General features: G+C 39.5%; 1 protein-coding gene across 1 annotated transcript; it reads right to left on the reverse strand.

The window, feature by feature from the left end:
- Positions 1–3,816: 3,816 nt before the first annotated feature.
- Positions 3,817–58,728, reverse strand: TBX20 (T-box transcription factor 20). Its single transcript, XM_046669110.1, has 8 exons — positions 58,596–58,728; positions 54,974–55,232; positions 53,719–53,883; positions 49,751–49,859; positions 45,696–45,854; positions 36,466–36,542; positions 10,015–10,127; positions 3,817–8,737 (listed from the first exon to the last, which is right to left on the reverse strand). The coding sequence occupies exons 1-8, from the start codon at positions 58,720–58,722 to the stop codon at positions 8,397–8,399; spliced, it is 1,350 nt and encodes a 449-aa protein (XP_046525066.1). The 5' UTR covers positions 58,723–58,728; the 3' UTR covers positions 3,817–8,396.
- Positions 58,729–72,089: the final 13,361 nt, after the last annotated feature.

Consider the following 72,089-nt stretch of genomic DNA (forward strand, 5'->3'; position numbering starts at 1 on the left):
TAAATGAGAGTTTCTGTTGCTCTTCATCCTCAGCAACATTTGGTATTGTCAGTGTTTTGGATTTTAGCCATTTAAAGAGATCTGTAGTGGTATTTCATTGTTTTAATTTGCATTTCTCAAATGATGTATGATGTTGAGCGTTTTTTCAGATGTTTATTTCTCAGCTTTATATCTTCTTTGGTGAGGTGTCTGTTCAGATAGATCTTTTGCCTATTAAAAAAATTGGGTTGTTTGTTTTCTAATTGATGAGTTTTAATGGGTCTTTGTATATTTGAATACAAATCTGTTATCGGATATGTTTTGCAGACATTTTCTCCCACCTGTGGCCAGTTCTTTCATTCTCTTAATAGTCTTTCACAGAACAGAAATTTTTAAGTTTAATGTAGTCCATCATATTAACTTTTATTTAATGGATTGTGCTTTTGATGTTGTATCTAAAAAGCCCGGGTTACCTAGATTTACTTCTACACTTGATCTCAGCCAAAAGGCCAAGAAGAAATACCTAGATTTACTTCTGTGTTATCTTCTAGGAGTTTTATAGCTTTGCATTTTACATTTAGGTCTGTGATCCATTTAGGGTTAATTTTTGTGAAAGGTGCAAGGTCTGTATCTAGATTGATTATTTTGTGTATGTATGTCCAGTTATTCCAGCACCATTTTTTGAAAAGATTGTTTCTCTGCTGAATTGCATTTGCTCCTTTGTCAAAGATAAGTTGAATATATTCATCTGGGTTTATTTTCTGGGATCTCTATTTTGTTTTGTTGATCTACTTGTCTATTCTTCCACCAATACCATACTGTCTTTATTACTATAGCTTTATGGTAAGTTTTGAAGTTGAGTACTGTCAGTCCCCCAACTTTGTTCTTCGTCAATATTTTGTTGGCAATTATGGGTCTTTTCCGTTTCCATATGAACTTTAGAATCAGTTTTTTTTTAATTATTTTTTTTCTTTTGAGGAAGATTAGCCCTGAGCTAACATCCACTGCCAACCCTCCTCTTTTTTGCTGAGGAAGATTGGCCCTGAGCTAACATCCATGCCCATCTTCCTCTATTTTATATGTGGGACAGTACCACAGAATGCCCTGATAAGTGAAGCATAGGTCCATGCCTGGGATCCAAACGGGTGAACCCTAGGCTGCTAACATGGAGCACACAAACTTAACCGCTACACCACCAGGCCGGTCCCTAGAATCCGTGTTTTGATAGCCACAAAACTTGTTGAGATTTTGTTGAATCTATAGATTAAGTGGAGAAGAACTGATATCTTGGCAATATTGAGTCTACCTATCAATAAACTTGGAATTCTCTCCATTAATTTAGATCTTTTTTTGAATACTTTCATCAAAGTTTTGTAGTTTTATAGATCTTGCATGTATTTTATTATTTTATAACTAAGTATTTCTTTTCCCCTTCTTTGATGCTGATATAAATGGTGTTGTATTTTTTTTTTAAGATTGGCACCTGAGCTAACAACTGTTGCCAATCTTCTTTTTTTTTTTTTTCTGCTTTTTCTCCCTCAAATCCCCCCCAGTACGTAGTTGTATATCTTTTAGTTTGGGTCCTTCTAGTTGTGGCATGTGGGACACTGCCTCACCATGGCCTGATGAGTGATGCCATGTCCGTGCCCAGGATCTGAACCGGCGAAACCCTGGGTTGCCGAAGCAGAGCGTGCGAACTTAACCACTCGGCCACGGGGCCAGCCCCTGTATTTTTAATTTCAAAATACAATTGTTCATTGCTAGTATATAGGAAAGCAATTGACTTATTTATATTAACCTTGTATCCTACAACCTTGCTAGAATCACTTATCAGTTCTGTGAGTTTTTTTTTGTTGGAAGCATGTTAATGCTCTATTTTTTTTTTAATCAGTAAGAATGAAAAGAAAAACCCCCTTAAAACTGTAACTAATCTGAACAAATGAACCCAGTTGTATTGCAAATGAATAACATAACACAGAAGAACATAAAAGGAGCTAATCTAAGTAACTGCTAAACATGTCATTTGACTCTATACACTTGGTTGAGTAGGTGGGGAACAACCACAGACAAATCCTGAGCTCTTTTTAGATTTGTTTATTGTAGTTGTGTGAGTGAAGCCATGTGAAATGATTTGGGCTATATGGTAAAACTGAGTGAATAAATATGTTGATGTTGTTGGGAGCCAGGGTTCCCACTGTGGAAGAAGGCAGATATAGCTATGGATTGGGGCCAAGCAAGGAAAAAGGACCCTATGCGAGTGCACTTGACTTGGAGATATTAGCATAAACTCATGATTCTAATATGTTTTATACACACATTCACACACATACATATATGTGAATGTGTGTGCATATATATATATGTATTCCTAACTGTCGGCTGAAAAGACCTAGAAACAAATATACCCCAATGAGCACATCTGGCACCCACATCTTGGTTTCTACTACAGTTTCCCAACTAAAAGGAATCTGGGCTTCCTGTAAAAATGGCTGGTTCCAGGGCTGGGGCAGGAAAGGTAAAGGTGAGCCTGGAACAACATTTATGCCAGAAATTGAAGAAGTGCTAAAAAAAAAACCAAGTTATGGCATGTCAAAAGGACACAGGAGTCAGCTTAAGGGACTCCCAGTCACCAAAGCTGGGATGATTTGAACATCAAGATAACTAAGGACAATAATAAATTATAAACCATCGAAAAATAGGAATCCTTTTGCCATGAAAGACAAAGGCTGAGGAACTGTACCAGATTAAAGGAAACTAAAGAAACATGATGACTAAAAGCAATATGTGGTCCTGAACTGGATCTGTAGTGAAGGAAAAAATATGCTGGAAAGGACATCACCAAGTCATTTGACATAGTTGGAGTACAGATGGTAGATCACAGTATTGTACTGAAGTTGCTAAGTCTACTGTGGCTATTTAATGGAATCTTCTTGGTTTTAGGAAGTACACTTTGAATTACTTAGGGATAATGGGGCATGATATATGAAGCTTACTCTCAAATGGTTCAGAAACACAATTTGTATGTATTACGAGTGTGTATGTATATGTATGCATGCACTACTCAGTGTGAATGCAAATAATAAATTAAATGAGGTAAAAAGTTAACAACTGGTGAATCTGGGTAAAGAGTATACAAGGTTTCTTTATACTATTCTTGCAACTTTTCAAGCTTGGAATTATTCCAAAAGAAAGATTTTTAAAAGGTTGGTGTTTGGCATGCACAAAAAATTAAGGGTAATAGAGCAGACTTCTGAAAGCAGAAGGTATGATAACGTCAAATATTTTGAGGGACTGTCATGTGGAAGAAGGATTAAGACTTCGAATTCGGCTAATCTTATTTTGTGTCAGCCTGCTGTGTGTAATATCATTACAGCACATCCAAGAGCTCATGCCTAGAATGAGAGGTAGGAGTTCTTTAAGCTTTATAGAGTCTTCAGTATCATGCAGTACAGAGAGGTGTAAAGTCCCAGGATTCTAAGAATTCATTATGTAGAGGACATGAGTGAAGGGGCCTGGGTGTAGGAAAATGGGAAACAGGAACTGGTGGGGACTTGAGAGCAATGTCTTCTCCAAAAGGCTTTCAGTGCCATTAAAGACAAAACCCAAAGCCTGTGTAGGAATCCAGTGGGCTGTGTCTGGCCTGGGGAGTGCCAGTTGTGACCCCTGATCTTACTAATCCTCTTCTTTTTTAGGCGGGGAAACAGGTACCAAAAGTCACGAAGCAAAGTGTGTAAGATAATGAAAGGTGTAAATGTGTGCATATATATCAAAAACACACCATTTTTAATGAAAGAAATTAATATCCACACATTTGTACTTCTGTACAATTTTGGGTAATATATAATTTTAAGCTGTTTACAAATAACATGTAATGCTTCAAATATTACATAATGTTGATAATACATTTCTAGCAGAAATAAATATATTGCACTTAAAAAGAACTTCATTAGATGTTACTTCATAGTATTAGGCTTATAACTTCTTTTCTCATAAAACATTTCCCATGCCCTTCCCCCCACCCCCCAACACACACACTTCATTACAGTGACTGTTCTCACGCAATTCATTAAGCAAATGACACAGCAAACAGTAGATGTGTGAGAGAGCCCACTAAGGAGGCCACATCCAATTTTATCCTTTAGGAAATAAAAGACCTTCTTCTAGGTTTCTGAAAATAAGAAAAAGCAACAACTAAATACAGTATTGCAATGTACCAGAAGTAAAATACAACAAATTGTATTTTTTGTCCAGATGTATTATATCACCAAAATGTTTTTATTTTCTTATATCAAAGGAGGGGATTGGAATCCAGGGAGGAACAGAGAAAGAAGGGCCACAAAATACTTATGGATCATTTGCCTATCAAATATTTATAAATGAACTGTTCCATATTTAAGCATGCTGAAGAAAGATAAGTATTGCCATATTTTATAACTGGCATGGAATATGAAGAAAGGATTTTATGGTTTTCTAAAGGTTTAAGAGTTTGTAACCTTCCCTTTGCTTGTTTACATAAAATCCTTGCATTCTGAAATAATACAAAAACATATAAAATCCATCCTCCACCCAAGCCGGGCTCTATAAAGGAGCCAACTGAAAATCTTTTCTGCCCAGTGCTTTATTTCTGTCTAGTCTAGATTTAGGGTATATTATTGTTTTATTTGTAATAATTATCAATTACATACACACTTAAAATGAAAACAGTTTTCTTTGCTTAGTCAATGGAAGATTGAGTAAAAAGAATGCTTTTCTTGCAACATGTGTCCCTGTATATTACATACTGAATTTTTTGAACTTTAGATGCTGAGTCATGGCTAAGCACGACTGCATATTTAATAGGGTCGTAAAGTCACTCCACCCATTTTATTTGAAGTTTATTTTTCTCAGTATATAATTCAGCTTAAATATAAGCAGGACAGCCTGAAAAGCTAAAATGAAATTCAGAAATGGGATAAATATCCTAACATCTCTCGGAAAAAATCACTGACATTATAGGAATGGGGATCCTTTTCTTTAAGAATTCTTTTTTCTTTGGCTTTTAGAGGGTTCCCTTTTTATTTTTTTGAGGGGGGAATGTTGTGGCTGGAGAAGTACAATGACTGAGATGTGGATGGGGTGGGGAGGGCGGGGTCTTGGAATACCAATATAAGAAGTCAATGTAACTCCTATAGTATAACCCTACATAGGCTTTTGCTACATGATAAGTATAAGAAAACTTAATATCTCCTACTCTGTGCCCTCCTACTAAGAATGGAGGTAGGCCTTCCAGATAATGTATCATTGTTATAAACTCAAAAGGACCAGCAATGCAATATAAATTCATTAATGTAGATCTTGTTACCTAACAATTTGTGATATGTTACACACAAGCTAGATATGTTTATACTGCTAAGGGTGGACAGAAGAGAGAGGAAGATTTACTTTACTTTTAAAGTAAATTTTAAGCAAGTAAAAGAAATAATTGAACTTACTCAGAATTATTGATAAATGTTTTAAAAATAAATCACATATGCAAAACCTATTAAGTTATGAATTAATTCTTTTGGGTTAGATAAAGCAGTTCTGGCAGCAGTGGCTCTTTTTAGCAGCACTGCATGTTAGCCGTGCTTTTTGATCCTGTAATACACCTGGGGGGAAACCCTGAACTTATTCCAAGTATATTATAACTCATACTCTTTATTATTCCATTGGCTTTCCCACTAATTATCTAGTTCTTGCAATTACTTTTGGTAGAATAGACTTTAGACTTTTAAATCTGAAATACCCAAGGAGTTACGTAAGAATCAACAACCAGAATAGCTCAGAAAGGCCCACGCAGGGTAAATATCTACTCCTGGTTCCCACGGCTAGAGTGACTCTGATCAGTTGAAGCTCCATATCACTTGTACTTTTTCTTTCTGGTTCAAATAATACCAAATACTTAAAAAATATATCCAATTTAGAATTTCAGGTGTGATTTTTCCAAGAGCACGCTTTGATACCTTAGTCTTTGCTTTTCTCTAACCACTCTACTTTTTTTTAGTTTTATATTGCTTAGTTACAAAATAAAAGTTATGAAGTCAAGAAATACTGGTGTAAAATCATATTTAACAAAAACATACAAACCTACTTTGAGACACACCAATTGGGGAAAATGTCAAAATAGTATTAAAATGTTCCTTTCATTCTCATTGGAAAGAAAATTGAGATACAGATTCACTTCAGCAGACCAGTAATTTACCAGGGTATTCAATAGCATCATGTAAAATTGCATCTACTTTTGTTATTCCTGCTTTAAGCAGAAGGACTCTGTACTAAAAGGAGCACTGGCAACAGGCCAACTATTAAATCAGCATCCTAAGGTCTATGGATACTTAAGCATTACTCATAACTGCTTTTTTAAAGAAAAGCACATCTGTGCTGTGTTGGAAAACAAACTACCTGTGGATACTATAGAATAACATGGAGAAAGATAGGAATTAGCCTACAGTGTCTGCCTTAGGAGTTTGAGATGCTTGGTTAACATAGCCCATGCTTCTCCAGAAGTACCCTTTGGGATACAGGGGAGAAAGGCAAGTGCAGAATAATCCAACAATGGCATCATGTAGACAGGCTGTGCCATTATGCCTTGTTTCACAGGCTGGGCGTGCCGAAGAAAGGCATTTGATATGGAAAAGCCTACCATTAAAACAACCAAATAAAATCCCACTGGAGTCTGATATGATAAGCATATTGCATTTACTCCCAAACACACCTCTACTCTCAGCAGCGGTAGTTCCCATCTCTTTTAAGATTCAATACTTTTGCAGTCAGAACAGAGTAGAATGAATATTATATACAAAATTTAAATTAAATTAAAATAGAGTTTTGGGGAGCCTTGTGAAGAAGACAGGTTATATCCTGTAGCTAGAATACATTATATCTAAAGTTGAAGGACCATAAACTTCATTAAATTTCTGTTATTAGGGAAATAAACTTGAAAAATGCCAAATGTACTACCCTGACTGTAAATGTTTAGATATATGTTGGCCAAAAATAATATACAGATTATATATAACTAAAATATCATTAATACTATACTAAACATTAAAGGAAGGCGTGAGAAGACAGCAAGAGCTGAAAATAAAGTGGATGACTGCTTTAGACTTATTTATAAGCACTGCCAATGTTTCAGCTGGGGAGTCACTGAGTTAACATGAAATTTCATGTAATGGGCTAGAAAAGTGGTAAAGGAGTCACTGAATGTAACACAGTAAGAAAAAAGGACAAATCAGACATATGGACACAACTTCTCATGAACATAGGTTAAATGATGGCTCTGTGGGCATTCAGAATGGTCATTCACAAATCCTTGTCAGTCAGTGGCAGCAGCTAATCTAAGAACAAAGTGGATTTATTGAAAAGGAGAATTTGGCCTGGTACATTTAAACATCCATGAGGTCTCCCAAAGCTGAAGTAAAACTGAAGGGGCCTTTGGCACCCGTGGCAGAGAAATTCCTTTCACAATAGGGCAACCATCTTTTTATTGCAGCTGTAAGTAGAAGAAAGCCTCTGTGTCACAATGTAGAGGCTTTACCTTCCTCACTGAGTAAGTCAGTAGTGTATTTAGAATGCAGCCCAGAAAACTAAAACCTCAGTTTTGCCATATAACACACAAAACCTCTTGCTTCAAAATTGTATATAGATTTTTCCTACATAAGTGACAAGTAGTCGCAAGAAAGAGAATTAGGAAGAAAGAAGACAAGCCTGTGAAAAAGAGCTTGTCAGGTACTGGCCCTTCAGTATTACAAAAAGAACTTTGTGAAGTCATTACCACCTATTCATCCACAAAATAGGATGTATGGGCATTATCTCAGCTCCTTCCCCAGCAAACTAACACAAAGGAAAACTAAACATGCTTAGGCTAAAGCACTACAAATATTTCTCTATTGGCTCTCATTTTCTACAAGGAGAAATGGACTTAAGTTAGTCGTTATGCATTATGGTAAGTATGTCATACAGTATTGCCTCTTTAAAGGTTTTTTTAACCTGTGGAAAGCAGAAAGAAAATCTATACATGTTGATTTTATACATTACTGCATCAACACAGCATTTTTAATCACTAGGAATGATGCACCTTAAGATTCATCTGCCTTGTATTATTAAACTTTCTGGGTAAATTGATATCCTATTAATTGTAGGACTTTGGCTGCCTAAGAACTTTACACTGATTCTTTCTCGAACCCAAGAGCTGTCCCCCAACTACAGATGAATCCTGGTCCATGGTACATTCCCTCAGTGGCAGGTTTTATTGTGAGTCCAGCTCTCCTCTGTAATAGGTCCCATGTCTCCTGGAGAGCCCCTGCTCCAACACCCCACATCCCACCCACCCGACCCTGTCCTATATTTCCATACCCATTTGCACATTCTGGATTTGGATTCTCCTGTTTTTAGAAGAGTCATACAAATGGTGTCATCACAGCCGAGGAATGGCGCAGTCCTTGGATAGCAGCATAGGGCCCCTGCTGAAAGTAGTGATGGTACCGAGGCATGTGGAATGAGGGGAATGTTGGGCCACTGCCCTGCATGGAGCTGGCAATGGCTGATGGGGTCAGAGGCATCCCAAGTCGGCTATATGGTGGCAGAGAACCCTGTATGGGGTGAGGAATGGGTGTTGCTATGGATGCTGTGCTGGTGCCAAGAGCAGTCAGGGACTGTGGGTGCTGAAATCCAGGAAAACTGGATGAAGATGATACCCAGGAACTGAGAGACAAATTATCAGATGTTGTAAAGGCTGACCCTGAAAGGAAAAACAACTCATTAGGCTGGAAACTCTCTTTCAATGTGGAAATCAAGAATTACATTATCAGTAAGGATTAATTTATTTTTAAAAATATATAATAGATCTGCAATTTAAAAAGACAAACATGTCAACCACAAGGCAAATCTACCTTTCTAGATAAGAAGACATCATTTAAATCATATATGGAAGAGAGAATTTACTAAATAGAGAAAGACTTAACTTGTTAGGTGGCCTGTGTACCCCCAGAGAGCACTAGTACCCTGCCTGAAGGCAGTCACCTGATTCCCTTTAAAGGAGCTCCAAATTGCGGATATCTTTGCTAATCTCTGCAGCATCCCTGTAAGGAAGGCTGGACATACCAGCCTCAACAAAGCTACTCGGTTTCCAAAGCCATTGTGAGAACCCACAAGAGTGCTTTTCTTTTCCTTTTTTTTTTTTTTTTTTAACTTCCATAATTCTTTATTAAATATTTGACAAGTTGCAAAAGTTTTTTTTTACATCACAGCATCTGGAAGTTTAAACAAGAGTTGACACTGAACTTTCCAAATGTATAATTACTAGTAACTCATTTACATTAGTTATAAGAGATGTCCTATGTTTTGACTGATTATGCTATTCCATATTATGGACGTAAAAATATGACAGAGGGCTCTTTGCCCATTGGAACATCCCTGTGCCCAGGATTGGGCACCCTCTGGTCTCTTTTTCTCTGGACTCCCAGGTGCAGAGGGCTCCTCCCTGAGCCTTTATGACAAAGGAACTTTTCAGTACTGCCCTGTTCTCACCACTGGGGCCACCATCTCTATGTAATGCCCTTCACTAGGAGAATCTTCTTTTTAAAAGTGTTTTCTGTTTCAGTCATTGATCCTAATAAGATATTGCTGATGTAAGTGGAACAGATATATTCTCTGACTTTCAGATTATAAAACTGAGGTTCAGAAAGACTAAGGAACTGCCCCCTAAGTCCAACAGCTCTTTGGTAGTGGATCACAGACAAGTAACTCCTGAGCCCTGACTCAGAGGCTTGATGTCCTTTTACTATAAAACAAACCCCAAGAAACCTTCAGTAGGCAGAATCACTTAAGACTCAAAGGCAAAATAATGAACTGTGTGAAAATCAGCCTCAGGGGCTGTGCTTTCCTGAAGAGGCTCCTGAAATACTTTTGGGGCAATGGGTACCCTGAGGATTAGAAGTCTCTTCTAATCCTGCCTGCCTTCATTCTCCTTTAGGTGCTCTTGCTCCCAGCAACTGCAAAATTCAGAAGCTGCCTTACCTCTGTTTTGTGTTGTCTGAACCTCATCCCCCAGCACATCCTCTTCTCCTCCATAAGTGCGAATGGGTGAGCGGGCATAGGAATGCTTTTGAATCAGGCTCTCCACACTTTCCCTAGGTTAGAGAATGACGCATCTTGAGTAAACTAAGAAGTTAAGTACTCAGAGATGGAGAGGGGTGTAAAAGGTAATTCACTAGTCAGTAAAACTATTTTCTCAGCCAAAAGACCACCACTTCAGGGAAAAATGACATTCGAAACATGTAACTTTATTCCATTGTAGACTCCTCAGAAAGGTGACTTCAGATGTACAAATACAAGCAAACATAACTGGATATGATGGGAACAATTCCCTGAAATCCTGCAAAATGAGGAACAAAGAGGTGGACAAGGAGCTACAACATCTGATCATAGGAATATAGAGTTTAATGATGTGAAAAATGAGTGTGTGAATTAACTATGAGGAGCTGCAATGAATCTTCTGACTTCATCAGCTAATGAGTACAAAACTACTCAACTGACACAAACTGTGTTGACTCAACATCTGATGAATGTTGGCAAAAAGTTCAAAATATCATTAGTCATAAAAAGATTCAATGTTCACTAACAAACCCAGTAAGTGCACAGAGTATATGACAATATGGGTAGTTTGAATAATGAACACTTTGAGATTCTTGTTACTTTAAGACTGAAAATTATAGAAAACTGTGAAGGACACATAAATGGCCATTAGGGAATTTAGGTCCCCAAATAAATTTGTCCATCGTGTTTGTAGATGGTCTTTCTCTTGCAGCATAGCTTAAAAACTAAAGACTGTGGTTAACTTTAAAAACAAAAATTATTTTCGTATTGGCCACTTTGACCTCCGGCTATTAAAAAAAAAAAGCCAGCAAGAGTTTAGCCAAATAATTTTTTTGCCAAAAGAGCAAGTAACAGGTTAACTTACACAGTATACATCTCCAGAACAGCTGTGGCCTAAAGACGAATACGAATTAACCACCAAAGGACCAAAAAAAGATTAAAAACATTTGTGTTGAATGAAAGACAAAGCAAATACCAAATTTCATATTGAGAGGACAAGGAAAGCAAATAAAGTGTCACGATAACTTTCCAAAATGTAACACTTGTCAACATTTCACATAGATATACAGACTTTACCAGTGAAAAAATACTAATTCATAGTGAATTTGGTGTTCTAGAAAGCTTGTATGTTCACATAGATGGAAGCATTTTGTCATATTACACAGCATGCAAATGAGGACTTAAGGGTGTGCCGAAAAGAAAAATAAATTCTAGAAACTATTCAAGTTACATCTTTGCTCCCAAAAGATTTTAAAATAAGCATATAGTACCACCTCATGTAGTCAAAATTATTGGAATCAGACAAAATTCAGATCCAATGGATTAACATATAGATGTTAAAAAAATGAGACTATTCCATATTTATTGAAAAGGAATGATCTCCAAGACACAGTAAGTGAAAAAAGTTAAGTACAGAACAGTGTATAAAGATGCCCTTTTTGAATTTAAAACAAGGAGTATTTATGTTCATATATGCCTAATACTTCCAGAATGTTCCAGTTTCCAGAATAAGAAACTGCCTAAAATAGGTTGCCTCTGTAGAGTGGAACCAGAAATCTGAGGGATTGGAGCAGTGATTCCCAAACTTGTCTATACATATGAATCACCTGGGGAATCTTTAAAAAAAAAATCCAACAACTACTATATTGAGGTACAGTTAACATACAGTAAGTGGCACATTTAAAATGTACAATTCGATCACTTTTGGCTTATGTGACTGGTGACACCATCACCATAAGTAAGATAACAAACATCTAATACCTCATGCCCCTCATGCTTCCTGGTCCCCATCTCAACAAACTTTCCCAAGGAAACCACTAATATGATTTCTGTCCCTACCAATTAGTTTGCATTTACTAAAATTTTATAAAAATGAAATTCTATCTTATATATTCTTTATTATCTGGCTTCTTTCACTCAGCATAATTCCTTTGAGATTCATCTTGTTGGAGCACATATCAATAGTTTATTCTTCCTTATTTTGAGTAGCATTCTACTGTATGTATATATTATAGTTTATCTATTCACCTATTGATGGAATATTTGCCTTGTTTCAAGTTTTTGACTGTTATACGTGAAGCTGCTATACATAATCATGTATACTTTTTGAAAAATAGACATATGCTTTCACTTCTCTTGGAAAAATGCCTTAGAGTGGAATAACTGGATTGTATGGTAAATGTGTGTTTAATTTTTTAAGAAACTGCCAGATGATTTTCCAAAGCAATTGTACCATTTAGCATTCCCACCATCAAGGTATGAGAGTTCCACTTCCTCCACATTTTTGCCAACACTTGGTATGGTCAATCTTTCTAATTTTAGCTGTTCTAATATATATGTACTGGTATCTAATCATAGTTTTAATTTTCATTTCCCTAATGACTAAGATGTTGAGCATCTTTTTATGTGCTTAGTGGCTTCTATATACCTATTTTAGTAAACTGTTCAAATATTTTGTTAATTTTTAAAAGTAGATTCTTTGCTTTCTTATTATTGAGTTTTGAGATTTCTTTATATATTCTGGGTACTGGTCCTTATAGGACATGTGATTTACAAATATTTTCTCCTGGCCTGTGGCTTGTCCTTTGATTCTCTTAACAGTATTTCTAAAAAGCAGAAGTTTTTAATTTTGATGAAGTGCAATTTATCCATTAGTAATTTTATGGATTATGCTTTTGGTTTCATATCTAAAAATCTTTGCCTACTCAGGACCAGAAAAGTTTTCTCTTAAAATTTTTTCTAGAAGTTTTAGGTTTTACATTTAGGTCTATGATTCATCTTGAGTTAATCTCAAATATGTTATAAGGAATGAACTGATGTTCATTTTTTGCTATTGGATATCCAGTTATTCTAGCACTGTTTGTTGAGATTACCCCATTTCCACTGAATTATCATTGCATTTTTGTCAAAAGTCAATTGTCCATGTATGTGTGGGCCTACTTCCAGACCCTGTACTCTGTTCTATTGATCTATTAGTTGATCTTGACACCAAAATCACACTGTCCTGATTACTGAAGTTGCATAAAAGTTTTGAAATTAGGTAGTATTAGTACTTCATTTTATTTTTATTTTTCAAAGTTGTTTTGGCTATTCTAGTTCTTTTGCATTTCCACATGTAATTTAGAATTAGTTTGTCAATTTCTACAAAAAAGCCTACTGGTATTTTGATCAAGATTGTGTTAAATCAGTAGATCAATTTGTGGAGAATTGACATCTTAACAAAATTAAGTCTTTCTACCCTTGAACCAGTATATCCCTCCATTTAATTGTCTTCTTTAATTTCTCTGAGCAATGTTTTTGTAGTTTTAACTGTATAGGTCTTACATTTTTTTTTGCCAGATTTATCCCTAAATATTTCATGTTATGGTAAATATTGCTTTTTAATTTCAATTTCTGATTGTTCATTGCTAGTACATCGAAATACAACTTATTTTTGTATATTGATTTTGTATCCTGTGACCTTGCTAAACATGCTTATTTTTTCCGGTAGCTTTTTGTAGATTTGGATTTTCTACATAGATAATCAAGATGTCTATGAACAGAGATGGTTTTACTTCTTTCTTTCCAATCATGATGACTTTTAGTTATTTTTCCTGATTTATTGCAATGCCTAGAGCTATTTGTTAAATATTGAATTAACAGTGGTAAGAGTGGACATCCATGACTTGTTCTTTATCTTAGAGACAGCATTCAGTCTCTCACCATTAGATATAATATTATCTCTAGGGTTTTTTGTAGATGCCCTTTATCAGACTGGGAGATTCCCTTCTATTCCTAGTTTTCTGAGTGTTTTTAAAGTTGAATTTTGTTAAATGCTCTTGCTGTATCTATTATAATGATCAGGTTATTTTCTTTTTTAGTTTCTTAATATGGTCAGTTGTATTATTTAAGTTTCAAATGTTAAACCAACCTTGCATTCCTGAGCTAAACTCTAGTCATGATATATTATCCTTCTCTTTGCATTAAGTTTCCTAAAATTTTGTTTAGAATTTTTCCATCTATATTCATGAGGGATGTTGGTCTATAGTTTTCTTTTTTTGTAATGTCTTCTCTAGTTTTAGTATCAAGATAATACTGATCCCATATAATTAGTTGGAAAGTATTCCCTCCTTTTTAATTCTCTAAAAGAGTTGGGGTAAAATTGTTATTATTCCTTACTTAAATGTTTGGTACAATTCACCAATGAAGTCATCTGGGCCTGGAGTTTTCCTTGTGGAAAGGTTTGTAACTACAAATTAAAAGCTCTCAGATTATCTTTTTTTTTTTTTTAATGAAACTTTGGTAGTTTGTGTCTTTGGGGAATTTGTTTATTTGATCTAAATTGTTGAAATTATAAGCATAAATTTTCATAATATTCCCTTATTATCCTTCCTTTATTATATGTAGAATCTGTCGTTATATTACTCCTCACATTCCTGAAAATGGTAATTTGTGTTTCTTCTCCTTTTTTCATGATCAGTTTAGCTAGGGATTTGCCATTTTTATTAATCTTCTCTGCTTTTGGTCCCCCTAATTTTCTCTATTGTTTTCCTGTTTTCCATTCCATTGATTTCTGCTCTGATATTTATTATTTCCTTTCTTCTACTTACTTTGGGTTTCATTTGCTCTTTTCCTAGTTTCTTGAGATGGAAGCTGAGCTCATAGATTTGAGACCATTCTTCATTTCTAAAGTAGGTATATAGCATTATAAATTTCCCCTAATGTTTTAGCAGCATCCTGTAAGTTTTCATATGTTTTATTTTCATTTTAATTTAGTTAAAAATATTTTCTAATTTCCTTTTTGATATCTTCCTTGCTCCATGGGTTATTTAGACATATGTTATTTAGTTTCCAAATATGTGGGAATTTTTCAGATATCTTCCTGTTATTGCTTTTTTATATAATTCCATTTTGGTCAGAGAACATACTCTGTATGACTTGAATACCTTTAAATTTATTAGGACTTGTTTTGTGGCACAGAGTATGGTCTATCTTAGTAAATGTTCTGTGTGCACTCGAAAGAAAGTATATTCTGCTGATGTTGGATAGAGTGGTTCATAAATGTCATTTGGGTCAAGGTGGTTGACAGTGTTGTTCAAATCTTCTGTATCTTTACTCATTTCCTGTCTACTTTTTCCCCAGCCTCTGGTACTTTCCTCACATGCATGTGCTAATCAGGTCTCAGCTGAACACTCAAGAGGTACCCTCTGTAGATCTTCAGAATTCTCCTCTTCTGTAGTTTGTCCTGTGGATTCTCACTGTTTTTGTCTCATCAAATGCTCAGCTCTGATTGCTCAACTCAGGGAGTCAGCTAGGCTCTGCCTGTATTCTCCTTCCCTGTGCCATGGTCTAGATACTGTCTCAGACTATAAGCTGGGGCTGTCATACAGCTCACCTCATTTGGTTCCCATCCTTTGGGGATTATTGTCTTCTGTTTCCTGGTGTCCAATGTCATAAAAAATATTGTTTCATGTATTTTGTGTTTCTTAGTTATTTAAGGCAAGAGGGTATACTTGCTTGTTGTTGCTTTACCTTTACCTGAAGCAAAGTCCCTCCTGGGAATCTTCTAAAAATTCCAAAACCTAGGCCACACCCACAGGCCAAGTAAATTACAAGCTCTGGGAGTGAGACACAGTGTTTTGTAATTGTTAAAGCTCTACAGATGATTCCAATGGGCAGGCAAGTTTAGGAACGGAGAAGAGGCATGTGATGGATGCTTTTTACCAGGTACTCCTCTGTACCATTTGAACTTTGGACATATTTATTATTTATTCAAAATTAATCACAAATTATAAAATATCATGAGAAATGATAACCTACTAATGAACAAAAGGAAAATAATTGCTGGTCTAACACTGATACTTTGGGAACTTACTATGATGAATTGATAAAAATTGTCATTATCATGCTGATGTTTATGTCAACATAGTAAATGCATTGGAGGCAGTGTGGTATATTGGAAATACCATGGGCTTTAAAGTCATTCGTCAAATGGATGAATGGATAGATGAGTAGGTAGACAACCTAGAACCATTTTCACATTCTAGTTTTGTTACTTCCTTAAGCTCTCTTCGTCTGTAAATTGGGGAGCATAATACCTGCCTCACAGGGCTATTCACTCAACCAAAAAGAAATATTTCTTGAGTACCTATTATGAACATGAACAGGCACTATGGAATTGTGGGGAGAGCAATAAACAAAACATAAAAATCTCTGCCTAATGGGGAAGAGGTTAGAGGGAAGAGAGAGACAATATGAAAAATGCATAGCATATTAGATGGTCATGATAGTGCTATGGAAGAATAAAAATAAAGCAGGGTATAGTGATAAATGTAAATAGGAGGATTAAATGAGATAAGGCATTTGAATTGCCCAAAATAGTGTCTGGCACATAGGAGCTACTCAGTAAATATTACTGCCTTATAAACGTATATCTAGAGCAGGTAAAAATATTTTATTCTCTTAGATTATATTCTTTCCAATTTATTCTACCCATCTGAATAATCCTAATTCAGAATAATGTGATCCAAATAAAAGAATTTTTCTTATAAATTGAATGCTAAAGTCAGGAGAGAATTTGACTAGAATGTTACTTGCAGTTCTATTATAAATTATACCTATCATAAAAGATAAAATATTAAGCTTTAGGGCATCTGTATCACTCATTTAAAAGTATAACCTATTTTTAAAAATCCCTTGAACAGACTTGTTGAATCCCTTAAGTTAGACTTGTTGAAATTAAAAGATTTTCTCATTTACTAAGAGACACCAGTAAATATATTAAATGTAGAAGTTAATGGAAAGGATAATTTGGCATGGCATTGACCCTAATTAGTCAATTTGCCAACTGTCATATATTTTAATCTTTACATGCCTGCTTTCTTGTAATGTTGGACCCCTGCAGCCTTAACAGTCAATGTCAAGTACTTAAGGACTTAATTCTCTACAGTATTAGAGAGTGACTATCTTTTTTAATAACTTGGGTCATTAAGAAGTAAATCAAGTGAGCTGAGCAACCCTTAATAAAATGACAACTATAAAATACATTCAAGTTGATGTCCTTTTAGGTCTGAGCCATGTGTCATACTGCTAATATTTAAAATGAACTTAGAAAAGAATTAGGTGTTATTTTCACATGAGGAAGGAACTTGCTTCAAATACCCTAGAAAATATTTTCTCTTTGTCTAGTCATAAAGGAGTGACCATGTAATGGGCCCAAATTATGGATGATGTATTTCTAAAGTATATTCTTCTTCCCATCCTATGCACATAAACTGCCAGTCCAAGCATTTGAGTTCAAAAACAAAGTGTAGTATTTGCCTCTCTAGAAGTACCCTTATATAAAATGATTTAAACATGCTTCACATACACACACAAGAAAAATCATTTTCCAGATAACACAATGAATCACTGCCTTATGAAATATTTTGGTTTTCTATAAGAAGTACATTATATCCATTTTGTCCTTGGTACATCACTGGAATCATTACTTATTCTAGTCTCTAGGAGGGAGAAAAAAGGGATTTTATCAAAGTGATTTACTTGTCTCAGGCCTGCAAGTGAACTGAAAGCAATGGCAGTTCTTATATAAAGGATGGTATAATTGAATTATTGCCTTTTAAGTGATTGAAAACTGGTGCATATCAGGGCCATCTCTTCGAAGATGTTACAAAGAGTAGACAGCCTATGTTGTTTACTTTATGTCTAATCCCTGTTTCCAGCAGAATGAAAAGTGCAAAGAATTTGTTTAGCCTGGAAGCCAATTTCGAGGATTTCTACAGTACTGTACCCTGAAAAGTAAAGGATGACTCACCTAATTGGTTAAGTGATTTAGGTATCACAAACTACGACACTGCCTTGTAATGTTTAGTTCTGTTATATTCCAAAGCAAGAGACAGTAGTTTTGGTAGACTTACTTTGGATTTAATAGATAAATAAAGTGGGTACCATTAGTAAAGGTCGGCCTTTCTAATATGTAACACTAAATTATTTTTCAAGGCAAAGAGAGTATATTATTACCTTGGAAATCTTTAAAAGATTTCTTCTGACTACTACGTAACCATTAATTCCAAGAATAATATACATGTGAAAGGTACAATCATAGCCAGAAGGGTGGGCAAGGTAAAGAGTAGCTACAATGATTACGCTGATCCTGCCAAAATGTTCAGAATTATTTGAAGTCATTTGAACTATTTGTTCAAACCAACAAATATAAGATATTTGTTTGCTTATGTAAGATAAAAGCAAAACCAACATACTCTATCAATATTGGAACCAATTGCCCTTCTTCTGTCTCTGAAACTAGAGTGCAAATTTCTCGATGCTCAAAAAGCAAAAACTTCCCTTTTCCCTCACATTCTCCCTTGCACAACCACTATACCTAATATATTCCTCTTTTACTGCACTTACTAGATTGATGTCAATTATATGTTCACATGACTGTCTCTCCTACTACACTGTTGGCTTCTGAACCAAGGAGAGAACAATGCTTTATCTAGGCAGTGGTTCTCAAACTTTAGTGTGTGTTGTGGACTGAATGTTTGTGTCTCCCCAAAATTCATATGTTGAAATCTTAACCCCCAATGTGATGATGTTAGGAGGTGGCGTCTTTGGTAGACAATTAGGTCTTGAGAGTGGAGCCCTTAGGAATGGAGTTAGTACCCTGATTAGAAGAGACAGGAGAGCTCGTTTGGCTTTCTGCTGTTCAGTCATGTGAGGACACAGTAAGAAAATGTCTATGAACCAGCACCTTGGACTTCCCAGCTTCCAGAACTGTCAGAAATAAACGTCTTTTGTTTAAGCCACTCAGTCTATGGCATTTTTGTTATAGCAGCCCAACAGACAAAGATACCGTGCATCAGAATTACCTGGAGGGCTTGTCAAAACACAAATTGTTAGCCCCACCCTAGAGTTTCTGATTTGGTAGGTCTGAGGTGTGGCGTAAGAATGTGGTTTCCAGTGTGTTTCCAGGTGATGCTGATGCTGCTGACCTGGAGGCCACACTTAGAGAGCTTATATTGGTGCCTGGCATATAATAAGTGCTCAATAAATGTTTATAGATAACAAAATTAAGTTATTGTTATTATTGAATATCAAGATCATGTGCTCCTAAAGCTGGTTACATAATCATTTTAGATGAAACTGAGAATTTCAGTTGCTATAACTTGCCATGCTGCATTTAAACCATCCCACAATATACATGTCAGGGAGAAAATTAAATAAAAATTAAATGTTCAATTTACATTCTAACTTTGTCTCCTAACTATAGACCTGGAAAAAACTGTGTTCAGGGAGAAAATGTCAAGTCTATTAAAATCAAATCTAATTTATAGGAAACAAAATATTTTGGGGCCGGCCCCAGTGGTGCAGCGGTTAAGTTCACACATTCTGCTTCAGGAGCCCAGGGTTCGCTGGTTCTGATCCTGGGTGCGGACATGGCACCACTTGGCACGCCATGCTGTGGTAGGCATCCCACGTATAAAGTAGAAGATGGGTACGATGTTAGCTCAGGGCCAGGCTTCCTCAGCAAAAAGGAGGACTGGCAGTAGTTAGCTAAGGGTTAATCTTCCTCACAAAAATAAAAAATAAAATAAATAAAATAAAGTTATTCTTGCTCATCAATTTGCTCATGTTTACATCATGTCTTACTGGGCCTTTGTAAATAACTCCTTGTCAAAATATTTTTCTAAAGATTTATGCAGATAATGTTATAAAAAACTGGAAGACAATATGTCAATATTTGTAGCTGCCACAAAGTACTTAATAAATTAAAACTTTAGATAATACAATTTGAGATGTATTATAAATTATTAATTTTAATTTGAGAACTGAAATATATTATGCAATCCATTTTGGAAGAACAAAATAATTAATCTTTTGAAAAGCTTTTAGACTTTTTTATCTTTATTTATTTGACTTAATCCTACGCGTTTTTCTTTTCAGAAGTAATATATATTTCTGGTTTTATATTATCATTACCAACTTATATAAGTAAACTATACCACTAAAAAAACCTAAACCTATTATGTTTAGTTTCCTAAGTCTTATGGCTGTGACAACGAGAACAGCCTCATGCAAAGTACAAATTACTCAGCCTCTAAATAAACTTGAGTAAATTGTGAGGCAGGGAACAAATATCCTTCAGCCACAGATAGAAGGAAAGACACAAGCAAGAAAAAAAGGAGGACAGTTTACAACTGTAAGTCAATTGTGAATAACTCTGCTGCTCTGTCAGATTTGCAGGTGTGTTTGACGCTGTTTTGTAAAATAAATGATCCCTCTCAGAAGCTGTGGATCAGTGAGTAACATTTTAAGTGCAGAAACACAGCTTGCTAGTTAAAGGAATTTTGGGTGACTACTTCCATAATTTGAAAGAAATTTAGTTCTGTTAAAAGCCATCTCTTCCTTTTTGTGGTTGTTAACAGCCTATTTTAATTTATTAAATTAACAGATTTTATTTTAAAAGCAGACTTTAATCCAGTTACCAAACAAAATTGCTTTCATTTTATGCATGCAGACTTATACTAAGTCTGTCTTCATTGGAGATTTTTTAAAAAAAGTTTCTTTCCTAAGAAGCTGTGCAGATTCCTTATCTGTATCTGGGCTTTGATTTACTTGTGGGCTGGGTTAGATGATCTTTGAGATTTATTATGATTCTAATGGTTATGTATCTATAAGTATATAAACAAAAGTAAAAATTTAAAATAGCTTTTTGAAAAAGTCCAGTACTAGCTGCAAAGAACCCTGGGTTCTAAGCCCAAATCTTCTACTAATCATATAACCTGGGCAAATCACTTGCACTCTCTGGGCCCTAGTTGCCTCATTGGTTAATGACAGAGGTAAACTGGATGGCTTCCCAAATAATTCTAGCCTCAAAATAAATACTTTCTGCAAAGTGAAGTTTAAATTTCTTTTGGAAGTTTAAACGCAAAATATCAGAGCATGCTTTAGTATGCATAATATAATTAAAATATTTTTCTTATGCTTTAATCTGTATTGAAGAATAAACTATATACCGATAATTAAAGATAGTCATTTTCATTTATACAAGATTGAGATATTGTATGTTGCTCAATAATCACAGAGATAAAATTCAATTTTGAACTCCTTGATTTCTGTCTCTTCATTCTGAGCAACATTGTCTTCCTGGGGCCTGTGGCTCCAAGCAGAGGTGATGCACATGTCCTCTGTCCTCCCCTATCTCAGCAGTCCTGGTCTGCTCTGGGGCTGTTACAGAATGTGGATCCCAGGGGAACATTACAGGTCAATGGAAGCAAAGGCAGATCCAGAGGGCAGAGACTATTGTTATTAGCTTTTGCCATTTTCTATCTTTAGTATTTTTACTTTAGAGTAGCTCCCTTCTCATATAGTGGCTGCCCTTAACATCTAGGTTTTTTTTTTTTAGCAGACTGTATTGAAATTATATTTCGCTTTTACTTTATTATAGACACTGCAAAATCTATTTTGTAAGAGTCTCCAATACACTCAAATATAGTTGTATTTATGAAAGATTAAGGGAATTAGCAAACTAAATTATGAGCCATAACCATTTCACTATTCACTAGGCGGAAGTTTAATCTATTTATTTTCTCAGCCAGTACAGTTCCCCTCTCGATATATAGGTATTTTCCCTCCTGCCTAAATCTACTCTACTGGTTTTCTACTAAAGATAGGATATAAGAGTGATATGAGAACTTACGTTGCTGGCAATTTGGGTAACAACTATTAGATTGGATTGATCAGTTCATGACATGCATGACTTCTTCAGGAGCCCTGAATGTCAGAATTTTCTTTTTTCCAAAGCTAGCCAGAATGCTTAAGAGAAAGCTCAGATACCAGCAGATATCCTAAGCAGGGGAGGGTGAAGATGGAGAGGAGAGATGAACTAAGTGCCCAAAAGTATCCTGCAGAAAGTCTTATTCTGGACCAGACCTTAAGAAAAAAGGGATTAATATGTCCAAAATTCAAAGGTAGAGGAGGATTTTTAAAGAAATGCTTCTACTATAGGACATCTGGACAGAGTACTGAGCATGACATCCATTCAGCTCTCCCGCTGAGTCCACCGAAGTGGTGCAAGTGCCAGCTGTCTGGATAGGACCCATGATGTAGAGAAGGGAAATCCACATAATCCTCACATTTCATTTCACCCATGAATTTCCTCCTCTCTGCCTCTAAAGTTATGAGCAAAGCTTTGGGGAAACTCACTAGAATTTACTGTAGCGAGAGTCTTGGATTGTGCTCCAAGGATTACTCATTATAAGGAGGCATGAGGTACAAGAGGATCAAACGACTAATGTGGCAGAGCACTGATGCCACCTTCTTTCTGTCCCTTCACACAGAGAGGCAACAAGTCCACATAACCCTCCTCTGGGAACTGGGGATCCCCCTCTGCGCTTTCATCAGGGACAATAAGAACAAAGGAAAAAAGAAGGAAATCTTTTGGTCATTCCAGAAAAAAGACTAGCCTCTTATGTGGGAAAGAACATTAGATTGTCATCAGAGTTTGACAGCCACAGTTTATTCCAGGAGGCAATGAAGTAACAACATATTTAAGATACGGCAGGAAAGAAAATGTGAGGCAAGAATCGTATATCAAGTCAAACTGACTTTCGCAAATAAAGGCCACAGACAAACTGTCATGTTCATGCAAAAGACAAGGAATACTGGTATTGATAAGGAGATCTGATCGGTGGTTACCAGGGAAAAGGGGGGGTGGGGGGAGGGCACAGAAGGGGAAGTGGTGTACCCACAACATGACTAACAAAAATGTACAAGTGAAATCTCACAAGGTTGTAATCTATCATAACATTAATAAAAAAAAAAAAAAAAAAAAGACAAGGAATACTGGGCCCATGAGCCTTTCTTGAGGAATCTAGTAAAGAGTGAGCTTCAGACAATCAAAACGACTAGAGAGATGTTGACATAAGATATGTTAAAGAGCAGTAAATATGTATTTACTTGTAGAATGAAAACTAAACCACGGTTATAAGAATAGAGCATGCAATGACTATATATTCTGACAAGGTAGATGAAGCACAATTCTCAAAAGTGAGGGAGAATGGGGAGAGAAGATAAGAAGAATAAGGTTGTTGATTATATTTATTAATGGAGATTAAAGGGATATTACTTCAAATGAGATACTTAAAAAGGGGGAAAGGAGGAAGGAGAAAAAAGAAGTTACTAGTTAATTTCAATATTGCTTATAGTAGGGGAACCTAGAGAAAATTAGGAAGAGGAGGGGTAGGAGTTTTTAAAAGATGCTAGTGTAAAGGAAAACATTAGAACAAGAGTATGAACCTTGCTAGTTACCAAAAAAATAGTACAAAAAAAGATTGCTAACAAAATAGTCCACATAGTAAAAGACTATTTATCGAAAAGGCTTGCATATCTATTTAAATATAAACAAAACAATATGATACAAGTGAACCCAAACATATTAATATATACATTACATATATATTATATTCCCACATAGTACAGATTAATATAAATTGTATGTGAAAAAAACAAGGTGAGGAATTGTGAGAGTATGTTAAAATTTACTTAAGACAAAGAAGAATATATAAACATGTATCTTCTTTTGTTAAAAAACACAATGGAAAGATAAACAATACTTTTTTAAATGGTTATCTGTAGGAAAGAGAAGAAATATGGTGGAGGGGATAAGGATAGAATCTTGACGCCTCTGAATAAGCCAGTGTTCTGTAGATTTGTCTTGAAAACATGTAAATCGGTTATTAAATAATTATATAAGAAAATTATATATTTTTTAAATTCCAAAAAATAGAAAATACAATAAAACAAATGAGCCTAAATGTGTATCATTAGGCTAGTGGCATGACTACACAGGGGGATGATTCCAAGTGACTTTAAAACACTCTAGAATAAAATAAGGAAAAAAACCGCTAAAAACAAACGCTCTAGTAGAATCTTTAGTAGAATCTATGCTAAAGACAAAAACAATCACAGAAAGATTGCTATTTTAGTTGCCACCTGGTTAGAGATGCTGCTATGCATATTCTGAGACTGCTGTGCATCTGTAAACCATGAGAGAAAGCAAATGAGTCGTGATGGAATATTCTGGCATTCCCACTGTCATTGAGCACTAGCCTCTCAGCATGAGAGAAGAGAGATACAGGTGTGAGGCCAAAGAGGTTAGTAAAAACCTTAACATCCTGAATTTAAATGGAAAGTATTAGTATGAACTCATGTAGGATTTTATCTTTAAAGCACGTGCACATTTGTGCACACACATCCTTGAAACTGAGAGTAGAGACTGTCTCTGGAGAGGGCAATTCTGAGGGGTGGAGGGTCATATTTTACTTATTTAATGTTTGAGTACTTGATTCTTACCCATTTCAGATATATTATTTTGCCATTTTAACATGCAAATCTGAGAAATATTAGAAAAAGTATTTTCTCATTCCTTAACAGTAAACAGAATGATGTTTTAGGAGTCTTTCTAACCCCTACTTTCCCAAATGCCTTTTATATGGTTCTCTAAAGGCCCTGCAAGTCTCTAATACTCTGAAAGAGAAAAAAATTACAACCTATTTTTCAACTATTCCTCATAGCTGAGGCACAAGATTAGAAGATGAACAAAAATAACAGATCATGGAAATCTACAAGAATCTTGAAAAGTGTGCATCTCCAAGTTGTTACTTTGTCATCCTCTTTTTTCTTTCTTCTGGCTTGAACTACAGGTGTTAAAATAACCCTAAGAGCATGTCACAACTACCCTTGTAAAGACAGGAAGAATAAAGTGTTGGCAGAGACCAGATCTTGCCACCTTTGTCAACTAGCATCACCACGTGAGCCTCAAGATGAAATTCTGAGTTTCTTCGTTTTAATCCAGAAAGAGGAAAAATCATCCTTAGCAGCTAAAATTTCTGGGTAGGAGTTTTTCTTGCTTCCAACATTTCCACAGCCCCTTAAAGCTCTAAGCCAGGGATCAGCAAACTTTTTCTGTGAAGGCCAGATAGTAAATATTTTAAGCTTTGCAGGCCTTATGGTCTCTGTCAGACATCCTTAGCTCTGTCATTGTAGCATGAAAGCAGCCACATACAAGACAGAAACTGAAAAAAGTGACTGTGCTCTAATAAAACTTTATTTATAGACAATAAAATTTAATTTCATATTATTTTTGCATATCACAAAATATTATTTTTATAATTCTTTCAATCATTTGAAAATGTAAAGACCATTCTTAGCCTGTGGGCTATACCAAGCAGGTGGCAGACAGTAGTTTGCCAACACCTGCTCTAAGCTATTTACCTGATTAGGGATGGGCCCCAGTGAGCCGGCACCACTCCTAAGGAAGACCTTACTACCTCCGAAACTCCAGCAGCCAGCTTAAAGCTATGTTAGAACCAAACACTTCTTTCTTTCCAGTACTGTAAGTCATTATGAAAGACCTAGAAATTATCCCCAAACTGTGAACCTCTTTAGCAGATCTGCCAAAACGCTTGCTGCTCCATAGCTTGGTGTAGATAAAACTTCTATAAATTCCCAGAATATTAGATTTACAACTTTCTTTCCTGAAGTTTCCTTCCTCATCTAAACTAATAGAGTGTCTTTGAGGTCTGAGCAAAAAGGCCTGATTCCCACTGGGCATGTGTCCAAATTTCATGTGTTTGAAAGTTTTATTCAATGCCAAGGGGGTTTAAACACATTTTATAGACTCTCGGTATGAATCCTGAACCAATATGGTGAGATAAGCTTATGTATGTAATTCTCTGCCCCACTGACATGACTGAGAAAAGAAGGGGAACTCAAGAAATTAGGGAGCGTGCCAACGACATACTTGGATATTTTAGACACAAACAGGAAAGGAGTGAGGGAAGCATCACCCAGCAGCCATTCATCAGTGTACAAGGAGGAAAGCTACCCAGGGAGGGAATAAAGGAAAAGGCCTCTGTCAGAGCTTCACCTAAATCCCACTATGGAGCAGCAGAAATGAATGCTAAAGGCAGATCTCTGAGCAGCTGATGGGAAGCAGATTCTCACGCTGCAGGAGGCGAAGAGGAAGGAATCCCATTGCAGCACTCCAGCTAGCACACGGTGGTTTTGGTCCACTGAAGGGTGAGGGCCATGACCATGACTGGCTCTGGAGGAGGGCCACGAGGTGGCTTTGCTAGGCCTGGGGAGGGAGGAGCTGATTTCTAGCTGCCGAGGCAGACAGACAGGGTAGCTTAATCAATGCAAAGTTAAAACTCCCCCTCCAAGGCTCTCTCCATCCACATGCGACAACTCCCTACCCAAACAGAATAATTATAGTTCCACATTGGCAAAATTACAATAAATTTAAATTATTTTCCCTTCTTCAGACTGCACCTGAAAGATGTAACCAAGATCCACATGCTTTTATCCAAAATTAATCTCAGCTCCTAACACAAACAGACTTCCCTTTCTATGGAGGAGCTGGAGAAAAATAGTTGAACATTATAAAACATTCAGCATTTCCAAAGAAGAAAACTAATTTTAAAGAGCACAAGAAGTGATCTCTTTTGAAACAGACTTGTTCCAAGAAACAGGGAGAAATATTTTAAGTCTAATTGGTATTTTCAAATTTTCAATGAGATTTAGGAAGACCCTGTATTAATAAAGCAAGGACCAGAGGCATGAAAAGGAAACAACTGGGAAATGAAAAAGCATACTTGAGAGTCCAGCCCGGTGGCTGAGTGGTTAAGTTAGTATGCTCTGCTTTAGCAGCCCGGGGTTTCACGGATTGGGATCCTGGGTGCAGGATCATCATGCCATCAAGGATCATCATGGCTCATCAAGCCATGCTGAGGCGGCATGCCACAGAGAGGAACTAGAAGGACCTACAGCTAGAATATACAACTATGTACGGAGGGGCTTTGGGAGAAGAAGAAGAACAAAAAAGATTGGCAACAGATGTTAGCTCACCGCTAATCTAAGAAAAAAAAAGAAGCTTGACAGTCATCATGGTAATAATAAGTATACTTGGAAATGACAAAATAATAACTACCAAATTTTAAAAGAACTCAATAAAGACAGTAAACAGAATACTGGATGCTACAGAAAACAAAATCACCAAAGGAGAAGACCCATGTAAGAAATTCTCCCAATATCAGAATAAAAAGTTAGAGAGATGAAAATTATTAAACAATAGATAAGAGAAACAGGGAATAGACTCAGGAGATGTAACATATGGATAATAGGAGTTTTAGAAGGTCTGAATAGAGCAGAGCAATTACAAGCAAAAAAGTGGAGGAGGAGAAAAAGAAGAAGAAAATCTCCCTAAGCTGAATAATGACATGAGTTTTCAATTCACAGTGCTCAGTAATATTGTAAATACTAATGAAAAAAAAACCTACAACTGAACAAATATTGGTACAGTTTCTGAATTTCAGAGAAAACTGTCTAAAAGCATTTTATCCAGACAGAGAGGGAAAAAAGGGCAAGTTTCCAACAAAGGAAAGATAGTGAGTTTAGCATCAGCTTTTATGCCACAATATTTAAAAACCAGATGACAAAGGAAGCTTGAAATAGTTCTGAGAAAAAAGGCTGCGACCCTAATCAGGTTCGTACATAATGGCAACATATCTTCTCAGATATGCAAAAACTCCTAAAGATGACCCACATATCCCTCCTCAACCAATTACTCAGCATTTATCAACAACTGAGAATAAAGTCAGAATACAATTCCAATAATTGGAGAGAGTATAAAAGAAATGAACAGTAAACAATGAAATGAGTATAACTAGAACTAAATTTAAATGATTGTGTTTGATACATTGTGATCCTTATGTTAACACTAAGAAAACTGAAACACTAAAAAATTGAAAAAGCAGACACATGAGTAAAAACATGGATTTAAAATCCCACAGATTTTAAACAAAAATTATAGGTTGGGGGGTAGTACAAGAAAGCATCATATACTCAATATCTCCTATTGTACAAGAAAAGAAAATGTATAGTTTCATTTCTGACAAAAACAGAGAAATATCAGTTTTACTATTATGTCTTTTAGAATTTAAAAGCATAATTATTAAAAAGAAATATAAGGAACATTAGAGAAAGGACTTTGGTTTCAGACAAACTAAACTGGGCATGAAGCGCAGCTGTCCAAACCATATGAATTTGAATAATGTATTAATCTCTTTAAGCTTCAGCTCTCTCATCTACAAAATAGGGATAATAATGGTTCTTTATTATAGGATTATTTTGAAGACTAACCGAAATAAAGTGTGTAAAGTATATAGCCCTGCCTTACACATGGTAACTGTGGAATGTTAGCCATAATAAAATGGGGGAAAAAAGAAACTTGACAAATATAACAAAAAATACCAAAGTATACGAAAAAATACCAAACACAGTTATCACAGTTCTTGGAGATGGATTAAATTTTTCCATTAAAACACAAAGACCTTACGACAAAATTTTTAACAATACAGATACTCTTTATACTATTTTAAAAAGACATATTTTTTCACACAGCTAAGTGTTTACTATGTACCGGGCACTATTCAAGGTTCTGGGGAGATAGCAGGAAACAAAAGACGAAGTCTTGGACCATTCAGTCATTGGGGGCAGTGTATTCCAGGCAGAAGGGAAATAACTATAAAGGCCCTAAGGCTGAGATGGGTCTAGGCACGTTCAAAGAAAAGTGAGCAAGAGAAAGGCAGATGAGTTTAAAGAGATAACAGGTTGGGGGAGGGGGTGAGGAAGGACGGGATGGGACAGGGTCAGATTCTACAGGACGTTTCAGACCTTGCTGGACTTTGGATTTTACTGTGAATGAGAAGATGAGTCATTGGAGAGCTCTGAGTAAGAGTGATGTGGTCTGGACATCCTTTCTTTGACAAGATTATTCTGATTAGTGTACTGAAAATGGACTTAAGAGCAGTAAGAGTGGAGGTAGAAAGATCAATTAGAAAATTAATGTAATAATCTAGGAAAGAACAGTGGAGATGGTAAGTAGTTGGACTCCTCTGGATATAGTTTGAAGGATTAGCTGACTGTTTGGATGTGGGAAGTGAGAGAAAAAGAGGAGCCAAGGATGACCCCCAGTCTTTTGGCAGGAGCAATGGGAAGGATGCAGTTGTCAGCAGCTGGGATGGGAACAGTCAGGGAAGAAGAGGTGTAGAAGAGTGTAGCTGGGCATCCTGTTTTAGATGTGTGATATGTGAAGTGCCCTTAGCAGGAGAGGGAATAGCAAAGAAATAGCCAGTCAAATCTTTGACTGTAGAGAGACCAAAACCAGAGATGTAAATTTGATAGTAGTCAGCATATAATGGCATTTAAACACATGAAACTGGATCAAATCACTCAGGGAGGAGATGCAGACTGAGAAGAGAAGAGGTCCAAGGACTAAGGCCTGGAACACATCACTGTTTATAGATGGAGGACAAGAGGAAGAATAAGGGGGATGCAGAAAGAATGGCCATGAAGTCAATTAAAAACCAGAAGAGTAAGAGGTCTTAAAAGCCAAGAGGAAAGAATGAAGGAATGGACAACTGTGTCAAATCCTGTTGATAGGTCAAGTAAGATGAGCAGTGAGAACTGACCACTAGATTTAGCAATGGGGAGGTCACTGGTGACCTAGACAAGGTTAAACCAGTGGAGTAATGGGGGTGAAAGTCTAAAAGGCAGGGTGGAAGAGACAAAGGAAGAAAGGACCTGGAGAAGAGAACACATGCAACTCTTTTTAAGGAGCTTTACTATAAGACGGAGCAGAAAACTGAGAGTCAGTAACTCAGAGACAAATGGGAACAAGAGAACATGGTCTTTTCCTTAAAGAAAGAAATGTCAGGATATTTGTTTGATGATGCAAGAGAGAGGGGGATATATTGCTGTAGTGACAAATATTTTCTAAAATTAAAAAGCAAATAAAGCAAAAATTTAAAAAGCATAGCAATATAAGATCAGATGAAGTAGAATTCAAGACAAAAAGCATTAAATGGGATAGAAGTTAATGTATATTTGGCTGATAAACCATGGAACAAACTAAGAAAGTAGTTAAAGAAGTATTCCCCAAAAGAATACTGCACCCAGATGAATTTATAGGCAAGACTGTAAAATCTTCAGGTAAAGAATCACTTCTTTGCTATTTAAACTTATCCAGACAATAAAAAGAAGGAATATATTTCACTTCATTTGAACAAACTAGCAGAAACCTGATACCAAAAACAGACAGAGAAGGAAGAAGAAACAAAGTTAAATCTCTGTTATGAAGTTTGATACAAAAAGTCTTAAGTAAAATGAGTAAATTAAATACAGCAATGTATTACAAGAAAAACAGATAAATTCCAGATGGGATTTATTCCAGGAATACAAGGTTGGTTCAACATAGACAATATAACTATAATTAATCATATTGTTATTTAAAAGTAGAAAAATAATTAAAATTGTCTCAATAGATGTTAAATTATCATTTAATATAAATTGAATAACATTCAGGATAACAGAAAATTCTTAATTTAGTCATAGAAAGGTATTACCTCAATATGATAAATAATATCTATTTGAAACCAATAGCCAATGAAAACCATATATATTGATAAAACACTAGAGGCATTACTAAATAAGTCTACAGCAGGAAAAAAATGCTATCAACATTACTTTTCAGTAGTGTCCTGTGTATTTTAGTCAGTATAATAAAACAAGAAAAACACATTTTTAATGGCCTATTAGAAAGGAAAAGATGAAATTATCATTGTTGCAAATGATATAGCAATCTAACTGGAAAACTCAAGAGACTAAAAGGGAAAATTATTAAAATTAATTTTTTTAAAGTTCAGTAAAATGGCAGAATGCCAAAAACATATAGGAATCAATAGCTTTTTACAGACTAAACTAGGTAGATTTCTAATTAAAAATTCTATTTCCAAAAGCAAGCCCTCTCCCCCGACAAAATCCTCTAGTACAGAGCTATCCAACAGAAAGGTCATGTGAGCCACATTTGTAGTTTTAAATAGTCTAGTCACTATGTTTAAAAAAACAGGTGAAATTTTAATATATTTTACAAAACCCAAAATATGTTCAAAATATTATTTCAACATCTAATTAATATTTTTAAACTATTATTGAGATATTTTCATACTAAGCCTTCAAAATCAATGTGGCTTTTTTTTTTCTACCTACAGCACATCTCAATATGGAATTGCCACATTTCAAGTCCTCACTAGCCATCTGTGGCCACTGGCTATTGAATTGGACAGTGTAGCGCTAGTAGATCTAGCTACGTGCCTAAGAAAATATGTGCGGGACTTACAAACTTGAAAATACCAAAACTTCTAAAGAACATAAGAAGAGGTCTCAGTAAAATGACGAAGACATGACATATTCCTGGAAGGAAGTCTCAATATTCTAAAGTATAAATTTCCTCCCTCAAATTATTGTATACATTCAACACAAGCCCAATCAAACTTCCAATGGCATTTTTTGGCAACTCTTGACGAAATGATTCCAAAGACTGGAAGCATAAATGTCTAAGAATATCAAGAAAATTTGAAAATGACAAGTAAAAACGGTCTGGAGTTTGGGGCTTACCCAGTGGCCTAGTGGTTAAGTTTGTGCACTCCGCTTCAGTGGCCTGGGGTTTGCCACTTTGGATGCTGGGTGCAGACCTAGCACTGCTCATCAAGCCACACTGTGGCAGTGTCCCAAATAAAATAGAGGAAGATTGGCAACAGATGTTTGCTCAGGGCCAATCTTCCTCACCAAAAAAAAAAAAAAAAAGAGGTTTGGAGTTTGCCAGATCAGGTATCTATGTATTGTCAAATATTTACATATTTTATCAATTTATAAAAATTACAACAATACAATACTGGCAGATCAAAAAAAGAAACTAAAAACTATTATAGGCAAGAAATTAGTATATGATAAAGGGGGAATTGTAAATAAGTGGGAAAGGGATATGTCCATAAATATATGATACTGGGGCCACTTATAAGAAATATACAGTGACATGTCTATTTCATATCTTACACCAAAATAAATACTACATGAATTAAAAATTTAAATAAAAAGCTAGAAAGCAATAAAGTGACAGAAAATTTTACATATTTACATATATACACTTTACATCTATACATAATTTTGGAGTAGGGAACGTCTGTTAAGATAGATATAAAGAAAGAAAACAATAGATTTGGTGATAAAATATTTATCAAAAACATAAATAAAAAGCTAATTTCAAACTGGTAAAATGATTCCAACATATGTGAACAATGAAAATACTAATACATAAATAGCTTTTGTAGAGCAATAAGAGACAGGATGAACAATCCAAAAGAAAAAAAAATGGGCTAAGGACATAAAGACGCAAATTTACAGAAGAAGATACAAATTTTCACCTATCAAATTGGCACAGATGAAAAGATGATGATCATGTTTGACAAGGGTGCAAAGAAATGGACACCCTTGACCAGGACCTGGACAGTCTCTCTTGAGGGAAACTTGACGGTATGTATGAAAAACCTCTAAAACATGTATATCTTTCCATTTATATGAGGTACCTAAACTAGGCAAATTCAGAGACAGAAATAGAATAAATATTACCAGGGGCTGTGGGGAGGAAGAATGGGGAGTTACTGTTTAATGGGTATGGATTTTCTGTGGGGGATGATGGAAACATTCTGGAAATGAATAACGGTGATGGTTGCACAACATTGTGAATTTACTTAATGCCACTAAAATGTACACTTAAAAGTGGTTAAAATGGTAAACTTTATGTTATGCATATTTTACCACAATTTTTAAAAATTCTTTTGCATGACTATAAACGTTTATTAAACCATTCTCCTACTCCTGAACACTTAAGTTTTTCCCAAATTTTTAACAAATAATAGTAACATTGTGATTAACAAAATATATGTCCTTTGACCCAGCATTTTTATTTGTTAGTATTTATCCTATGGTAATAATGAAGAATATTTGTAAAGATGATGTACATTTTCCTCCTGCACTGTGTGTAATAACAAAAAGTGGAAAACCTAAATAGCTAACATATAGGATTGGTCTAATAAATTATTGTACACAATGGAAAATTAGGCAGTCATTAAAATGTATACTACAGACATGTATCTATTGATATTAAGGGAAAAATGATTAAAAATAGTATGTGTGGTAAACTTTAAAGGAAGTAAATGTTTGTACATGCATAGGAAAGTATCTGAAAGAATATATAAGTTTTTGCCAGTGGTTATCTCTGAATGAATAGGATTTTGTAAATTTTTTATGGTCTTTTTCTTGTCAGTATTTTTCCTGCAATGAGCGTGAACTCTATTTGTAAAAAAGAAAAAAAAAAAAAAAAAACCTAACAAAAGAATCTTAATTTTGAAGAAAACATTTAAAACCTCTCCTAGCCATTTTTTCTTTCTCCAAAGAAACACTGTGCCTTTGCTTACTGTACAAAGTGCTCCTCCCCCCCCAAAAAAAGAAAGAAAATGCCAACTGACAGACTGTCTGTAGATTATTTATTACAAGGGACCAGCAGATAATTCTTTCCCTGAACTAAATAACTATAAATTCGATTATATTCAGAAATGCCTTGGGGCTTTTGGTTTGCTTCTTAGCTGTAGGTATATGTGCAAAGTACTTCTTACTTTTGCTAATGAGATGGGTTTCCTTTTACGAATGAGGGAGATGCTGTCCCTGGAGAATAATGCTACACATGAAGTAAGTGAGACAGTCAAGCATCTGAATGGAACCCAGTAAAATGAGAGCAAGAAAACTGTAAAGCCTTATAGAGTATCCCCAAAGCTTGTGCGATCGTAGAAAGAATAATACTGCGAGTTTAGAGGTATAAGTGAGCATATCCAACCATAAAGGCATTTTTGTTTGGGTGTCCCACACAGTAGCTGTAAATCTGGAACAGGAAACTTGAAATCATTAAGGTCACATATTTATAACATCATATTCAATTAGGTTAGAAAAGTGCAATTTCTGTCATCATGTCATAAAAAGATGTGTTTTTCTCTCAGATCTCTTATAAGGAAAAGCTCCCTATATTGTTACAGATAGGGCTGTTTTCAATCAGTTACAAGGAGCAATTCAATTACTAGATGGTTTAGTGCAGTAACTGACTCCAGACTAATTTAATTTCTTTAGGTCTCTAAAGATCAATTGATCTGATTTGTCCCATCCCCAAAGGCTGTTTAGGAAAAATTCAGACTTAAATACCTGGAAATGAAATCCAAAACCTTGGCCAATTTCACACTACTTAGGTCATCTTGCAAACTTTCAGCTAGTCACAAAGATGCTCTCTTGGCCCTCAGACCATTGAAAGCTACTTAGTTTCACATAGATGTGAGTGCTCCCCACATCAGGATGCTTATTCAATAAGTGGAAAATGTGGCTGCATGCATTATCAAATCTGTCGCTGCAGAGGGCAGTCAGTCTGGGCACTTGTATCTCATGAGCACATGGGCAGCTAAAGGGCTATTTTTACTCCCGGAGTAGTTTATCAAGACTATGGAAAGTAGATTTAGATGGGGTAAAAACTATGCTCATCTAATTAGTTGAGGAACTTATAATTATTTTACATTTTTAGATTTATAAAGTGCTTTCATAAATGTCATCTTACTTGGTTCTCATAATAAACCTTTGAAGTGAGTGGGGTTATTTGCTCTATTTTCTACATGAGGAAACAGACTCAGAGGTTAGGTGACTTCTCCAGGATCACTCAGCCAGTAAATGGCAGAGCCAGGGCTCTAACCTATGACTTTGTCTCCCAGTATATCATGCTCACCCCCGATCTGAGACAGAAGATATGACATACACGATAAAAACACATCACTGCTGCCCCACTGAGCCACTGTCTTTATTCTTACTTGATGCCTGACTAAAACAGAGAAAAAATTCACTGATTATAATCCCACCTGCATAAACCCAGTCTGAATCAGTGCCTCAGGCACTCCAGAAAGAGGAGTTGAAAAAGTTCATGCCTAAATGAGAGGAGCCTTTGTAAATGGACTCATTTGTTACCCACACTGCTGATACCACATTCTCACCAACTTGGGTCTCACGGCCCATTTGCCCACCTATGTCCCCCCACCATGGGAGACACTTGCCTTCTCTCTGCATTTTGCAATGACTCTTCAACCACAAACTCAGGTTTCTTTCCCTGATCTCAACACCCCCAGCCACTTGTCAAGCTCTCCAACTAATCTTACTTTTCTACTCAAATCCAACAGTTCATGCCCAACTTTCAGCCTCTTCTGCTGCCTCTCTGCCTCCCCACCGAGCCTCTGTATCTGTTCCCCCAAATCAAATTCACTTCCATTTGGGAAGGCTAACGGAAGAATCACACACATGTTGCTAAAACATGTAATTATCCCTTAGTTTGAGTTGCCAGGACAGGTTGGGGAGAAGTGCTGAGATCAGGAGTTGTGACCATGTGGTAGGTAACAAAGAGTGTGACAGGAACGTGTAGCAATTGGTAGAGAAATCACACAAAGATTTGGAGATAAGATAAACCAGAGGGCTGGTGGCTAGGGTACCCCACCTGTCACTAAAGACATCAGGCCACATGAAAGAATAAGTACAGAAGATGAATATGGTCGGAGGATCTAATGTATAAATAACATGGTGACTATAGTTGATAACACTGTATTGTATAATTGAAATTTGCTAAGAGAATAGAAGTTAAATGTTCTCACCAAAAAAAATAAATAAATAAGTACAGAAAGTTCCAAGTTACATAGTGTGTTTAAGGGATACAAAAAAATCAGTTAGGTTGAAAAATGTTCTCTTTGAAAAACACGTTTTGACATTCATATTGGGCAAACTGTGGATCTCAATACAGTCTTTACTCATTCCATAGACAGTCTCATACTGCATGAACCATTTTAATTAAGTAAAAAGTGAGGTAAGTTACAGGCACCTGATTGTCACTTGTCCTCTTAAAGGTCCTGATATCTCTCTTATTAAATATAAGCAGTCTAGGCTATAGGTGAAATATGTGCCTTGAATTAAATTACATCTACTTGTTTCAAATTTTGAAGCTACCCTTATATTCTTTGTGTTAGCAAATATATCCACTTCAGAAGGCAAAGGCTATCAAGATTTCATTTCTCTGCAGACTGCCACTAGAGACATGAAGCTTAATATCGTCAAGAGGACTGAATCTTTGATAACAAAGAAGCCTTATTTTTTTTACAGTTGAGTAAATGTCCTGACCAAAGAAATCACTCTACTCAGAGCGTACACATAGAATAGATCCAGTTGCAGCAACTGTCAAAGCTTAAGCTGTTGCATACCATATCATATATCAGGGTTTATAGCTGGAAGGAAAGGGGGTCAGAGAACTGGAGACTATATACAGTAAGATTATGGTTCTTTGGCGTCAAAAGGAGTGTGTTCTTACAAACTCACTCTTCTCTTTATCTTATCTGGACAAAAAAGTAAACAGAAAAGTCTCATTACCTCTCAATGTCAGTGAGCCTGGAGGAGTCCCGGAATCCTTTGGCAAAAGGGTTGCTATCTATTTTCAGCTTGGTTATCTAGAAAGGGAAGAATAGGTAACAAAACAATATCATTTCCAAGGTCAAGGAAATAAAATCAGAAATCAAGAGTTTCATTGGATTGGTGGTTACCAGAGGGGAAGGGGGGAGGAAGGAGGGCGAAAGGGGTGATTAGGCACACGTTGTGGTGATGGATTCTAACTAGTCTTTGGGGGGTGAACATGATGTAATCTCCATAGAAATCGAAATGTAATGACATACACCTGAAATTTATATAATGTTATAAACCAATGTTACCACATTAAAAAAAAAAAAGACAGGGTTCTTAGGCTCTTTAACGCATCAGAGGATGACAAATACAGCATATGTCCAGATTGGATTGATGCATTTAAAGGTGTCAGAGCCCAAATTGTGTTTCTGGCCCTGATGAGATAACAGTTTAAGAAATCAGAAAAACATTCCACTTTTAAACACATAAAGAATGTATCATAAATTGTATTGTTGTTTCCAATTTTTCTCTGTCTTCCCTGTAAGAAGATTATAATCTTGTGCATTGTCATGGAACTTGAAGTAGGCCTTCTCTATGGGAGGAATCTACTTCCCCATTCCTTTTATATCATGCTTGAACACGTGACTGGTTTTGGTTAGTGGAACGTGAGGGAAACACATGAGATGTCTTAGCAAAAGTTTTAAGAAACCTCCATTTTCCCTCTGTCCTTAGAATGGCATGTACCAAAGAGATACTGCTCCTTCAGCCTGGATTCTGGAATAAAGAATTCATTTGGAGCAGAAAAAAACAAAAGAAAGAACGAGTTTGTTCATTTTCTATCCTGGCACCCCAAGAATATCTTAATGTCTCTCAGCATCGTGAGAAAGGTTGAAGGTGCTAGAGAAGTTCACAGGAGGGATGGATTGGGTGGGATGGTCGAGGAAGGCCTCAGAGAGAAGGAGGTATCTGAGGTCAGGTTAGCCCTGGAAAACAGGCTGGAGGTCAATGGGTACAGACAATCAGTGATGGGGGCCTTTCATGAACAGTGTGGCTTTGGTGTGAAGTATTTAAGAGAGTAGCGAAAGGCTAGGGTTTGACTGGGGAGTGGGAGAGCTGTCTAGAAGGCAGCACTGGTGGGGAACGGGGAATAAAAACATGAATATTGTCTCATGCTGACATGGCAACATCATTTGTTAATACTATGGGCACATATATATACCATTATGGGTAAAAAGATAAAATGGCCAAATGGAAACAGCTTCGTGTTCAATACTATATTGAAATATGCAACATAAATACATGACATAAAGCTTTCAGAATATAAATTTACCCCTGTTCCCCTTTCCATCTGACTAAATTAGAATCAAATTAGTTGGTCTTTTGTTATCCTCCCTACAATGTTATTTATAGACTATATACCTACAGGAAAAAAACATTTCCTAATAAGAATCATAGTCTGAAATATTGTGTCTATGATGTGTTAGTCATAATTCCCACAGTATTAATATTAATGTAGAAAGATCCATTAAATCAAATGTACTGCGCCCCTCAAGAATAATACATTAGGTTACAAAGCAAAAAAAATTAATGCTGATTAAAAGATACTTGACTTGTAAAATTCCTGAGTGTTAGAGCTGAACGGGACTTAGGAGGACTAAGACAAAGCTAGTCAGTAGCTGAATTAGAACTACAATCACCTTTAAGGAGTCATAGTTCATTCGTATCAAAACGAGAACCCACGTTAATCTTTAGAGAGAGACACACACAAAATAATCTTAACCTGGGAAAACAAGTTACAGACTGAGGCATGTCCTCCTCTTTCAAAGTAGACAATAAACACAATCAAAATCAATAGTTTGAAATACTGTTTTGCCAAAAAGCAACTTTCCCTCTGATCAGAGTGTATCCACTGTTCATTTTAAACCATTAACACCTAAAGAATTGCTTTTTTCATTACAGAAGAAAGACTTTTTTTTCCTTTTCAAGTTTTCTTGATGTGAGCTAACCAATGTACGAGCTGCAAAGAAGCTCTTTGCCTCGCTTCAGAGAGAACTTCCCACACTGTCCTGACCAGGGAAACTGCACTCCTCTGTCATCCACTGGCGAGTTATAAGGTTGATTGTTTGATAATATTAATTTTTAAGGACACCTGACAGTGCCTCAGAAACGCTCATTTTTAGCTCATGAACATTCACTCTAGAGCAGCCAAAAGGAAAAAAATTGCTAGTTTCCTTTTCAGCTTAGTTAGTGGAAAATGGTAAACAGGGAAGGAAATAAGCTGGATAAATAAAAACCTGTTCTTAATGGATAGCAACAGCTACTTAACTATGCGTATAAAGAAATACACAGGAGTCCCTGATGTTGCCTCTAAAGTATGGCCACCAAGATTTATGGAGAACATTCTCTCACACGGCCGGTGCTTTAACGGCCATGGATTTCTGAAGTGTGTTGTCTGTTTCAGTCATGCTTTCAGACTAAGATTTAGTTTTGAAGGTCAGTTTTCAGGACGAAGGAGAAAATTTTTATTTGTTTGAAATAAATTGTAAACATCTTCTAAAGCCGAAGCAATCAGTATGATCTAACATTATAAAACACCAACAAGGTTTTTAAATCCTCAAGGACAGGAGCTGTGTCTCTTTCCACTGAATAATTATAAGCTAAAATACTTCATATTTCTAAAGTGCTTTATAGTTTATGAAAACTCTTTCACAATAATTCGTCAAAAAATATTTAATGAGGATTGATTACTTATCATGCTCTATGCTAAATGTTGGACGGTACAGAGAAAAGAACACATAGTTCCTGCCCTAAGGGAGCTTAAAATTCCATGGAGTCGGCAGAGGGATACACAGCTGTCCAAAACTGGAAGTGATTTAAGTGCCACTAAAGAGTGTGGCACCACATTCACCACAGTGTTAGTGACATTAAGGGTGAACCAAACCCAGATGAAGATTTCAAACTGAAAGTGTGAGGTAGAGCGATAAGTTAAGGCTTCTTTCAAGCTTAATTCCTATAAGCTCATTTATAAAATTAAAAAGTGAATAGACTTGCAGATGGATAAAATTTTCTGGAGACAATGGCAGATAATAGATCTGATGGAAAAACTAGTTTTGAAAGAAGCCCTTTTACAGCCATCTCTCTAAAATGTGAGCCATATCAAGCTTTGTTTGAGTCTTTACAAACTAAAAGGATGGAAAGTATTTGTTATAATGATTAATGAAGAATTTTTGATCCACTTTGTCCCTGAAAGAGATTTTGAAAATTGTATTCGTTGTTCTTCATGCTTTCAAAAGGTAAAGACTGTTGGCTCAGAATGTGATCACTGTAGAGTTATGGTAGAGAATAAATAATCCCAACGGGTGTGTGCTGTTCAGTTGATGTGTCACCATATCTAATTTCACTGCCATGACTCTGAATGAGGAAGTGAATTAAATTCAACACAAGTTTTCAGATTTCTTTGGAATTTTCTTGCATTATGAGAATTTTCTATATCCAGTATCTTTTTAGTCTCTCTTTCATAATCTCCAGGAGTATCAATGGTAACATTTTTTCTTTACATTTTGATGTAATTTCAAACTATAGGAAAGTTTCGAGACTAGTACAAGGTGCTCTCATAGATTTACCAATTGGTTACAGCAATGACTTGACTTTAATGTGCTAATTAGAGAAAGAGCTCAAAACAATAACCAGGTATTACTTTCTCTACGGACCATTTTTCAAATTCCAGGGGAAATAGTTGCTTTTGGAAGTTTGAGAAAAGAAACTGAATGGATCGCTTATTACTATAATTGTATGTGGGCCCTGGATTAACACTACAGTCTTGAACAGGTTTTATGGAGTATTGATTAGCAGCACAGGGACCTTCGGTTAAATTTCTTAATGAGCCCACCCTGCTCACTGTGATATCACTAGACTCTGAATCTACTGGGGTGTCAGCAATAAGAACAAGCAGTCAGGAATATGATTTCATCTTTTAACCAGTTATAGACTAAGTGAAACTCTTCTTGAGTTTACATAAAAAGCCTTTCATTGTGTTTGCTAATATTAAGATGCAATAATTTTTAAATAGTAAAATTTTAACATTCTAGGTAATGATACGTTTTTAAAAGGACAGGCTTAGATTTTATTCCACAGATGTTTAAATAAAAATCAGCAGTTACATAGAAAGAAATTCATTTCTGGAGGTATAGTTTTATCTACCATTATGAAATTTGAGGTAACTGAAAAAGTTACACACTTGAGAATTGATAGAAGGACCTGAGTTATAGACGGTGATTTCAGTTGGACATCATTTCCTTGGGTCCTAATATAGAACACCTGCAGTGTAATGCTGCTTAACAATATCACCCATGTCAAAGGTAATATGAAAAGAAGGAGCCAAAAATAGTCAACTGCCAAACATAATTTGTAGAGAAACCCATGTGAAACCACAGGTATGGCTTTATAATTCAAAAACAAATTTTAAAAGCAGCAGTGTTTTTCATTTCGTGAGGCAAAAGGCATTAACCAGTAAGGACAGCAGTAGTTGCTGAAGAAATCCTGCCCTTTAGTGTGTTTCTGCATATATGCAAATCACTGACTAATTCAGGCCAAAATACACCCCTGTTTTTTCATATATTATCTTAATAATACAGAACATAATGCATTTCCTAACCAAAAAATTCACTCTGTCAACATCTCCTTTATCTATAAATAAATGTACGCATAACTGGAGGGCAGATTTTTGACACTGCCAGCTGCGCCCAAGAGACGGGGACCTTTTATGGGGGTTATTTTTCCATGTGATATCACTGGACTCTGAATCCAGCTGGGGTTCCCAGCCACAAGGTGAAATTGGCCCTCAGAGACCATTTCTCCAATTATCAGGAAAAGATCTGTCCAAAGGCATTTAAAAATGAAACCTGACCTGTACTTCAACTCTATGGCAATGGTCGGCCTGCTCAAAAACAATGTATGACCTTTAAATCTTAAATTATAAAATAGTTTGTTGAAAGTGTAATGTACTTAGCTTTTATCTAATAATGTAAAGAAATACATTCATTACCTCGTGAAAACCAGAGGAAAAAATAGCAAAAATGCCCCATTTTCATTACTTATAAAGAAAACTACCAGCCACAATAAATGAGAAGCTTTTCCACAAATTCTATTGGAAGCTTTGATTTGGTTTTTAATAGAAGTAAAAATAATAGTCCTATCCAAAGTTTAAGAGAGATGAAGGTGATCCTAAATGTGAACTTTTAAATCTTCTTCCTCTCTTTTCTCTCTATTCTTTGTGAATGGAAAAATTCTAATATTTACACTATACTTAGTACATACTTTGTTTATTTCCTATATATTTATTTTATTATATGGTTGCTATAGGAAAACACGAACATGGTCTAGCAGTGAAAAACCAGTAGATGTGGGGAAACCTAGGGGGAGTCAGGATAAATTTTGAAAATCATATCAGAGTAATGAAAATACTAACCCCCAAACTAATTTATTCACCCCTGATTTATTCACATTTACTGAATGTAAATTCTGATTAGTCTTATGAGGTGTATATACCATTTGCAAAACTGACTTATTAGTATACCAAATCAAATCTTTGACTATTACTTGAATTTCAAATATATACATGGCATTGTGCTAGAGATTACAGCTTCAAAGGTAGATATATAGAAATAAACTCAGACATAGCAGCATCTATTGAGAAAATTAGTTCTAAATTTAATCACTTCTATTGTGGGTTATTTAGCAATGAAATGATATACTAACCGTATTAATCTTTATGATGCAATGAAGGATAGCTAAGCACAGGTAGCTGGATTTTGAGCCTATTTATAATCTGAATTAGATATAAACATTTGCAAGAGGAGCAACTAGTGTTGGGATATGTGTTCATTAGTATCTTAACCTATTTTAATTTAGCAACGTTTTCAGATTCAGTTTCCAAACCTTGTCAGTGTCAGTGGTCACTTCCTTAGCCCTGTAATCTAGCCTGATGCCACCAAAAAGGAGGAATTAAGACCCAGGAGATGGTTCTGTCACCAGATTTGTGACTGTGGGTGAGTCTATTAACCACTCTGAACCTCAGTTTCTTCGTGTACAAAACGGGGCTCATGGGGCCTTCTTCGGGGTATTAGTGTCAAAATTAAATGAGATATTGAGAAAAAACTTAGAGAGACTTTTCTAAATCATAAGTAATAAATCTAAGCCATCAACTTTAGTTGGATCCTAGTTCAGAGGGGAGACAAAAAAAGCTTATAAAAGACATTTCTTGGTCCATCCTGAAAATTTTAATAGGAACTGAAATATTAATTTTCTTAGCTATGATAAAGACACTGTGGTTACAAAAATAATATTCTTATTCTCAGTATAAACTTATAGAAGTTTTTATAGGTAAAGCATCATGATGCATGCAGCTTCCTTTCAAATGATTGTGGGAAGAGGAAAAGTATGTATATTCATAGAGATAGAGAACTGCGACAGAGGAGGTGAGGCAAAAAATGTTAATTCTTGAATCTAGGTAGAGAATACATGGGGTTCATTTTACCATTTCTGTAACTTTTGGATATTTGAAAATTTTATAAATAAAAATCTGAGTGGACAAGAAAAGAATTAAATGAGATAAGGTCATTAAGCATATGGCTCTGATGAGATGCAGCTGGTGCCAGTAGATCTTCTGACAGCCAGTTCAGGATAATTACCATCTCCTTACACTGGCTGCTGTGCAGTGTGAACAGCACCCTGCACACGGCAGGAAAGCAGTGAGCACTTGTTGAAAAGAAAAAAACTAAACATCAAGAGCTGAAGCCCTCTAAAAAGGATGTCTGTGGGTCCATCAGGGTCACAAGCTGAGAGGAGGTGAAGTTCTGCTCTCTTGGGGATACCAGGCACCTAAAGCTTAGAGTTAAGAACACTGACTTTTAAATCTAACCTCTTGGATTCGAATCTGTGATGGGAGCAGCAAGTTCACCTTGGATGAGTGAACTCTGCCTCAATTCTCCCAGCTGTAAAATGCAACATAAAAACACTGTCGTTGCCATCTTATAATATCACTGTGAAGATTAAATAAGACAACATACTTTAAATGGTGCCTTGCACATAGTGTGTACCCAAACATTAGCTGCTATTATAATTATGTAGATAATAACCTCCTATTCCAGTGTCCTGTGATATGAGAGGTCCTGCCAACACTTATTCAGGATTGCTCCTTCACCTATTAAACCAAATCTAAGGTGTAATACTCAGAAACTTCCCTTAATTTTGTTGTCTGTAATTTTCACTAAAAAACCTGATTTACCAATTCTTGCTTTGGTTCTCTTTACAGAGAATTCTGATAAAAACAATGAAGTTTCTGCAAGACAAGTTTTTATTTCATTCTCAAACATCAGCAGGGTTTCTTGTATTAGTATAAATCTAATGTAAAAGCTACAAATTCGATTAATGTAAAATGAATTGAATGTTTCAGGAATCTTTTCTGAACCTATAATATCTGCATTACATGCGTCGTCAAATAAATTAAAAATGGAATTGTTAGCGTCAATGTTCCAGATTCGCAGAGAAACAGCATTAGTGTTTTAGGCTTTTGTGGGCTTCAGTCTATACCCAAACTTTTAGCCTGGGCATTCTTTGCAAGTTTCCACTCTTGTGTTATCTTAGAGATAATTCAAAAGTTACAATACTTTGCTTTTACTTTAAGATGATGAGTATGATAACATTTGTGCATTCATTTATCTCACTAAGAAATACACTACTAACATTTTAAAATCCAAATAGTGACAGATCCTCTCCGGACATTCCAGAGACAGTCCACCAGTAACCACATGCCTTATTTATAGAGTGTGTTACAGCTTCCAAAGGCATGTTTACACACAGCATCTCATTTGATCCTCACAGCAATTCTCTAAGATGGTCTGGGCAGTTCTTAGCCCCATTTTACAGTCAAGGAAAATGGCAGCCACAGTGATGAAGTGAAATCTACTCAGAATTGTACAGAAATTGTAGGTGCTTATGCCTTGCAGACGCACATCCACTCCGGCCATTTGCCCACATCCCTTCTCTGGGCTCCCATTTGTGTAGGGCTACCTGGGCTTTCAGCTTCATCTTCTTGTTTTCCCTGAGAAACTCGACACCGTATCTCCTCAGGCTGACCATCCCACTCTGGACTCTGAGCCATCTATCAGGCAGCACCTAACAGTCATTCACTCAGAACTCAAAATATAACAGCATCAAGACAAGAGGGGAGCAGTAGTCCTGGCTACCTCTAACTAATCAAATAAAAGCAAGATACGAAAACCTTAAGAGGCTTCAAACAACCAAATTTGTCAAGTAAACTCACAATGTGAGTTCCTTTTACTGAAGTATGTCAAAAGAAATTCTACTTCTGGTCCTTCCTGACTGTGGGAAAGTTACTTATCCTTTCTCAGCCTCAGCTTCCTCACTATAAAATGTTCCTATTACCTCCAGCCTTCAAGGCTATGCTGACCATGAAAGAAGAAAATATATGGGGAAATGTCTAACAGCACGCAGCCCTTAATAAGACTTTGATAAATATTTGTTGAATTGGACTAAACTTTATGAATGAAGAAATGCATAAATTGTAAATGTCATGTACAAGAGAGTAGAAAGTACATAATTCAATATTTTAAATTAGATATCTTGATGTTAATTAAATACACAACTGCTTATATACTATACTTTATTATCTAAAGACATCTAAAATCATTCTACTAGAATTATCTTACTCTCAATTACACCTGAATAATCCTCCCAAAATATCTAAAGTATCAGTAGTCTGAGCAGTTGGCTAGACTATGTGTGCTAATTTAGCAGAAAAACTGAACTTCTAAATTTTATGAAGCAATGAGTGTAGGGTTATGTATGGCATAAGGTTCTACCAAGAGGAGGAAAAGGAAGCAGGTAATTTTCTCGAGAAGAAAATTTGAGAAGACTGATTGGGGCAGGTTTGGCTGGGAGAGTGGCAGTGAACAACCTGATAGCAGCATTCAGATTCTAGATAAGATAGTGTAGTGCAGACCTGCATAACCTTGAGCCATGGTCACTCAACACACTTAGAGGTCCTGGGGCTGACACTCCATAGCTCGCTCCAAAGTGAACTTCTATTTTGAGTACTGGGATAGCCCTTCTCTCCAAGAAAACGAAAGAACCTCCTAAATCCTTATCTTATATAGGAAATAAATGGTGAACAGTGCACTCACCAGTTGATTCTGGTAGGCAGTGACTGCCGTAAAAACTGTCTCTGGAAAGATGAATGTTCTGAATTCTTCAGACTTCAGATTGAGCAATGAGGCCGTGTGGTCTTTCTTCTTAATGATGTGTACCCGCGGCTGGTACTTATGCATTGAGTTCAAAATTATCTACAACAAAGAGATGGGAAGTACTGAATTTTAAGTAATTATATTACTCAGGCCAAATTACAGTGAGGCAAAGAAAGAACCATAAAATCTACAGTTTCTAATTCAGTTTTAAGATTAGGATCTACCCTTCCCATTCTTAAGGCAAATCATTTTCACAAGATACTGCAGAGTCATCGTTGTGAATCACATTTTACCAAAACAACTACAGATAACACAGATTGTTTCAAGTGTCCTTTCTAAAATGATGGAGGGAAAGTCATCTGGAGGATAAGTTTATTATTTTTTTTTAAATCAAGTTTTTAAAATATTTTTTGTTTGTTAGTCTGGCTAGACCAAAGGATGGATGTCTAAATTTTCTCAAGTAAGAAATTATATATTCTAGGAGGACAGATTATTATTTATTGGGGAGGAAATAAAACAGTTTAGAAAGGCAGTGTGGTATTAGACAGACCTTGGTTAGAATACTGAATCAGCTACTTTCTAGCTCTTTAATCTTGGGCTAAGTGATCTCACCTCACCAACCTCACTTTCTCAAATGCAAAAACTGTATTAACCTCATAGGGTTGTGGTGAGGATTAGATGATGTAATCCTTGTAATCACATAGCAAATAGGAAGTGCTCAGTAAATATGAACTGTATTATTATTATTATTGTTATTATTTCTGACAGTTTCATTGATTTCTGACTTCCAGTTATAAACTAAACATGAATGATAGTGATGGCCATCTTCCATTCCATAGCTAATAAAAGTTGCCCAATACATAGAAATCATAAACATACCCTGGTTAAACAAGGCAGTATTCTTCATGTGTCTTTTAAATAAAATATAATAATTTGCCATTATGAAATCTGAGCAATGAAATTTACTTTCAGATATAAAAGGTTTTCCACATCGTCTGTGTTCCCCCCCCCCCCCCCCCCCCCCCGGTGGCTCCCTTAATTTGCAAAACTGGGTTTTTTTTTCCTGGGATAACAGGGCTCACATTGTATGCTCTTCACCCCAAGGGCCTAGCAGAGAGCTTGGCCCTCAGGGGAGGTGTTGGATAAATACTGTGGCAGGACCAAGGTCAATGGCACACAGCAGCCGCAGGATTGTTACAACTAACGGCTCCCTTGTTTTCTTGGCTAACATGGGTGTGGCACTTGAGTGCTCCTGCTGGTTGACTTTAGGAGAGTTAAATACTAGTCACTGTGGGATAATTGAGGTAGCATCAGTCTCTCTCTGTGCTGAGATGTAAGCCAACTTAAAGTTACAAGGCATTAACTGGAATTGAATTTTGAACATGCCATCTTTTTATGATCCCAAACCTGAATAGGATAACTGAAACAAATAAGAGCTTCAAATGAATCAAAATAAACTTCAAAAAAGTCACCTCTTTTTAAAATGTGTTTATTCCAAGGAGTTCAAGATATCTATGCTCAGTCATAAAACTGGAATAAACTCAAAATGACAAAAGCAAACATTTGCCTCCTAATACTGATGTAAGAAAAAACCTGAGCATTCATTACATGTTCTACTAAGATAGAAAGAATTTTCAAATTTTTGAGACACACAAATGGAAAAAGCCCTACGCTTTAAATAAGATCCCCTCTCCCCTACTTATACCACCCCAAGGTCAATTTCCTTAGGGAAAGGGTGCCGGACAGACTCAGACCCCAGACCAAGTATCAGACCCCAGGGCTCCTTGACTCTGCTCAAGCCCACATGGGGCTAAGGAATGCTAATAGAAATGTGGACTCCACTTCATCAAAGAAATAAATTCCTGGAAATAAGAAATTGTCCTGTTATAAAACTAAAACTGCATCTATAAAAGGGGCTGCTTTAGAACTAATTCAAAGAACTTGGCTAAACAACACAGGATCTAAAAATCTTTCCTTGTAGTTTTCAGAACACACTATTTCTGATGACAAAGGATTATATTAAGTAATAAAATTTTAAAGCTAAAATGGATATTAGCAGCCATTTAAGACTAAACAATTTGTCAAGGCCTAATCTTGGCGTACTCAGACTAGAATCCAGAGCTCCCGAAATACAGCTTAGTGCTCTTCCCACCCATGAAGCTGATGCAAGAAGGAAAACCTCACTTCTGGGCAGCTGATCTCAAAATGAACTCTCAAGTCTTTTTAGAAAGACTCAAACAGTTCTTCTAAAAGCTTCACATATAGAAAATAGCAGAACTATAAAAAATTTCATTTCTCCCTGCAAACATTTCAATGGAGCCCAAGAAATTTTACTATAAATGACATTAAGAATGATAGTTGCCCTACAGAAAATGTCTCTCAGAAACTTCATACATTTTAGTCTGAAAAAAAAAATCTGTCAATGGAAACATCTTTAAAAAAAGAAAACAAGAAAAGGAGAATTATGCCAACATCCTTAAACATAAAGGTCAATTACCTTTTCCAATACATAAAATACAGAAACCTGTTAACCTACTTCCAACATCCCAACAGTGCCATCAGCAGAGTCATGAGTTAACCTGATTACTCTGACTCAGTCGTGATAAATGAGGTCTCCTGAGGGGAATGGATGGAGGCAACGCCTGAAGCCATTTATTTGGTTCCAGGTTCAATCCTACCATTTGAGACCATGTCTAGAACTCTCTAACTTATTATCTACTTATAACCATCTTTTTTGAGAAAAGTTTTGGAACGTTTCTTCTAAATTGCATAAATCCAATAAAACTAAAACCTTATGTAACAAGAGCCTTAATAAAGGAGATAAGAGAGATAATTATATCAGAACATCTAAACCAAAGAAAGAACCTATGAAAATACCAATGTGCTTTCTGGCAATCGAGGCAAATAAACAATATTCTCATCAAAAAGAAGTATGCAAGTCTATCTAAAGTTTTCTTAGTATAAAATCTAAAACAAAATTTTTATGTAAATCTTTATTTAAGAGCATGGACTAACATCGCAGATAGTTCCTTAAAAGCAATCTAATCAAATGTGTAAAGGCCTGAGCCAAAAAAGGTTACTTGTTCTATTATCTATTGAGAAGAGCTCAGAATTCCAATTTCTCTTTTTTCTACATTTTGATGAACTCCTTATTGACACAAAATCATTTTTTTAAAATAATAGTTACCATTTGTTTTTGTTTTTTTTTAAAGATTGGCACCTGAGCTAACAACTGTTCCCAATCTTCTTTTTTTTTCTCTTTTTTTCCCTTCTTCTCCCCAAAGCCCCCCAGTACACAGTTGTATATTCTAGTTGTAGGCCTTTCTGGTTGTGCTCTGTGGGACCCGCCTCAACATGGCTCGATGAACGGTGCCATGTCGTGCCCAGGATCCAAACCAGCAAAACCTTGGGCAAAACCACTCCACCACAGGGCCAGCCCCTGTTTTGTTTTTAATTGCAATACTTCTCTGTGCTTTAATATACATGAGACTCTCTACCAAGGGGATATATAATGAGTAAACAACACTTTCCCAAATCTATTTGAACATAAAACCCTTCTGTTCTATTGCCTCTCACTGAAGGTGTTCTATAGAGCACACTTTGGGAAACCTCCATAGGATGTCTCAGCCCCATTTCCCTCTATTCTGTGTTATCTGATATACCACTGACGGAAATTAGATGTTTAACCCGAGAATGGGCTGTAGTAGCCTTTGTTTAGTCGGTGCAGGTAGTAGAGCAGTTGCAGAAGTCTTAGGAAATCCATGGTGCTGAAGGTCCCTGACCCTTTTGCCTAGAAATGGCACAGAGCATCCCTGTAAATGACCTCTTGACAACACAGTCAGGGTTCCCAGTGAGACACGTGAATGTTCTCCTAGAATGACTCAGAGATGGAGGGTAAGAGAGGGAGAGGAGGAAGAGACTTAGAGGGAGGAAGTTTTATGTGACTTCTCCATTCCATCCCAGGGAATCCCCATAGTCCAAGGCACTGCACTTACATGGCCATGTTGATCCAGTTCATTGTTGGTGAGTTTCACCTTTTCAAAAGACACCATCTGTTTGAGTAGCTGCTCACCAGTAAAAGGAGAGTCTGGGTGTACATACAGCCTAAGAAAATTATGAGAGAATTTTATTGAGACATTTTATAAAAACTGTTCTCTGTGGGTTATGAAATATTCTGACTCTAAAGGAACACAAAAACCTCATATAAAACAGTGAATTTTATTTGCCGCATATAATCTCAAATTTAATAATACAGCAACACCAAAATAACTCTAAAACATCTAAATGTGTTTCTTCATATACCAATGATCTAAAAGGGGTAAGACTTAATAGCTTTTCTGTTATCTGCTGAGCAAGCCATTTTTTAAACGTGGGGTTTTTTTTCTATCTGTCTAATCAACTATTGGTCTGCTTCTGTCAAATATAAAATCTTATTGTTGTAGTTATTTTCAAAAGTAAGGCTAGGTTATACTAACTGCATAATGAGGTCCTAGTATAAGCATTGCTAAAAGCAATGAAAGAATTTAAAAGAGGAAACAAGTCTGGAGAATCCATTCATTTAAACTAGAAGGTGACTCAGTTTAAAGTTGAGTTCTTTATAAATACAAGATAGAGTAATTTTACTACAGGGACCTGGGGAACTTTTAGTAGTCCAGAGATCATCGTCTGTTGCTCCTCCTGGTACCTTACATACTATACTTTCATCATCTAGTTAATTGCTCAGTAAATAAGAGTAAAAACAAGCTGGGTAAGCTTCTAATTATTCAATATATTTATGTGTAAACAGCCTAAGCAAAAAAAAAAAAGGTTTGGAGGGGAAAAAATGTATCTATCATTTATGGATCGGTTGCAATGTGCAAGGCAATCTTTTATTCACTCACAGTTAAATGCAGCCATTTGTTCTATCTATGAGTATCACACTAAGCACAACTCTGGGTAAATCCCCATCCTGGTATCCAGTCTACAAAAGCTTTTCTGAAGTCAGGGGACATTATAGAACTAATGAGAGGGGAAGGGAATATCCTTGATTTAATAGGACAAACTCCTTTATCCACGTAACAGGTTATTTATATCTAAATTTTGTATAGCATCCTTATAACTATAATTAAACATAAATATTATGGTTGGGGCAAAGGCAAGGAAAAAAGTCACAAAACCCTTGCTTGTAAAGAACAAGAAGTCTGTGCCATGATTTCTCATGCAGAGGATTAAGAATAGAAGAAGTGGGTGCACGTGCTGAAACTCACAAAGCCCACCAGAAGCACAGCACAAAACAGGCTGACAGCACGAAGGATTCTTACCAGATCCATACAAGAACTTGAAAGGCTTTAGGTGTTTGTGTGTCTGCCCGTTAGCTTGATTTTTTTTTTTAGGAAGAGTGCTGAAAATTGCCTTTCAATTGACATCCTCTTTTTTTTTTTTAAAGATTGGCACCTGAGCTAACAACTGTTGCCAATCTTTTTTTTTTTCTGCTTTATCTCCCCAAATCCCCCAGGTACATAGTTGTATATCCTAGTTGCAGGTCCTTCTGGTTCTGGCATGTGGGACGCTGCCTCACTGTGGCCTGACGAGCGGTGCCATGTCTGTGCCCAGGATCCGAACCAGTGAAAGCCTGGGCCACCGCAGCGGAGCACATGAACTTAACCACTCTGCCACAGGGCCGGCCCCAACAATTGACATATTCTTTGATGACACAACCATAGTAGCTTTTCAAGTGTCACCCTTCTAAGGCTGTAACTTCATAGGTGCAGTTGTTTTACTGATCAGCACCACCTCCTACCCACCCCACCAAGAAAGGTTCAAAATTATTTAAAGTCCTAAAAGCTGATGAAATGTTCCTCCTTTAAGTATTAATTCGCCATGTGTAATCACATTAATAATGATTAATTTATTTAAATATCAATTACTTTAAAGAAGAAATGTCCCATATGAAATATAACTATTTTAAATTATGTATAATGTCTTGCCCATTATTATGATCAAATGATATTGTCAAGTATTATTTATTCTGATTACAAACAACTGACTGATGAACTTCAGTCTGAAATACAATGCTTCAAAGAACTAGAACCACAAGGAATTTCCACCATCAGTACAAAAGGATCACCTCCCAAGGTCCTCACCTTTCCCTTATGGAGCTAGAAAATATATAGCACTATTTCTTTTAATAATAATAAAGAAGAGTTGCTTAAATTATCTAGAATATTTCTATCCTATAATGCACTAAAATTTTTTATCTAATCAATATAAATAAGCTGAACTAGGATGAATGAAAAAGCATACAGGAAGCCCCTCCTCTCTCTCAAGTCCCCTGGGACTTAAAATTCCAGCAATAGCTTAAACATGCTTCGGTTAAGATAGTGTATTGGTACGTGCTTTCCTTCTCCGACCAGAACAGATTAGTAACATAAACAAGGCATGTCATATTTCCAAAGTCCTGCGCGCCTGCACCAGTTCTTCATACCTTCAGATAGGAAGAAGACGTATGCTAAATAAGAGTGATTAACTTCTTAGAGGAAAGCCTTTGGGGGAAAAAAAAAGTTTGCTTGTAAAAATGGTTAGGAATCTGCTAAAATATCCCCTTCTCTCTCTCTCTCTCTTTCTCTTGTTTAAAACAATATTGTAAAATTTGGAAGGAAGCTCAAGAGTAACGTGAATCAGCTATTTAATAGTACACTAGAGAACTCTAATTCTATTCATTTTAATATCTACTGTAAACTGGTGAATCTTGCTCAATTAAAAAAAGTTAACAATTTTTAAAGAATCTCTTAGTCCTAACTGTATTTAATATACTGATTGGGAGGGTTGGGAAGATGTCCTTCCTAGTAGCTTGTGGGAATGGAAATCTCTGAGAGGCTTCTTTTAATCTCTTCTCTAGTGTATTTAGCACAGTGTAAGCTTAATAGTGTGATCAACTACTGAGGAAGCTTAATATGCTGTCTGAACTGTATGTGTAAATTGTGTCAATTTTGTGCCCTAAGGCTCCAGACTAGATATGAAGAACCAGCCATAAATTCAAAGTTCCTAAATCTAACCTAAATCTAACCTAAATCAAACCTAAATTTAAATAAATTCTTAGCTCTGATATGAATTTTTCAATCAACATCAAAAATTAGTCATAAAACAACTTAAAAGCTGTGATGCTTGATTTTAGCACCCAAATGTAAAGTCAGCTAATATTCTTTGTTTGTACTAAAGTATACAGAAAGATTCCTGTAACCTCAGCTATTACTATTCACATAAGCAAATACGAGCTCTTTTTTCCCCCAGAATGCTCATTTGGGCAAAGCAGCTATAATAGAGGTTGGCATGTGATTTTTCAAACAGGATTCTCCTAGAAAAACGTTATTACCAATGAATAGCACAAATATAAACATATATGATCCCTAATATATTAAGTAAGTAATGTTTCAAATAAAAGAATATTAACCTGATGTTGAATTACATTCATCCACTAAACTTATTATGGAGAGGGGGGAAAAGAGTTTGCATTTTTTGCTTAAAATCTCGGAGCCCTTTACTGGTCAAAATCAACCACATTTTACCAAAATGTCTATTATGTGCAGATATAACCACATTGTTAACAAATATTTACTATAAGCAACCACTTTACTAAAATGCACTCTTCTAAAAGGATTTATAAGTAGCCAACGAGAAATCATGGGTGCTACACGACATGGGTCCAGATTTCTAACGAATGTTCCAATGGAAATTTAAGGAAATGAATTGTGGGGAAAGATAAAATTAAACACAGAGTTCTGTCTATGCACAAACTCTGCCTTTTTCAGAGACTAACCCATGTGCTGTGTAGTCAATCCGGGAGTGTCCAGGCTTAGAACGCTGTCTTACCAGAGCTCACGGGTTTAAAACCAGACCTGCTCAAAACTCAAACCACCAGGCCCGGAGACGTTCTCCAGCAGGGTTAATATGCATCTTGCTCAAGCGGAAAAGTGGAGGCACAAACCTGGCTGGAAGCGGCGGGTCCGCCTTGCCAGCCACCAGCCAGGAGGACCGGTGGTAGGCGTAGCGGTACCTCTTGTTGTCCACGGGGACGATGTCCATCAGGACTATGTACTTGGCCTCAGGATCCACGCCCGAAAACGACACCCGGATGGTAGGAAACATCCTCCTGACACAGGGAGACAAAGAGAATCGGCCCTGGCTCAAACTGCCTAATAAGCTGACCCGACTTAGGGAGGGAGGAAGAGGGTCCGACTCCCTCCCCAACCGACCCCCAACCCCTTTTTGTTTCCAGTAAAGCGACAGTGAATATGGAGACCGACCTCCCAAGCCTAAATAATTTTAAGTGTCACCTTTAGAGGAGTCCTCATTGCTAGGTGAAAAGTTTTGTTTTATTTTTTTAATACCCGAGTGTCTGTGATTAGAGAAAATCCTATGCTACGTCATCAAGCCCATTAGGCTCCCGGATCCGAAGTCTCCGAAGCTGACCAAGACACGCAACCCCTCACTTTGCAGCCAGAAAACTTGCTCCTGCCATAGAAGGCGAGAGCGGGCTTCTCAGAGTTGGGGTTCGGGAGACCGTGGGAGTATGTCCCAGAGTCCCGAGAGCTGGAGCGACCAGGCGCCGGGAGTCACCGACCTCCGGAGCCTTTGCCCCAAGCCCTGGGAGCCGCCGCACCCGCACCCGTGGCTTCCTGCTAGCCCCGAGCCTGCCCGGCCTTGGCGCCAAGTGGCCGACCGCCCGCACTCTGGCACCCGGGGCGGGTGGTCGTTTCAAATTTCATTTTTCCGCCCAGGTTTTAATTTTAGTGTTTAATGGGAGCTGGTGGCTTCTGCAAATTGAGACCGATAAAAGGGAAGCTTCCTGCCTCCTTCGCAGCACCCAGCAGCCGGCCCTGCGCCCCGGGGGCGCGAGTTTCTGCTTCCCTTCCGATGCCGACTCTATTCCCGCCACCCCACCCCCACCCTCGGCATTCCTGGGCTGCAGGGAGCGCAGATCCCTAGGCCCTAGGCCCTGTGCCCTTCTCCTCAGGCCAGGGTGGGGATTCTCATGACCAGATCCCGAGAAAGCAAACGCTTGGACATCTGTCTCAGCAGCTCTTTCCAAAAGCAAATCCGTGGAAAGAAGCCCTCCTTAAGCGAAGCTTTCTCTCCATGCTCAGGACCAAGGGTGTTTTGCCCTGTTCCTGGAAATGGCCACCCAAGGCACCATTCCCATCCTCTCACTCCTCACCCGCGGAAGGCCAAGGCCTCAGTACCTGCCGGACTTGGTGATGATCATCTCCGTGCCCAGCTCGTGGAATTTGTCCCAGAGCTCCTTGGTCTCCAGGCTGCAGGTGATTTTGGCCATCTCCTCACTGGGGATGATGGGGGTAGTGGGGATGAGTGGCTCAGTACACAGAGAGGAGGAGGATGGGCTGCTACTGCCTCCACCGCTGCCACCAAACTCCCCGTGAGCATCCAGGCTGGTCAGCTCCCCCAGGGGCTGCGCACAGGATGACTTCTCCACAAATTGTTCTGCAGGTGAAGAGAACGGAGAATGACAGCTAATGCAGTCAAGCAAAAATACAGGGAGGAGAACAGCACAACTAAAATAGGTACCTGGATTTGACTTTGGAAAAGTTAAGCTCAGAAACTCCAGGAAGGTAGCGATAATGCATCACTACACAGGCGTGAGATTCCCATGGAGTGACATGCCCAGTGCTTTCTTACTAAACGAGTGAGTTCTAGAACCATGGTTTATTACCACCATTACTGAAACCCACTTTGGAGAATAAAAATGTGGGGAGTGGACAAAGAGAAAAGTGGTGATCAGGAAGGATAAAAAGCAAGTATTGCTATTGCTATCCCTCCCAAATTCTAGACTTCACCGTGTGTGAGATCTAGCCCAGTCCTGCCTCTCTGACAACCAGGAGAGACTTTTCTCCAGGGAAACCAAGGGAGTGAAGAGATCAGCACCTTCCTCACTTTAAGAGGAACTTCCCCTTCTCTCCTGGAGCCTTCTCTTCATAAGAGAAAATGACAAGGGGGCAGGGGGAAAAAGTGGGGATGTGGTTAAAAAAAAAATGTTATTTCACTTCTCTGCCTGGTTCTCAGTTTCCTAAGCTTTAACATGCTTGATTAGGGCATTTTTACAATATCCCTCCCAGCCTGAGATAAGACTCTAGCACATAACTTGTTAAGCCACAGGAGAGCACTCTCTGGGAGGTTTTTGGAACATGCTTGAAACAATTGGCTTGAGGGACAATATGTGTAACTTTTTGTCCCTCTCTCTATAAGGTCCTGGAAGTGAGGAAAACAACCCCAAACCCAGAATAGCAGAGCATTAAAGTAGGAAGAACACTTTGCCATCCACCATAAGGCTGGAATACCACTGCCTATGAAGCAAACATTCTCCTCCACAGTTGATAAGGGCTTGAGACTACACCAGTCACTTTGATGGAATACAGGGGGACTTTTGTAATTGTCCCAATTATCTTGCATCCCTTAAAAAAGAAACTACTTGAATCTGCAATGTGAAACTGATCTCCAAACAACCCTGTTCTAAGTGCCCTCAAGGAACTGAAACAAGTTGTAAATGTAGATATGTACATATATATGATGTGTATATCATATAAAATGTTTTCTTTCCCATATTTCTCTTTAACTTGGAGCAGGCAAGCAGGAAATAGATAATTTTTACCTTTTCTTCTCTTATGATAAAAATCCAATTCATGGAAATGTTTTAAATTAAGAATAATCGAATTAATTATCTTACCCTTATATTTTCAAATTCAAAGAAAGAGAACCATGCCATGGCAAAATCTTATTTCTACTAATATTTTCAGAAACACATTCACATAATGTCTTTATAGGGAATTAACAAAAAGCCTGAGAAATTTTCTTATTTTCTGACAATTGAAAAAGGCAAACTGCCTAAGCCCCAGACTAACCAGTGCATCAGGGTTGGGAAGTGCAAGACGAAGAGAATGATATAGAAATGCTCTACTACAGTGTTATATGTCAATTATATCTCAATAAGAAAAAATTTTTTTTTAAAGAAATGCCCTACTGGTGTGAGGCAGTTCTTCTAAATAGACTTAATGTATTTAAATGGGCCATCATGAGGCACTTTCAACCCCCACCCTACAATTGCTTCAACATCTCACTAGTGATTCAAGGTACCATATTCTGTCCTAACTGAACCTTTAGGTGTTTCTCTTGCTGCCGTCCTTGGCCTATAGTCACCAACTGCTCTGTTGAACTGGCCCATGAAAGAGACAAGAATGCCTTCTGGTTCTTTCAGAGCCTGTCTCTGAGCCTCATGGAGGGACACATTTTACAGACTGTGTGTGTGTGTAGGGGTGGGTGCTGTGAGCTGGGAATGGCTTTATAGTTTAGAACTTAGATAGAAGGTGGTTTTTCTTAGGAAAATAAATAGAGAAAGAAGAAACGTTGAAATGACAGTGGAGCTGAAGCTGGCAGGTTTCCCAGTCTGCCGTTTGTACTTCTGTCAGGAATTTTAACCTGAAATCCTCTGGCTACCAAACTGTGATGGAGGTGTCTGTAAAGAATTTGGAGGCCCCCTAAATAGGAGTGGATAATTTGGGGAAGTCCCACAAAGAGAACTTTGAAATTGGTGGCTGATTTTTTTTTGTAAACAGTTGGGGTTTGTTTCATTGGTTGTTCCCATTTCTTTGGCAGGTTTAAATTTAGATGGGAGAGTAGGTGGGAGGAACAGGGGAAGGGAGTGGAAACCATGGCGTGTCAGAGAGACTTTTTGACATTATGTTTTCTGGAGATCTTCTGGTTTCCTTTTCCTTGGTTATAAGTTGCTATAGGCATTTTAGTTCTCTCTTCTCTATCCAGAGACTAACACTTCATCTTTCATATTATTATTGTTTTGGATGTGAGATGTTAAAGTGTTGGGAAGGACAGGAAGAAGGAAGGAAAAAATTGGGGAGAGTTAAAGAAGTATTACCCTAAGTTTGCTATTTGATTTTTTCACTGTTTTAGGGCTACCAGATGACCAGGATGTGGGACAATTATTTCCCAAGGACCCAAGAGGTGATGATGAGAACACTTCTTTCTCCCTCAGTTGTAAAGAGACTTTGAAACACTTCTCTCCAGCAGTTTCTTTCCCACACAATTCACTCACTCATGCTAAGGGGAACATAATCCCTTTTCTTTACTCTGAGTCTAGTATCTTCTATAAATGGTAAAGGTTGTTAAATAAACAGTATAGCTAAAAGTTGAGGAATTTGGGAAATGGTTACTGGCTAATGTTTTTGCCAACCTCCACTGAAAATGACGGCAGTTATAAAACGTTGTCTTACAGATAAGTCTAGAGCTTCTGTGAAGAAAACGGTTCATGTGGGAAGAACCGGCTTATTCTACAGCACTTGACAGTGGTTTTAAGGAGCTAACTCTGTTTAGTCTATTCAAGTCAGAGGAAAAACAAAATTAAACTAGTTTTTTGCGAAGTTGCTTAAAGTCCCCTTGGTTTCAAAAGCACAAACAGGTGTTACACGCACCGTAAATCCTGTTGAGTTGTTAAAAGGGTTTTATTATTTATCCTTGAGAGTTTTTATCCCAGAAAAGTTACACACACACACCCATATGTCCGACTTGACGTGGGGATTCCAGACAAATAGGTAGGGAGAGCAACTATCGCATACATGAGACCCGACACCGGTTGTATTTGACGGACTGAGAAGTCCCCAAAGAAAACTTGGGCGGAAAAGAAAAGAAATCTCCTACGGCCTGAGGGTCAGAAGCTGCTCCAAGCCAGGAAAGGCGGCCACCCTCGAGAGCCTCCCGCAGCCAGGGAACAGAGGCACAAACGGATGAGCAGCACCCCAGTCCCCTGCCCAACGCGGAAAGTCAGGCAGCCCGACTTACCCAGGGGTTTGATGGTGTTCTCCGTGGCCTCCTTCTCCTTGGAGCCGCCGCTCGACATGAGCGCAGCGATGGAGAAGGCGTTGGCCCGGGAGGAGAGCTGGGGCTTGGGCGACGCCGTGAACTCCATGGCACCCAAAGCGCGGTCCGGGCCAGGGACGGGGCCTGCCGAACTGCTGTCCAGCTTCCCCAAGGGAGACAAAGACCGAAACACAGCGCAAAGTTTCCAAGTGCAATCACAGCGGAGCTGGAGACTCCAGATGAGTCAGTCCCAACCTCCCAAGAGCTCCACACTGGCCTCTCCTCTCCCCCACCGCAAAGCCCTCGAGCCGCAGCGACTTCGAACTAGCCGGAGAGGACGGCAGACCAACCACGGGCTCAACCGGGTGCGCAAGCACCGGGGCGCTCCGCAGGACCACAGGCAGCGCCGCCGGAAGCTGGAGACGAGCATCAGACGCACAAAACCCAGGGGTCCCACAGCACCCCCTCCGCGTCCTTCCTCCTTCCCCGCGCTGGGGACAGCCGAAGCAGCCCAAGCTGCAGGGAGGTGGCGACCAGCCAAGCGCCGCCAAGAGGGGGCGGACACCAAGGAGCCCGAGCGAGGGCGTGCAGAGCACAGCACGGCGCGGCGCGGAGGACACTGCGCCTGGGCGCTCAAAGCCCTGCGCCTTAATTTGCTGGCGGCGGCGATGCCGGCGGCCCGCAGCCAGTCAGCGGCGCCTCACGTCACCGCTTCCTGATTCCGCTGCCGAGGGCGGGGCCGCGGGGAGGGCGCTCCCCGGGCTCGGCGCCCGAACAGCCTCTAACAGCGGCCCGCTGCGAACCTGGCACCCGTTCCTTGAAAGGGGTGCCACCGTCAGACTGGCGCAGCCGCCACCGACGCCCCCTGCCTGGTCTCGCAGTCCCAAGGCAGGAGGGAGGTGCGCACGGTCCGGAGGGGACATTTTTGTTCCGGCCTAAGATCCAGGATCGCGGAGTGGCCCAGTGCGGGAACCTAGACCAGAGGAAGCCTCGGGGAGTTTTTGCTGCTTCTATTCTTTTTCTAACCGGTGCTCAAAGTTCCAAAAGAAAGTTGGGAAGCTCTAAGTAGAGCGGAAACCGGCGCCGCAGCGCCGGCGACAACGGGCCAGATCCCATTTGCAGGGCAGTCCCCAGGGCTGAATCCCTGCCCTCTTTGGGCTCCAAAGTCTGTTTGCTTGACAATGGGGCTGGAGAGACGCAGCCCTGGAAAAGATACGCTACGGGAGGGCTGCGAGCATTTGGCAAAGGATGCTGCTCTCAGAACCGCGACTACTGCTGCACAGTGGGGCGCCTCCGGTCCGGGGTTCTCAATTCGAGACGGACTCTAGAAAATGGGGCCTCGACTGAAGGGCAGGCGAGGGGTAGGCGCGGGCTCAGTGTTGGGGGCGCGGCACCCTGCGGGGACCACGCGACGCGCAATGGGAGGGTGCCAGCCTGACAGCCGCCTCACAGCCGCCAGGCTTGACTAACCCCGAAGCTTCTGCTTCGCAAACTCGGCTGCGGCTAGGACTTCTCATGGCCGTGGGGGGGTCGTCCTGTTGGCCTTGTTCAGCTTGAATAACTCAAATTCTCCGAATTCGCAGGGTAATCCGCTTCACTTGGAGCCGTGTAAACTCAGGCAGACACACACACTCAAGCTGTACATGTAAATATTTGCGCTCCTTTCCAGCCAGTCGGTCTGGCGATTAGGACCCTCTTGGTGGATCTTAAAAGAAAAAAAACAGTCCCCATTTCCCACCAGTCTTTTTCTCCCTTCACTGCACCCCCTCCCCCAGCTCCTGAAATAAACTTATGGGAAAAAAGTAAAAGTCAAAAGTTGAGAAGGTTTATATAAGTACAAGGATGCCTTCTGGGAGAGTCATGATTTAAACCTGTCTTGTCATCGTGTATCAATAGTTTCTAACAAGGTGCTGCATGAAGGTGACTGAGAAACGTATTCTGATATCAGCGTCGATGTACAAAGTGTGTATGTGTAAATGTTTGGGAAAATTCGTAAAACAAATGACTTTTTGCTGGAAGGGGTTTCCACCGTAGGCTAACCCATCATCTCCTTATGCTTTTGAGAGAGTAAAACCGAATCTGGTGTAGCGGAGTGGCGCATCTCCCCTCGGGTCTGCCCGGGAGGCTAGAGGTCATCAGGACGCAGTACCCGCCCTCCAGGCCACGGCCTTGATCCCTCCCTGGCCCTCCAGCTGTGCCTGGGCTGTTCGTGGCGGGAGATCGATCGCAGAGCTAACGCCAGCTGAGGGCAGGCTTTCAGAATAAACCTCGGTAAGAATAGAGGCTAAACCACTGGATGCGCCTAAGGATCAGTTTCCATTCTGAGTCTTTAGTCCGCTGCTGTTTTTGGACAACCCAGACCGTTCAATTATTAAGGTCCCCACCCCCTCTACCTCAATGCAGCAGTAAAGCACACACTGGCTCCTTTCCTGTCTCAAATGCTTGCTGAAGGTTTGGCCAGGAAGGAAAATTTCTGCCAAGAGCTTTGTTTGTTTGTTTGTTTGTTTTGGGGGGCGGGGTGATGTCCTGGTTAGTCTAGAACTTAATATATGCTTCAACTGGGTGTCAAAGATCCTGTGTACTGGTTTTAGTTTTCAAAACTTAATTGTGGAATTCTACCTCGATTTTAAAAAGCCGGTCATTGCATTTCTACACAGAGGAAACACTATATCTTTTCTTAATTATCTTAATGATTTAAACTGAAATTTGAATAATTTCACGAGAAGGACATTTTCAGAAAAATTGGGAGAGCAAGGGGAAAACAGACTTGCCCCCAGTCAGTTTCCACTTCCTTTTTCAATTGCCCACATGGCCTTAGCCCAGTTCTGGGTCTCTTGTGGGCAGAGAACTCCGACTATTCATCCTATTAAAGGTTAAAAAAAAAAAAAAAAAAACGGAGAAAGCTAAGCTAGCGCGCGCGGAGGCAGGCGGCAAACCAGAGGAATTGAAAAGGCCACTCAAAACAAATCCGGGCTCGAAAGGTGAGCCATTTGGGACTCCCTAAGAAGCTATGCATCTTGTTGGTGTTGAAACGGCAGCAGTAAAATGTATACTAGAACATAATTATCGGGGGCACACTGTTCCTTGTCTTAGATTTATTGCCTTTGCAAATCAATATGGTGCTATAAAAACGGAGAACGGTTGCTTGACAGAAAGGTGCTGTCAAAGGGTGATTCAAAGCCGTCCCGAAGCCGAGAGCGCCGAGTCTGAGGTCCCTTCACTGTTAGCGCGGGTTAACAGGTAAAGCTACCGAAGGTGTTGGAACAAAGCAATCACATTAACATTCCGCTCCAGGCCCTTCTCAGGCTGAAGACAGGCGGGCGGGCGCTGCTTTCGGATACCAGAGAGTTCACTGGAGTCGGAGAAGGCTTTGAATCCTGACTTTAGCCCGCTTTAGCCCTGAGACTTTGTGTAGGTTTCCTAAATCTCTCAAAGCCTCCGTTTCATCATTACATTAAAATAAGGCCAGTAATTTATTCCTACCTGGAAGATGGCTCTGTGGATTAAGGAGATGACGTTCGTAAAGCGCCTAAACCATAAGTAACCTTAATAGTTACCCCAATATAAGTAAAACATAAGAATTTTATTATATTTAATTTTTGAACTGCAATTTCGCGATCGCAGAGACATATCTTTGTGGACAGTTTTGGCACGCACGCAGAGGACTGGGGTTACATGGTAGTAATGGATCATTATTTACATTCTGTTAAACTTTAGGAGCCTAAGAATTTAAAAATTTTGGGTGTACGTCTGTTTGGTTATACGGAGTTTGATTATATGAAGGACTGAAAGATGTCTCCTTAAACACGCCACTCTTTCAAAATTCTAATTTGTAGCTTCCGGAACTCAAAAGTTAGTCGACCTCGAGAGCAGTCCGGGAAGTAAGCGGCTTCCCGCTTGTGCCCAGTGGTTCCTGGCTTAACGCACGCTAACGCAGAACCCTCCGCTGACAGCGGCAGGCACCGGTCCCCGGCTGGTCACTCAACCGGCCGCCGGCACCGGGGGCCAGAGCTGCGCCGCGGCGGCGGGACCGGGTTCCAGACGCAGGGCGCCGCCCGGCACCAGAGGAGGATCGCAGGAGAAAAGGTGAGAAAGGAGACCCGCTTCTCGGCACCCGGGCAGCTACTCCCGAACGTGGCCCGAGATCCCGTCTCCATCCTCTGTTCTGCTCTTTCTGGTAAATGCTTTAAAAGCAACAGTAATGGGCCCCGGTGCTTTGGATTCCCAAATTCGGTTTACCGAACAGGAAAGACACGCCAAGCAGCGCGGAGACGGCGGCCGCAGCCTCTCCGAGGCTGAAGCTGCCGGTCCCGGGGCGCGCCGAGAGCAGCGCGCGTCCCCGCGCCGGGTAGGGAGCGCGCAGCGCGGCCTCGAAAATCACCGCGCGGCGAGAGGGCGGGTCCCAGCCTCTCCTCCGAGGAGCCCCGGCCGAGGCTAGACGCGCAACCTGGCGCGATAAGTTTTCTTGAACCCAGGTGGTCCCTGAGAAGAGCCCCCTCCAGCTCAGGCTGCAAGACCGGGCCCGGGACGTCCAGGCCTCGGGCCCACCGCGGAAGCCCGGGCCCGGCCGCTCCCATTCGAAGCGCCTGGCCCAGTTCAGGCTCTAAGGGCGAGATCGGCTCCCCGAGGGGCGCGGCCGCAGCTCGTCTTCTGACTGTCCTGGGTCATGTGTATGTGCGCGCGTTCGGCCCCGGACCTCACGCTCGCGCTCAGCTGTGGGACCACGGGAAAGGATGTCGCGTGGGCCTAGGCAGCTTGCGCCCATCTCCAGGGCCCGTGTCCTCAGGTGGGGAAGGGAAAGGTCATCGGGGGCCAGAGCCGCGGTACCGCGACGTTAGCCGGCTGGGCCTCAGGCTCACGGAGGCCTACGGTGTCGGTGCGCGCAGCCTCCGCGGCCCGGCCACTGGTGCCCCGCGGGCCGCCACCGGTCCGCACCACGCCGCTCCCCTGGGCCTGGGGGCAGAGGTCAGACGTGAGCCTCGGAGCCTCCTCAAAGGATGCTCTCTCTGCGCCGCGACCCTCCTCGCTTCCCGGCTCGTCCCCCAGGAACTCGCGACCGCAGGCACCGGTCCTCGGCGCTCCAGGCCTCCCGACCAGGGTAGAAGCCTTGCGCTGGAGTTGGGGGCGAAACTGGCAGTGTGATCCGAAGAGCAGCAAAGAAAGATGTCTTCTGACCCTTTGGGCAAGGAATCAGATCGACTCTCCCCGACCCCTCCACCCCTCCACCCTCCCTCCTCCTCCTGCCTTCCTTTCCACCCCTCCTCGTGGGAAGTCGCCCCTTCCCCCGCCCAACAGCCAGGCGGATGACGGATCTTGTCTTCACTTAAAGCGTCGATATTTTGTACATCATGAATTTTGATTTTTTAAAAATTACTGCATTAAAACATTATTTCTTGATCAGAGTTTTTTGGCGCCCCCTTAAGTTTTGCGCTCTCACCCGAGTCCCCGCCCTGTCAGGAAGGTTAACAATTTGATCGAAATGACACTGATGATAAGCAGCAGAGCAGGGTAACCTCCAGCTTGGAAAGCGCTGCTCCTGCCCTTACCGCGCACCCTGGACGGATTAAGCGGAAACTCCGCTAGGAGGAGGAGGGCGGATGGAGGACGGTCCCCTGCTTCGGACTGAGGGTCTTGTTGGCCAGGTGCCCCAGCCCGCGGGTGCGGACGCCTGGGGCCTGCAAGGATAGCGCACGCCACAGCCAGACAGGCGGCCTGGGCGCACTTCCCGAGGTGCGGTTCCTTAGGTGTTTAAAAACAAATTTGAAACTAAATGAGACCACTTCCGTAGAACAGCAACCACAGCTGTCTTGCCAGTGCCCTTCCTCTAGCAAAGTAGCACCAGTTTTGGATATGTCACCTAATTAAACTTATAGCGATTGCCGCGTTTCGGAAGGTGATCCAGCCTTCCACCAGTCAAGTGCGCCCTGTCCCCTCTGGTGATTGCTGGAGCATGTCCTGCCTTGTTCTTCAGGAGCCAGAGCCTGCTGTTTGGTGACAACCTATCCACGTCCTTATGGAAAAGGTTGGGAGATCAAGATGGGGAAGACACAGGCAGGAAGTAGTCCTCCAAGGTCTCTGCTGCCAGCTCCCATTGCAAGGCACCTCAGAAGCCATGGGTCGAAGCTCATCAGCTTCCCTGCGGAGGACAAAATACACCCAGACGACTTGAAGCCTGGATTATGTAAGGGAATAAAGACGTATGCATCTAATAAAAGATAAAGAGTGCAGAGCATTTGTTCATTCATCGGATATTACCTAGTACTTACCTGAGCACTGCGCTAGGTTCCAGGAATAGACCCGTGATCAGAACCCTAAAATTCTTGCCTCTTGCACCTCACAGTCTGGTGGGAGACACCGATAATAAGCACATAAAAACAATAAGAAATAGAAATTGTGATAAAGACTTGAGGAAACAAGGAACAGAGATAGGGAATACAACCTATTTGTGGGTATTCACTCATTGTGGGCCAGGCACTGGCTTATTGGGCTGGGGGTGGAGAGAACAATTTGCATAAGATCCCTGCTGTCAAGGGTTCCAAGCCTAGCTGGGCATGTATAAAAGAGCACCGATATGAAAATTATACATTAAATTCTCTGTAACATTGAACTAAAAGTAGGGGCATGATGGCTTAATGTTAAATACAAATAAGGCAGAATGAACAACATTAATAAAAACCCTTGCAGAAGAAGGTGTTGGAATCTGGCGTCAAAAACATTGGTTTGGAGCAAGCTGGGCTGCCTGTTTCCACATCTGTAAAATGTGGTTACTGATGATACTACCTACATCAAGAGTTTGCTGTGAAGTTTAAATGGAGTAATGTCTGTGTAAGGACGAAGGACTTTACAGTTATTATTATTGGCCAACTCTGGAACTTGGAAAAAGCGTCCTTTTAGATTTAGGGGTGATACAAACTGGTGTAATCAAGAAGTGTGTTCATGAGCCCCAATTTCCCCCCTGCATTGAAGGAATGTAAGAAACAGCTTTCTCTCTGAGGTCTGTGAGAGGCTCTGGGTCTTACTCAGGGGTTCTATGGTGGAAGAGAAACCCATACGTCACCACGAGGAAGGGGCTGGGTCCCTGAAGATGCTCAAACACGCTGCCTCTCTGCTGTGAACACACTGGCTAGAAAGGCCAGAGACCCAGAGTCGGCCTCTCCGCTGCATTTTCTTCCATTAACTCACATAGTTTGAAGGCATTTTGTGTACATTTCAAGTCCTGGATGCTAGTTTTTCAATGCATTACAAAGAGCTTCTTTTGTGCACTTAAAATATACCAGGCACTGCGCTAGGCTTTCCATGAAATATATAATGTTGATAATAATATCAGACAGGTAGCATTATCACGTGCATTTTAAAGTTGCAGAAAATGAGGCTCCGAAGGCTAACTCACTTGCTCAATGGCACACGGATTGGATAGTTTCCTGTTAGAGCAGGCTGCGACCCTGGGCTGTGTGACCCAAGTCTTTTCGCTCCACGACCTCCACCCCATATGGAATTGTATCACTAACTTGGTTGTTTTCCTGTTCTGGAAGCAGAGGCAGTTCAGAGGAGAGAGCTAGATTTTCTTGATCTGTTTGTAAATAGCAGCCCCAGAACCCAGAAACACATACATGTCTGTTCCCTGCCCACCAGGACCCTGGACTTTGTTCCTCCAAATGCGGGCAGATGTGACTCGAATGCCCACCGTCCGCCGTCCCGGCGCGCAAAGCAGAAGGCGGGCCAAGTTAAGGTCTTTCTGAGTCGCATGTGGACTGCGGGCCCAGGCAGCCTTTCTAATTCTTTTTCTTTTCTGGAGTAACTACCGAGTAACGTGCAGGTTCCCGGGAGGCAGCGAGGTGGGTGGGGATGGAGGCAGGGCCGACCCCCGGGATTCTGTACTGCCTGGCGCGACTCAGTGCAGGCTCACCGCCCGCGTACCCCCAGGTTTTGGAAGCAGACTGCCAAGTTTTGGAATTTCAGTCAGCTTTGTCCTTGGCCGGCCGTGTGACCCTGGGCTGTCTGGTCTGCTCTGAGCCTTAGTTTCCCCAGCTGTGAAGAGGGAGGCTCGCACAGTGCCCGGCGCCGGCTGAGCGCACCGGGAGCGGCTACGCCAGTCAGGGCGATGCGATGGCGGGAAGCGAATGCCTCCCGCAGCTGAGCGGCGGGGACGCACGGAGCCCAGAGGCTTGCAAGGCGCACTCTCACCTCATGGGTCTGAGATCCGCTGGTTTTCTCCCCCCATCCCACCCCATCCTGAGCGACCGTCGTCGGTCCCAGACCTCCACCTTGGAGAGGCCACGGGCAGCCCAAAGTAGAGGGGACAATGGCGCCGTACGTCCGGCTCCACTGGGTTCCACCACTTGATGACTCTGGAAGTGGACTCTGACTCCTAAAGATTCCTGCCAGGGCGACGCTCTCCGGGTCCCTGCGAACGACTGAATGGCGGAGAGGCAGACCCAAACCCACTCCTCCGCTCACAGCACTCAAGCCATCCTCGGACACAAGCGGCTCCCACTCGGGACCCGAGGCCAGAGACGCTGCCCTCGGCTCTGGCCGCCGCCGTTTCTGGGGCTGGGACGCAGGCGTCCAAGTCAGAACCCCGCCGCTGCCGGTCCCTGCTTAGTCGGCGCGGGGACGATGGCGCTGGCGGCGGCGGGGGCCTTCCCTTGGCTGCCCCGCCATTTAATCAGGGCTATTATCAGACTCGGCTTGCAGGATGGCGCCGGCCGAGCTTTACCCCCATTAGCGCAGGGCAGGGTGGGGGCTGGGTTCCCAGACCGCCGCCTGTCCTGGCCGCAGCTGCAGCGCTTCTGGGGCGCTTTGAGAAAGGCCGATGCGCGCGGTCTGGCGGCGGCTTGGGCCGTCTAAACCCAGCCCTTCTGAGGCTGACGGTTTATTAGACTTCTGTTTCCTAGCTCCCATCTTAACTCTTACTAGCTCTCTGGCCTTGGGGCCAATCACTGAATTTCTCTGAGCCTCAGTTTCTCATCTGTAAAATGGGTCTGGATAGATACAAGGTTGTGATGATTAACTGAGATGATGCATCTTAAGTGTTATGGAGATGACCTGGCACTCATAAATGATGTTACTACTATTATTACGCTGGAATTGTATCTGCCCTTTTAAAAAAGGCCTTTTAAAAAAAATTAAAAAGGAGGGGAAGAGAAGGACCAACGTTGAATGTTTCAAAGAAGTCCAAAGATTGCTTACAGACTTGATTTTATTCACGACTGACTGGGTTCGAGTTTCACCTCTGCCACTTGCTACCTGTGTGACTTTGGGCACTTCCCTTCATCTCTCTGTGCCTCATTTGCCTTAAGCTGTAAAATGGATGGACTGCTGGCACCTGCATTATCGGACTGTCGCGGACATTAAATAAGATGACGCCTGTAGAACGCTGAGCGCAGAGTAGGCTCTCCTTAAACACAGGCTGTTTATTTGTTATTAGCAAAATGTTTTTACAAACCATAGACTTCAGATTTTTTAAAAAAACCTCCCTACAAGCAGGCAACTGTCTCCTGATCCTAAGGCCTGCTTGGGTCCAGGTGAGGTGAGGAAGCTCAGGTTTGGAGCAGAATGTCAGGCCTAGAAATGCCCAGTAAAGGGAGCTTGGATCACCCAGCAGTGTCTTCAGGCCTCCAGAGTTTCCTCTTTGCATTCCCATCACAATGCTCTAATGACACGGTCCATTTAAAGATAAAAGCCCAACGGCAAAATCGCTCACCCTTATTTTCAGATGGCTGCTAAAAAATGAGCTCTCACAGCACCCCCAGTAGCATTTTCTAATCAGTAAAGTGTAATTAGCAAAGCACGACTAATTCTTGAAGTGACCTTCTAAGTAGTGAATGTTTGTGAAAGGTCCTTATGTGGGATGTGCTGGGCACACAGCCCAATCCTTGAGGACTGTGCTCAGCTTCAGTCAGCACTGGCCGCTGCTCTCCTGCTTCCCTAGCCCTAGTCCTGCTTTTGGATTGACCTCCTTCTGCTGTGTGAAGCAAAATGGCACGTAATAATGGTTAACTTATTTCAAGGGCTTGTATGTACCCGGCAATGTCCTAAGCAGTTTACCTATTTTATCTCATTGGATCTTCCCCATTTTACAGATAAGGAACAGAGAAGCTATATAACTTAGTATAAATCCCACAACTAATAGGTCATGGAACATAGGTTTGAATTCTTGTCTGCCTTTCTCCAAGGCTCCTATGCCCTCATCTCCCAGCACTTTTAGCCCCTACTCTTCTGCAACTCCAAAAATACTTTCAACTGATGGTAACTCAATGAGTCTGGAGGAAAGCAAGCAAAGAAAAAACCTCAGAAAGTTCTCTGCTTCTAAGAGGCACCTAGGGGAGAGTCTACAATACCTGGCAGGGATCTGAGGGCTATTACTAGTCAGGGTGACTTCTTGTCAGTCACTTCTCCTTTGTGCCACAATTTACTCTTTTGTAAAATGATTGCATGCTCCTTATATTGTGTAAGTACTAGTTATATTGTATATATAACTACAATATAACTATATACATTGTGTATTGTATAACTAACATTTAGTGAGACCTAATGTATGTCAAAGCTTGTGGTAGGTGCTTTTATATACGTTATTTCATTGTAAAATAAATTTTATAAATTTTTTTTTTTTTTTTTTTTTTTTGCTGAGGAAGATCAACCCTGAGCTAAGATCTGTGCCAATCTTCCTCCACTTTATGTGTGGATTGCCACCACAACATGGCCAAAGAGTGGTATAGGTCTGCACCCCTGGGATCCATGCCTGTGAAGAAGGGCCAAGGAAGCCAAGCCCACTGAACTTAACCACCATGCCACCGGGCTGGCCTGCTATAAATTTTATTTTATAATAAATACTGTCTACTTCACAGGGCTTTTGTGATGGTCCAATGAGCCAAATTATTTGGAAGTATTAAAAAGTGACTTTATTAGAAAGGACTATTGTTTATTTTAAACATTCTGAAAAAAATATATTTCTTTGGACAGAGATTTTTCAGTGTATGGTTTGAAATCTACCTGAGTCCAAAGCACCTAAGGATTTTGTGTATTTCTTAGTTCCACCCAGAGTGACTGGACCTAGGGCCCCTGGTTCCTAACTGGGGCGGGGGTTGGGGAGTGGGGTGGGGGAAGGAATATGCTGTAGCACTAAGAACCCCGAGAGGCTCCTGAACTCCCAGTCCCCTCACGGCACTGCAGTCTTCCTATTAGCCGCCTTTAGCTTTGGATTTGATCAGAGCAAAAGAGAAACAAGAACTTCCTACCTCTTTGGAGAAGCCATGTGTGATTAATCAGAAGGTCCCACACTGAAACCTTTAACTTTCATAAAATTTCCCACCCTTCAGCAGAAAGGATGGCTTCTGGTTCTGATACGTCTCTTTTTTCTTTCATGGGTAAATACTAGAAGAACATGAGTGACTCTGTGCAACTTGAGAAAAGAAAAGCCACCAGCAAGTCCCACCCACCCTACCCCCTCCTCCACCCTCACCCCCACCATACACAAACATGTTTCCTAGAGGGCGCTGCTGGAGGTGAGGTCCTTAGCTTGGATTACTACAGCAGGGAACAAGACACTTCAGAATGTTTGAAAAGACTGGCAAAGTCACTAAAATCCACCTTCCTCCCCAACTTATAGATGAGGAAATTGAAATTTGAAGCCTGTGTCAGGAAGTGACATGCCCAAAGTCACGCTGCTGGTCATGTCTTTGAACCCAGGCTGACTGACTTTGAATTAATGCTGACCCCTTTGACAAGAGCTCTCTTAGGAGTAAGAAAACCTTCTCATTAGCTATTATTGGTTTCCTAAATTATGCAGCTACAATCTCTGAGTCATGGCCCATACATACTGGGCTTTCTGGTGATGGTCATGAAGACCACACAACTACTCTAAGAACTGAACCTGAATTTTGCAGCACAGCCTCATTTGGCCATGAGCGGCGAAGAAGACTTCGAGTCCTGCCCTTGGCATCAAGGATTTTACATTCAGAAGATTTCCTTGTCATTGGGAGAATACAACAGTCATCTTTGGATATTAAGTTTGGCAGACCTGCAAGATTAATTTGCTCTTTTTGAGGGGGCAGAGGAGAGGAGGATTTACATATGACCAGATAAAATGCAAGTATTTGAAAGAAAATTTTAAGGAAGGGGGATGGAGATAATGTGTGATCAATTAGGATTCTATGTTACAAATAATGGGAAATTCTTTTCAATCTAGTTTAAACAATAAAAGGAATTTGTTGGCCCACCCACTTAAATAGTTTAGGTATAGCTTCAGGTGAAGTGTGATCCAAGGCTCAAAGGAAATCTCTATTTCTCATGTTTGGCTTCTTGGTGTTGGTGCTATTTTTAGGCAGGCTTTCCCTTGGGCTCACAAGATGGCTACATTCTTCCTTGTTTGCACCCATTAGGAAATAGTCTCACTCCTTCAGTAGCACCTGCAGAGAATGAGTCCAAGAAATGTCTTTACATCTCATTGGTCTTGGTTTAGGATCATTTGCCTTGAACCCAAAACCATGATCAAAGGATCGGGGTACAGTGATTGGCTTAACCAAATCAGGGCTCCACACATGGAGTTTGGGCGTAGTGGGAATCCTCCCAAACCATGTGAGTGAGACCAGGAAAGAGGTGACTTCATTAAGGAGAAATGAGATTGCTATTGGCCATACTCGAGCTTGTGAAGCCTTGCTTAAGGAGATGTTTTTTCTTTTCAGGAAGCCTGGAATGTGTTTCCCAATGAAGCTCTGCAGAAGCCAGGTTGCTTCCCATGTTGCCTGTTTTTGTACATCCCAAGAGTTAAGAACAGTTTTTACCTTTTCAAATGCTTGGGAAAAAACCAAAAAAAGAATAGTATTTTGTGACATGTGGAAAGTATATGAAATTCAAATTTCAGTGTCCACAAATAAAGTTTTATTGCAGGGGTTGGCAAACTTTTTCTGTGAAGGGCCAGATAGTAAATATTTAGGCTTGCAGGCCATGTGGTCTCTGTCACAATTATTCAGCTCTGCCATCATAACATAATAGCAGCCATAGACAATATGTAAACAAATGATTGTGGCTGTGTTCTGATAAAATTTATGGACACTGAAATTTGAATTTCATATAATTTTCACATCACAAAATATTATTCTTCCTTTGATCTTTTTTCAACCATTTAAAAATGTAAAGACCATTCTTGGCTAGTGGGCTGTATAAAAATAGGTGAGTGGCCAGGTCTGGCTCACGGGCCACACTTTGCAGACCCCTGCTTTATTGGCTGCCTTTGCAGTACAGGGGCAGAGCTGAGTAGCTGTGACAGAGACCACATGGCTCACAAAGTCTAAAATATTTACTACTTGGTCCTTTTCGGACAAAGCTTGCTGACCCTTACTCTAGAATGGTACTTCTCAAATTTTAATTTGTATACCAAGCACCTGGGGATCTTATTAAAATGCAGATTCTGATTCTGTAAGTCTGAGGCAATCCAGAACTTTGGAACTGGGGCAGTTCCAAAGTGGAACTTGTTGA

Source organism: Equus quagga, chromosome 8 (genome assembly GCF_021613505.1).
Source record: "Equus quagga isolate Etosha38 chromosome 8, UCLA_HA_Equagga_1.0, whole genome shotgun sequence".
NCBI classification, from domain to species: domain Eukaryota; kingdom Metazoa; phylum Chordata; class Mammalia; order Perissodactyla; family Equidae; genus Equus; species Equus quagga.

Excerpts from the sequence above, each read along its gene's own strand:
- TBX20 (XM_046669110.1), bottom strand. The coding sequence starts at position 58,722 with ATGGAGTTCACGGCGTCGCCCAAGCCCCAGCTCTCCTCCCGGGCCAAC. Across the intron at positions 53,884-54,973 it reads ATCATCACCAAGTCCGGCAG|GAGGATGTTTCCTACCATCC; the intron begins GTACTGAGGCCT and ends TCCCTGTGTCAG. Across the intron at positions 45,855-49,750 it reads AACTGGATCAACATGGCCAT|ATAATTTTGAACTCAATGCA; the intron begins GTAAGTGCAGTG and ends TCTTTGTTGTAG.